The sequence below is a fragment of the Coregonus lavaretus genome (genome assembly GCF_964263955.1).
Source record: "Coregonus lavaretus genome assembly, chromosome: 38".
In the NCBI taxonomy this organism is placed as follows: domain Eukaryota; kingdom Metazoa; phylum Chordata; class Actinopteri; order Salmoniformes; family Salmonidae; genus Coregonus; species Coregonus lavaretus.
This window is the reverse complement of record NC_140025.1, coordinates 26,136,367-26,207,396: the sequence shown is the minus strand read 5'-3', so window position 1 is coordinate 26,207,396 and position 71,030 is coordinate 26,136,367. Positions and strand designations below refer to the sequence as shown.

At 43.2% G+C, this 71,030-nt stretch overlaps 2 protein-coding genes across 2 annotated transcripts; one reads left to right on the top strand and one right to left on the bottom strand.

The window, feature by feature from the left end:
- Positions 1-14,053: 14,053 nt before the first annotated feature.
- On the bottom strand, positions 14,054-15,958 carry LOC311112093 (uncharacterized protein). The gene is made up of 3 exons (XM_084155072.1): positions 15,911-15,958; positions 15,064-15,657; positions 14,054-14,656 (listed from the first exon to the last, which is right to left on the bottom strand). The coding sequence occupies exons 2-3, from the start codon at positions 15,649-15,651 to the stop codon at positions 14,423-14,425; spliced, it is 822 nt and encodes a 273-aa protein (XP_084011198.1). The 5' UTR covers positions 15,652-15,657; positions 15,911-15,958; the 3' UTR covers positions 14,054-14,422.
- Positions 15,959-18,211: 2,253 nt separating this feature from the next.
- patl1 (PAT1 homolog 1, processing body mRNA decay factor) lies at positions 18,212-47,170 on the top strand. Its single transcript, XM_084155336.1, has 18 exons — positions 18,212-18,302; positions 19,525-19,627; positions 27,395-27,912; positions 28,310-28,390; positions 28,627-28,833; positions 29,317-29,424; positions 29,761-29,847; positions 32,749-32,972; positions 33,185-33,329; positions 34,258-34,375; positions 34,676-34,773; positions 41,660-41,719; positions 43,799-43,944; positions 45,139-45,298; positions 45,476-45,601; positions 45,805-45,896; positions 46,229-46,378; positions 46,843-47,170. The coding sequence occupies exons 1-18, from the start codon at positions 18,288-18,290 to the stop codon at positions 46,862-46,864; spliced, it is 2,460 nt and encodes an 819-aa protein (XP_084011462.1). The 5' UTR covers positions 18,212-18,287; the 3' UTR covers positions 46,865-47,170.
- The last annotated feature ends 23,860 nt before the right edge of the window (positions 47,171-71,030 follow it).

The window sequence follows — 71,030 nt, the reverse complement described above, 5'->3', positions numbered from 1 at the left end:
AACACACAGCAGTCCTAGAGAAACTAAGGCCAGTCTGTAAGGCTGACAGTTCTGATTCCCAAGTTTCAGTCCTGCACGTGTAGAGAAGCAAATGTAACATACACCTGACTTGGTCCTACTGTATCTATCTTAGTCTTTCCAGCTGACCAGTTTCTCCCTTATAAACCAATGCTGTTCTGATACCAAGATGAACTGATGCTGTGGTCTTCAGCCACACACAGACAGAAAGTAACACCAATTCTGTCCTCCTCTACTACTATTTCCATGAAATAATTTGGTTCCAATTTAAAAGGAATTAGTTTTGTGTGAAATGTGTCATTACGACATAGAAAGACAATGTATGATGATATTGAACATGATTATGATTGATTTGTTGATTTAAGAAACATTGCAGCGTTTGCAGCGTTTCATACATACTTATAACAGGTGATAATATTATACATGGCTTTAGTATTAGCGGTATGTGTCACGACTCCCTCCGAAGCTGCCTCCTCTCCTTGTTCGGGCAGGCTTCGGCGATCGTCGTCACCGGCCTTCTAGCCACTGCTGCTCCTCATCTCATCATTCTATTTGTTTTGTCTTGTTTATTACACACACCTGGTTCATATCCCCTCATCAGTACCTGTAAAATTGTTCCCTCTGCCCCCTTGTCTTTCTGTGTGATTGTTTATTGTGGAGGATAGTCAAGCTCGGTGGAGCTTCGTGTATTTTGTATCGCCAGGATATTTTCCTGTGTGCCTTGTATTTTCCAGTGCGCATGTTTTGCGCATTGGAGCGTTTTTTGACGCCTTGCTGCGTAACCCTTCTGCGCCTGACTCCTTCAACATCACCTCATCACAGTATGTTAGTGTTAGCAATATGTCCCCTCAACGTCCCCTCCATATGTAATACATCTTTAATTTGAGTACACATATACAGTGGGGAAAAAAAGTATTTAGTCAGCCACCAATTGTGCAAGTTCTCCCACTTAAAAAGATGAGAGAGGCCTGTAATTTTCATCATAGGTACACGTCAACTATGACAGACAAAATGAGATTTTTTTTCTCCAGAGAATCACATTGTAGGATTTTTAATGAATTTATTTGCAAATTATGGTGGAAAATAAGTATTTGGTCAATAACAAAAGTTTCTCAATACTTTGTTATATACCCTTTGTTGGCAATGACACAGGTCAAACGTTTTCTGTAAGTCTTCACAAGGTTTTCACACACTGTTGCTGGTATTTTGGCCCATTCCTCCATGCAGATCTCCTCTAGAACAGTGATGTTTTGGGGCTGTCGCTGGGCAACACGGACTTTCAACTCCCTCCAAAGATTTTCTATGGGGTTGAGATCTGGAGACTGGCTAGGCCACTCCGGGACCTTGAAATGCTTCTTACGAAGCCACTCCTTCGTTGCCCGGGCGGTGTGTTTGGGATCATTGTCATGCTAAAAGACCCAGCCACGTTTCATCTTCAATGCCCTTGCTGATGGAAGAAGGTTTTCACTCAAAATCTCACGATACATGGCCCCATTCATTCTTTCCTTTACACGGATCAGTCGTCCTGGTCCCTTTGCAGAAAAACAGCCCCAAAGCATGATGTTTCCACCCCCATGCTTCACAGTAGGTATGGTGTTCTTTGGATGCAACTCAGCATTCTTTGTCCTCCAAACACGACGAGTTGAGTTTTTACCAAAAAGTTATATTTTGGTTTCATCTGACCATATGACATTCTCCCAATCCTCTTCTGGATCATCCAAATGCAATCTAGCAAACTTCAGACGGGCCTGGACATGTACTGGCTTAAGCAGGGGGACACGTCTGGCACTGCAGGATTTGAGTCCTTGGCGGCGTAGTGTGTTACTGATGGTAGGCTTTGTTACTTTGGTCCCAGCTCTCTGCAGGTCATTCACTAGGTCCCCCCGTGTGGTTCTGGGATTTTTGCTCACCGTTCTTGTGATCATTTTGACCCCACGGGGTGAGATCTTGCGTGGAGCCCCAGATAGAGGGAGATTATCAGTGGTCTTGTATGTCTTCCATTTCCTAATAATTGCTCCCACAGTTGATTTCTTCAAACAAAGCTGCTTACCTATTGCAGATTCAGTCTTCCCAGCCTGGTGCAGGTCTACAATTTTGTTTCTGGTGTCCTTTGACAGCTCTTTGGTCTTGGCCACAGTGGAGTTTGGAGTGTGACTGTTTGAGGTTGTGGACAGGTGTCTTTTATACTGATAACAAGTTCAAACAGGTGCCATTAATACAGGTAACAAGTGGAGGACAGAGGAGCCTCTTAAAGAAGAAGTTACAGGTCTGTGAGAGCCAGAAATCTTGCTTGTTTGTAGGTGACCAAATACTTATTTTCCACCATAATTTGCAAATAAATTCATTAAAAATCCTACAATGTGATTTTCTGATTTTTTTTCTCCTAAATTTGTCTGTCATAGTTGACGTGTACCTATGATGAAAATTACAGGCCTCTCTCATCCTTTTAAGTGGGAGAACTTGCACAATTGGTGGCTGACTAAATACTTTTCTTCCCCACTGTATTTCAATTTCTGTGCAACAGCAATGTGTTCCACTTTCTCAGTGCAATGTGTTGACGTCTGTGTTGATAAATGTCCCTATGTCCTGATCACTGTTTTTTATAATGTCTGATGTATTTATCTTGTCTGTTTTGTAAATAATATTTCCATGATTAGATGTTCACCTGCCCAGGGACTACAGATGGAAAGTAGCAATTAACTAAATCTGGTGTGACTCAGACTTATGGTTTTTTTTGTGCATTGTCCTGCAAAGTAAACTTAATAAATACATTAAGATGTGTGTAAGAATCTGTAAACACACTTACTTGTTCCAGCCTGTGGACTCTGGTGTAAAGTCTCATAACCTGCATCCAGATAATCACAGCCTTTCACACTGACCTCCTCTACATTGGCATAAATGTCCTCTTCTATCTCCATATCTCAATGATAACAGCTGGTGTATAATGTATACTGTGTAACTCTATAGTCTCTGCCTCTCTCTCCCTGTTTGTCTCCTGTCTCACTGATGCTCTGAGAATGAATTCAGTCCAGAGCCCAAATTGAAATGAGGTGACAAACGTGTGTATGCACTCTATGTATGAGAGAGAGAGAGAGAGAGAGAGAGAGAGAGAGAGAGAGAGAGAGAGAGAGAGAGAGAGAGAGAGAGAGAGAGAGAGAGAGAGAGAGAGATTTATTTTCCCTAATATTCATGTAAAGAAACATAATTGTATTTTGTTCAATTGAGGTGAATAAAATACTGGACAATTTCTATATTGTATTCAGAATAGACACACACATGGATTGGCTCTAGCCTGGGATCCATAGGGAAAATGGTCAAGAATTGTCACGCCCTGACTCTGGGGACTCTTTAATGTTGAGCCAGGGTGTTAGTTTTTATGTTGTAGTTTCTATGTGTTTATTCTAGATCGTTTAGATCTATGTTGGCCAGGGTGGTTCCCGATCAGAGGCAGCTGTTGCTCGTTGTCTCTGATTGGGAACCATACTTAGGCAGCCTGTTTTGCACAGTTATTTGTGGGATATTGTTCTGTATAGGTTTGTGTTGGTGAACCTGTAGACTTCACGTATCTTTTTGTTGTTCATGTATTAAGTACTCATTAAAAGATGTACGCATATCACGCTGTGCCTTGGTCTGCCTCTTATGACGATCGTGACAGAAGATCCCACCAAAGAAGGACCAAGCAGCGTGTTCAGGAGCAGACACCGGGAAAGGAGCTGGAGAAGTTGGCGATGTCCCAGGTGGGCGAATGGTGGTCTTGGGAGGACATGTTCGCGGGTAAAGGGCCATGGGCAAAAGTTAAAGCCCTGACGAGAGAGGAGGTACAGCGCCAACCGTGCCGTCGTCGGACAGGCGAGAGGCAACCCCAATAAAAAATGTTGGGGGGGCACACGGCATGGACGACGGGGCTGCTGGAGGCAGCTACAGGGCGAGTTTGTGGACTAGGAGAGGAGGCCACTAGGTTACGGGGGCCATTGGTCATGAGGGGGAGGGAGAGTGTAGAGGCACGGCGAGAGGTACTGGGGTGTGTTACCAGTCCGGTCCGGCCCGTTCCTGATCCCCGCACAAGGCCAGTGGTGTGTGTTCCCAGCCCGGTCCGGCCTGTTCCTGCCCCTCGCACCAAGCCTGTGGTGCGCGTCGCCAGCCCGGTCCGGTCTGTTCCTGCTCCTCGCACCAAGCCTGTGGTGCGCGTCGCCAGCCCGGTCCGGCCTGTTCCTGCTCCCCGCACCAAGCCAGTGGTGCGCGTCGCCAGCCCGGCCCGGCCTGTTCCTGTCCCTCGCACCAAGCCTGTGGTGCGTGTCGCCAGCCCGGTGCGGCCTGTTCCTGCTCCCCGCACCAAGCCAGTGGTGCGCGTCGCCAGCCCGGTCCGGCCTGTTCCTGCTCCCCGCACCAAGCCTGTGGTGCGCGTCGCCAGCCCGGCCCGGCCTGTTCCTGCTCCCCGCACGAAGCCAGTGGTGCGCGTCGCCAGCCCGGTTCGGCCTGTTCCTGCTCCCCGCACCAAGCCAGTGGTGCGCGTCGTCAGCCCGGTCCGGCCCGTTCCTGCTCCCTGCACCAAGCCAGTGGGGCGCATCATCAGCCCGGTCCGGCCCATTCCCGCTCCCCACACCAAGCCAGTGGTGCGCGTCGTCAGTCCGGCACGGTCCGTGCCTGTTCCACCTGTGCCTGGTCTGGCACCGGTCAGCTGCTCCACGCCGGAGCCAGAGCAATCCGCTCCACCGGTGTTCAGTCCAGCTTCGGCCAGCAGGGCCAGACCACGAGGGCGAGAGAGAGTGGTGGTCACGCCCGGAGCCGGATCCGCCTCCGAGGCGGAATGCCCACCCGTCCCCTCCCCTGTTGGGTTTAGTTGGCGCGGTCGCAGTCCGCGCCTTTGGGGGGGGGTACTGTCACGCCCTGGCTCTGGGGACTATTTTATGTTGAGCCAGGGTGTTAGTTTTTATGTTGTAGTTTCTATGTGTTTATTCTAGATCGTTTAGATCTATGTTGGCCAGGGTGGTTCCCGATCAGAGGCAGCTGTTGCTCGTTGTCTCTGATTGGGAACCATACTTAGGTAGCCTGTTTGGCACAGTTAATTGTGGGATCTTGATCTGTATAGGTTTGTGTTGGTGAACCTTTAGATGTATCGTTTTGTTGTTGGTGTTAAAGTACTCATTAAAAGATGTACGCCTATCACGCTGCGCCTTGGTCCGGTTCTTACGACGATCGTGACAAGAATGGTCAGTGGCTAGGTCGCTGACCAAGCTCTGGTTCGCTTAATTATAGCTATTCATAGAACATCGCAATTTCATTAAGTGACATTATTACATAGAAAATATTGAGTATGAGTGTATGCTACTATGACAATACAATACAGATTTCTAAAAAAAGCACATGAACAAAGCTAGAATTATCAATACTTTTATTGTCAGTGTGCACGATACTATAAATTCAAAGATGGCTGATCTCTTAGCTTCCAAAATGTTTATTTGTAAAATCATTCCATCTGACAAAGAAATGCTCAGTTTAAAGCAGCTGTCTTGTTCACAGTTGAAGCCACTGTTGGATGGTTAGATTATGACTGAACCTACATGTCACATCAGCTTTCAGCTTACTTGCATTCTCATATTACAATTTAATCAATTCTCTTCAGCAATCTTAAGTAATTCTACCTACTACTTTAATGTTCTGCACTATGACCTTCTATATGCCTTTCTAGGCATTAGAGGGAGCATGTTAGTCATAGTTAACTGGAATGTTTTGCAAAGAGTTTTATTAATTTATTCTGCAATTGTAGCGGGGGATGTTGGACGGCGTCAGACGCAGGAGAGGAAATCACGGAATAAATTGTTTAATCAATAAACAGAGCTACGCAGCAATGCGTAATACACACCAGTGCGGACAAACGGCGCACTGGGGAAATAATGGCAGACGGGTGAATAACCCAGCGATACACAATAGAATCAAGATCCACCGAGCTATAATCTCCTCTACAATAAACAATCACACACAAAGACCAGGGGGCAGATGGAACACTTGTACAGGTACTGATGAGGGGATATGAACCAGGTGTGTGTAATAAACAAGACAAATCAAATGGAATGAAGATATGAGGAGCGGCAGTGGCTAGAAGGCCGGTGACGACGAACGCCGAAGCCTGGCCGAACAAGGAGAGGAGGCAGCTTCGGAGGAAGTCATGACAGCAATATGTGCTACTACTGAAATGCAGGAAGGATTAACCTTAATGTCAGAGCAAATCTAAACGTAATTGCAAATTCAAAAGGGTATTCAGATTATCCAAAACACATGCCAAAACAGCCGACTTGAAGAATTAACGACTGACGTAGATATACATTTACATTTTCGTCATTTAGCAGACGCTCTTATCCAGAGCGACTTAAAAATTGGCGATTCAATTTTAACTTTCATTAATTTTAATCGTTAGCTAATTACTGGGCCTTTTTTACATGTGTTATGGGTCATCCGTTTTCCTGGCAGGCCTTGTCAGCATCAACTTGTAGGAGATGCACTGCTTAATTTTTTTTGCAATGGAATTCAGTATTTCTCATGCGGGCAGATGCCATCATGATGTGTATGCCTATTAGGAGGACACTTTAGGTGTGTAGTTGCATACCCAATGGATAAGCAATGAGCAAGGCTGGTCATTCCATGATTGTATATTTCCCAGGTTATCGCTGAAGCTGTTGAAGACTGCACAGTTCTCATCCCCCTGGGCATTATTTGGCTCTCCTTCTCTCCAGAACCTAAGAACCAACCAGCTCAGTTAACAGTCAACCCAGGAGGAAAAACAAGTGATTATTGGTTACTGTGCCTGCTGCATTGTAATTGATATGTTACTCTGCATTTCACTCACTGTGTTGTGGTTGGTGTTGTTCCATCCACCCATTTCCAGATCCCTTCCTTCTCTGAGTCAGTTAGACCAATCCAGAAATACATTTTTTCCCCCAATTTGTTTAGAAACTTCTGCATACAACAAAGCGGTAAGTTTAGTCTCTCTCTCTCTCTCTCTCTCTCTCTCTCTCTCTCTCTCTCTCTCTCTCTCTCTCTCTCTCTCTCTCTCTCTCTCTCACGCACCCACATACACAACTGTTCCTCTCTGCTGTTTATGATCACCAGGTCTGCTCCTCTCTCTCTGCAGTCTTGTCTGCTCTCACTCCAAGTTTTACTGTTATTAGAGAAGTCATAACAGCTACATCTGATTCTCCTCCAACCATCAGGACAGGGTCCTATAGAAAGAGAATGAGTACAGCTAATTCAGGTATACAGACCAATTATTATATTCTATATTTATATACAGTTTTTCTCAATTGCTAAAACACTAAACCCTATTGTCTGAACCAAATGCTCAGTTACCTGAACCCACTGATTGAATCAATCACTCTTTTGGCAAAACCATAAGCACTTTTCACCTGTTTAGACATAACTTGCCAACACATTTTCATTGTGATGCACCCGTGCTGCATAATGGTGAGCACAGGTGACAAAAGTCAAACACAATTAGAGCACAGGTGTCACCACTTGAACACAACAACTCAAAATGTATCACACTTGTGGCTAATGATGTGAGGGAACATATACAGTAAGCCAGTTCAGAGAGCACTGGTTTGTGAGGCCCTACAATGGATAGAAATCTGAGAGGAAGAGTTCGTGTGAGAGGAGGTCGAGGTGGTCGAGGTGGTCAGCGAAGACAAAGAACAGTAATATCTGATGAAATCAGAGCTACTGTGATTGACCATGTTCTTGTCCATGGTATGAGCATGAGGGAGGCTGGACAAAGGGTACAACCAAACATCAGTAGATTCACTGTGTCCACCATAATCCGAAGATTTAGAGAAGAGAACAGGTAATTACCTTTTTTTGACATTATAGTACAGTATGTAAATGTTGACAGCAATTACTGTATGACATACTATATACTGTACCACAGTATACTGTAAGTAAATATATGTTTCAGTACATCACTGTACCAATGTACTGTAGTATTGTAATGGAGGGTTGGTCTAACTGTTTGTAGGCCTAGTATTCCATGTATATTTTTTGTAACTCCATGTTCTCTTTTTGTAGAATTGAAAGACTGCCACATGGGGGTGGGAGGACAGGTATGTTCTCCCCACACCAAGAGACCCTAATTGTTGATATGGTCCGTGAGAACAATGCCATTAAACTGAGCGAAATTCAGCAGAAGATCATTGAGGACCATTTAAATTTTTAGGGTATCAACAGTGTCAGCCTCTCTACTGTTGATCGTGTCCTCAAGCGCAACAGACTGCGCATGAAACAGCTATACAGAGTGCCCTTTGATCGCAACTCAGACAGAGTCAAAGAGCAAAGATTCCAGTATGTACAGGTTGGCATATATCCAGACACATTCAATGTTGATTACTCTAAGTAGTGATTTACTGTAGTGGCCTAAATCACTTTTTCCGTATCACTTACAAAACTATATCTATTTCTACAGAGGGTTTTTCAACTGGATGCAATGGAAAGACCCCATCAATACATCTACATGGATGAAGCTGGGTTTAATCTCACCAAAAGGAGAAGGAGAGGCCATAATGTGATTGGCCATCGGGCCATTGTTGGTGTTCCTGGGCAGCGTGGTGGAAATGTCACATTATGTGCTGCCATCAGCAATCATGGGGTTGTCCACCATCATGCCAACCTGGGGCCCTACAACACTCACCAGCTCCTCATTTTCCTCAATCACATGCGAGATGCTTTGTTAGGGCAGCAGGATGAGCATCCCATCTATGTTGTTGTTTGGGACAATGTGAGTTTTCACAGAGCCCTCCAGGTTAGAGAGTGGTACAATATGAACCAAGGTTTTATCAATCTTTGCCTTCCACCATACTCCCCTTTCCTAAACCCCATTGAGGAATTCTTCTCCTCATGGCGGTGGAAGGTATATGAACGCCAACCTTACACCAGGGTAAATCTCCTGCAAGCCATGGGACTTGCCTGTGGTGACATAGGTGTGGAGGCATGCCAAGCCTGGATACGGCATGCCAGGGGGTTTTTCCCCCGTTGCCTGGCCAGACAAAATGTGCCTTGTGATGTGGATGAAGTCCTGTGGCCTGACCCAGTACGGAGACATGATGCTGTGGCTGAGTAATGCACTTATTTGTATATTTTTGTACTTTATTTTTACATGGGCTTACTGTACACAAGTGGCAAACGCATAAGATTTATGTTTGTTTTTACAAGTGCTACATGTAAATGAACAAGATTTCTGTTTTGTCTTTTTGTACAAGTGCTAAATGCACAGTTTTTTTTTGTTTTGCAACATGCATTTAGCCTACAGTGAACAATAAACATTTATTTCTCCAGCTTCATGTCCTGAGCATTGTGTTTTCTATTTTTCTACGTAGTGTTTAGTGACTGTTCAGTAGTGTTTTTTATTTTGATTGACTCGGGGCACGATTTGACAACATAGTTCAGTTTTGAGCACAGATTGAACTGTTTTGAGGTGAAAGTTTGGTTTTGCAAGAAGAGTCTGAGGTTTTGTGAATGTAGCTTGAAAATTGAGTTTTGTGTTCACAGTTAAGAGAAAATGAGAGCAGCTTTCAAGAAATGTGTCTTAGCAATCGAGAAAAACTGTAATACAGAACAATTGAAATTGATCATTATATCATACTCAATCCCCTACATTCACTTTCTTATAACAGCATACTTACCAAGCTCTGATATCTTCTTCTCCTGCTCTGAAACTGTTCTCTGCAACTGGAGTTTCTCCTCAGTCAGGTTGTTGTATGAAGTCTGGAGTCTGGACAGTTCATTATAGGGCTCTTCATCTGTGATTGAAAAGAGAAGAGAGCGCACACCAACAATCTTTTTTTGTCTCACTCGTTCTTGCATACACATGCACACACATGCACAAACATTCACAAACACGCACATAAATACACATGCAGGCACACATGTGAGTTGAATACTCACAGTGCACAGAGAGGCTTATGACTGTGATCAGTAAGAGAACACACAGCAGGCCCAGAGAAATTGTAGCCAGCCTCCAAGGAGGAGAGTTCTGATTCCCACGCTTCAGTCCTGCAGATGTAGAGAAACAAGTGGTTACAATCACCTCACAAACCAATGCTCTTATACCAAGAGGAACTGAGTCTTGTGGTCTTCAACCCCACCAGGACAGAAAGTTGGGTAAAATGTATTTCTGTCCTCCTCTACTCTCATTTCTATACAAATTACATATAAACATTTAAAAAGTCCCTCCAAAAATTACGTCCCTTTCCACTAATTGCCTCACCGTTTCTCATTAATGATGATAATACACTTCTTTATATTGATATTGTAGCCAGAGTACTTATTTTAAAGCTACTTTGCCCCTAAGGCCGACTGTTTACATCTGCTATCCCCTCAGCTCTATCACCGATGTGGGACAATAAAGTACTGTCGCACCGTTAATATGTGAATTAGATTTCGGACCACTCTGGAAGTTGATGACCTTGTTGCACAACAAGGGGGACCATTTATCATACTGATTTAAATTGCTATTTGGCCCATGTGGATAATATTCGGAGGTGTCGGGATTTGGGACTTTTATCCTCACTCGGATGTATTTAAATACCTTTACGTTGGAGTGTACTCATATCAAAATGTACTTCTCAGTCATTATTGTCTGTAAACACACTTGCTTGTTCCAGCCTGTGGACTCTGGTGTAAAGTCTCATAACCTGCAGCCAGATCATCACAGTCTTTCTCACAGATTTCCTCTACATTGGCATAATGTCCTATGCTATCTCCATATCTCGATAATGATGATAACTGGTACTGTGTGTATAGTCTCTCTCTCTCTGTCTCTGTCTTTGTATGCTGTCTGTCTCATCGATGCTCTGAATGTGACTACAGTCCAAACTGCAATGAAGGTGAAATAAGTGTGTATGCACTCTGTGTGTGTGTGAGTGTGTGTGTGTGTGTGTGTGAGAGAGAGAGAGAGAGAGAGAGAGAGAGAGAGAGAGAGAGAGAGAGAGAGAGAGAGAGAGAGAGAGAGAGAGAGAGAGAGAGAGAGAGAGGGTGGGGGGGGGGTTATGTTACCCAACATCCATATAAAGAAACACAATAATATTCAATGCGGAATAAAATAACATAACACTTGTATTTTCTCTTTTGTTCAAAACAATTTATAATATGTACCTGCAATTTACAATACAATTCAAAACATTTCTGTTCTGTTAGCTTTCAAAATATGTATTAAATATTATCCACTAGGAGCTAAAATGAATTAGTAAGTAGTCTATAATTATCATCCCATCTGACAAAGAAATACACACAAACTGAAGCATGGCACTTGCCTTGTTCAGGATTTACTGTTAGATGATTCGATTCGATTTGACCCTGCATGTCAATTCACGACATTAGCTTTCAGGTTAGAGTTGTGCTTTCATAATACAATGGTTCTTTATAAGCAATTATATATTACATCAATTAAATCATTACAAATCATAACTACAATAATTACTAATCATAACTAATGTTATAATTGATTTAAATTACACTTCAACAATAATCTGTGATGATAAGAGCGTCTGCTAAATGACTAAAATGTAAATGTATAATACAATTGCTAACTCAAAAGGGAATTCAGATATTATTCTCCCCTTGTGGACGGATTTGTTATGTTATGACACTTTAGGTGTGCTCTCACATACCCATTGATTATTCACTGTGCAAGGCTGGTCATTCCAATTCTGAATAATTGCCCAGTGCCTAGACAGATCACTGAACCTGTTGAAGACCACACAATCCTCCTCCCCATCGGCATTGTTTGGCTCTCCACTGCTCCAGAACCTAAGAACCAGTTCAGCAGAAAATTATATCAACATGATATTAGTACAAGAAACAATACAATACTTACTTCAATACAATACAATACTTCAAAAAATAAACTACAAGAAGAATAGGGGTAAATATTACTCACGTTGTTGTTGTTGTTGTTGTTGCTGCTGTTGTTCCATCCACCCATTTCCAGATCCCTTCCTTCTCTGAGTCAGACAGACCAATCCAGAAATGCATACATTTTCCCAGTTGGTTTAGAAACACCTGAAAAGAACATAGTTGGTATGTGTCTGTCTCTCTCTCTGTTTCTCTCTCTCAGTAGTTATTTCCTCCTTTGTTCCTGCTCCTCCGCTCTCTCACCTGTTCCTCTCTGCTGTTTATGATCACCAGGTCTGCTCCTCCCCTTATACAGTCTGCTCTGCTCTCACTCCAAGTTTTACTCTCTGTTGAAAGGTAATAACAGCTTGATCCGAGTCTCCTCCAACCATCAGGACAGCATCCTGCAGAAAGAAAGTACAGTGATCAATATAGTCATACATACAGAAAACAATTATTATACATTCAAATTCACAGTTATTATCATGGAATTGATACTCACCCAGTTCTTCTGTCATCTTTTTCTCCTGCTCTGAAAATGTCCTTTGTAACTGGTCTTTCTCTTTAGTCATTGTGTTGTAACGCATTTGTAACTGGTCTATGTCTTTACTCAAGCTGTTATAACTGATCTGTAACTGGTTTCTCTCCCTCTCCAACTGGTCTTTCTCTTTAGTCAGGTTTCCATAACTAGTCTGAAGCTCTTTCTTCTCTTTGGTGTGGTTGGTTGTTAGGAGAGAAAGAGTTCGGGACAGTTGATTGTAGCTTCCATCATCTGTGACGGAAGAGAGAGCTGTTATCCATCTCTTGTTAACTTTCTTAAACACACATAAATGCCCACACCCTAAAGTCCCACCTGTAAGAGTTGAATACTCACAGAGCACAGAGAGACTTATGACTGAGGTCAGCAAGAGCACACACAGCATTCCCAGAGAAACGGTAGCCAGCTTGTAAGGCTGACAGTTCTGATTCCCATGCTTCAGTCCTGCAGGTGTAGAAAAACAAGTGCTTACATACATCTGACCTCATCCTATCTATTCTATTCTACCTCACAAACTAAGGCTGCTCTGATACCAAGAGGAATTGATGCTGTGGTCAACAATAATTATGTTCTCTACTCGGTCCCACTTCCATATGACTGAAAATAATTTCAAACCAGAGGTGTCATGCCCATAGGGGGCACACATGATTATGGCTCTAGATTGCAGGAAAAAGCTGTTTCAGATGTTTGAAAAATGCTTCTGATTCAAAATATCAAATCGTTTTGATTTTCACATTGTTGTTTGTTTTGCTTGAAATGTGTAAATCAATTAAATGTGTCCCTCTAAAGGTTATTCATATTTTCACTGTTGTCTCTTCACAAAATAGTTTCACCATTTCTACAGCACATTCCACAGCATCCAGATTACATCCACCATTCCCTCAGATCTTTCCCCTATTTGTGAATCTGCCATGTCTTTGGACTCTTTAGAGTAGCTCTTATAGTAGGTCTGGTTTACACATTCTTATTTACGATCACCAATATTTACGTGTGTGTGTGTGTCTGTGTGTCAGTCAAGTCATGATAACTCTCAGTAAGAATCCGTAAAACACACATACTTGTTCCAGCTTGTTGACTCTGGTGTAAAGTCTCATAACCTGCAGCCAGATCATCACAGCCTTTCACACAGACCTCCTCTACATTGGCATAGATGTCCTCTTCTATCTCCATATCTCAATGATGACGATAAGTGATACTGTGTGTATAGTCTCTGTCTCTCTGTCTTAGTTTGCTGTCTGTCTCACTGATGCTCTAACTTCAGACCAAATGCCAATGAGGTGACAAATGTCAGGTGTTTATGTAGTGTGTGTGTGTGTGTGTGTGTGTGTGTGTGTGTGTGTGTGTGTGTGTGTGTGTGTGTGTGTGTGTGTGTGTGTGTGTGTGTGTGTGTGTGTGTGTGTGTGTGTTTGTGTGTGTGTGTGTGTGTGTGTGTGTGTGTGTGTGTGTGTGTGTGTGTGTGTGTGTGTGTGTGTGTGTGTGTGTGTGTGTGTGTGTGTGTGTGTGTGTGTGTGTGTGTGTGTGTGTGTGTTAGAGAGGTTTCTGTTCCCTATGGTATAAAGAACAGAAATATATCACAGTTGAAATAAAGACAAATTATTCAACTTGTCTTCTTTTCATTTTATTCTAAATCGTCAAATAAAATATCTGATGATATCTTATCGATTACAAAAATATTTAAAAACATGAAGTTACATTTCACATTTTAGAAATTTACTCTTATCCAAAGCAAGTTACAGTCAGTGCATTCGACTAAGGAAGGTAAAGACAACCACATATCACAGTCTTTGGAAGGAAAATCTGTGCAAAATCAGTGCTAGTGAGAAAAGACAAGTGGTTGGGATCAATTCCATTTCAATTCAATCAATTCTCAAAACTTTACCGTTAGGAAAAATTTGAATTTCAGTTTACTTCCTGAATTGACTGAATTGAAATAGAATTGACCCCAAACCTGATGGACCAACAGCAGCACAACAACTACAATAACTGCTATCTCTACAACTTCCCTAAGATGACCAAAACGATCAAAGTGATGACCAGGAGGACCACTAGCATGACTACAAAGACTCTGGTGAACCTTTGTCTCAGCGATAGTCCCAACTGGGACGTGGTCTGGTGCTGCTCCGGATCCCAAGTGGTCCGAACCAAATCGTCCCAGGTGTTCTGGTCCGGACCTGATCGTTCTGGGGGTTCGGAGTCATACTCCCCTGAGATGACATCCGATTTTTGCTATAATGAAACAACAAGAGAGATTACATGTTCTGTTATAATGAAACAACAGCAAGAGACATTGGCTAATTAGTCTTCTTTTCTTCTTTGATTTTTATTCAAAATAATCACAGAAAGAAAGTTGCCATTCATGTAAATTCATGTTTTTAAACAGATATATCCTATATTACAAATAGGCCTAATAACATACTATTTATAACATAACTATTTTACTATTTATAAAATAATATAACCATTGTATTTACTGGGCTATATGACCTAACCAACCAAAACACTATGGCAAATTACCTATGTACTTAACCTATAAACGCACAATGGCTAACATCAGACTCCTCTCTCTACAACTTCCCTAAGATGCTCAAAATGATAGAAGCGATCACCAGGAAGACCACAAACAAGATGAAGACCTTGAAAGCTCTGAGGAGGCGCTCTCTCAGCGACAGCCCCATGTAGCCCGTCTGGTCTAGGAATGTCGCAAGCTCCAGCTCAGGGTCCCGGATGATGCGGATCAAATCCGGATTTACAAGGTGGGTGCGTTCGGAGTCAAACTCCCCCCGGCCGCCGTCCTCCTTGTGCTCGGTGACATAGGTGGCTGTCACGTCCCCCTGCCTCAGCCTGATGATTATGCGGTCCTTGTTGCATTGGCGGTATCCCAGGGATAGCCCATAGTCCTTTCTCACGTAGTCCGGTAGGTCCTCAGCTTTGGAATAGGTCTCTGTGTTCAGGTTGCCCACCTCGAAGTAGCTTTCCCTGTGGTCTCGCAATAGAACTGGGAGAATCTTCTCGAAGTTGCCAAAGTAGTGGAAGCCGAAGTCGCCTCTCTCAGGGTGGCACTGTACCAGCATGTTGCCGTTGTGATTGAACGCCACGCACTCGTTGGCGAACCAGAAGAGGAGTTTGAGGCCGTGTCGGGGGGGAGGACGGCCGAAGCCAGAGTCTTTCAGGTCTTCTATGGTGCTCAGCCGACTACCATCTTCTCTGACAGACCGCACCATCTTGAACTGTAGGAATAGAGATAAAAGGGGGGATGGAGAGAGAGAGAGAGAGAGAGAGAGAGAGAGAGAGAGAGAGAGAGAGAGAGAGAGAGAGAGAGAGAGAGAGAGAGAGAGAGAGAGAGAGAGGTGATATTCAGGCATCAAAGTAGAGTAATAAAACCAATATCAAAAACCGTTTTCAAACAAGTATGTTGCTAATAACATCCACCACCAGATAATAATTTTCATAACACAGACACACACACGTTGAAGTTAGTACCTTATTTACGGTGTGTCCTCCCTCTCCACTACTTTCTGAAAATGTTGTGACTAGTCTGCCACTTGTACAGACTGGTTATTCAAGCAATTCACTGATTGTTGCCTAGGTAACAGAGGGAGGGACTACCATGGAAGGGTTCATCAGGCTGAGGAAACAAAACTGAAACGTTGTCATAAGAACCTTGATCTGGACTACATGTGTTATCGTGTCTGCACTAGCACTACTGTATTATTGTACTACTGTGTTTTATGTAACTTTTATCCCAGCATGAATTTGAAAGCAATATTAAAATGTACATCAATGCACCTTGAATCTATTCATAAATAATAATACATTGCATGCACTTAACCTCTTCATCACTAGGCACCTGGCTAAAGTGCCTGCCTCGAATAGAGTATATCTCCAAAACGACAAGGGCTATAAACATACTCTTGGTAGCAAAAGAAAGATAACACTGACGGATTACCAGGACGTGTACTCCGAGCATTTGCTGACCAACTGGCAAGTGTCTTCACTGACATTTTCAACATGTCCCTGACTGAGTCTGTAATACGAACATGTTTCAAGAAGACCACCATTGTCCCCGTGCCCAAGGACACTAAGATAACCTGCCTAAATGACTACCGACCCGTTGCACTGACGTCTGTAGCCATGAAGTGCTTTGAAAGGCTGGTCATGGCTCACATCAACACCATTATCCCAGAAACCCTAGACCCACTCCAATTTGCATACCGCCCCAACAGATCCACAGATGATGCAATCTCTATTGCACTCCACACTGCCCTTTCCCACCTGGACAAGAGGAACACCTACGTGAGAATGCTATTCATTGACTACAGCTCAGCGTTCAACATCATCATGCCCTCAAAGCTCATCACTAAGCTAAGGATCCTGGGACTAAACACCTCCCTCTGCAACTGGATCCTGGACTTCCTGACGGGCCGCCCCTAGGTGGTAAGGGTAGGTAACAACACATCTGCCACGCTGATCCTCAACACGGGGGCCCCTCAGGGGTGCGTGCTCAGTCCCCTCCTTTACTCCCTGTTCACCCATGATTGCATGGCCAGGCACGACTCCAACACCTTCATTAAGTTTGCTGACGACACAACAGTGGTAGGCCTGATCACTGACAACGACGAGACAGCCTATAGGGAGGAGGTCAGAGACATGGCCGTGTGGTGCCAGGATAACAACCTCTCCCTCAACGTGACCAAGACAAAGGAGATGATTGTGGACTACAGGGAAAAAAAGAGGACTGAGCATGCCCCCATTCTCATCGACGGGGCTGTAGTGGAACAGATTGAGAGCTTCAAGTTCCTTGGTGTCCACATCACCAACAAACTATCATGGTCCAAACACACCAAAACAGTCGTGAAGAGGGCACGACAAAGCCTATTCCCCCTCAGGAGACTGAAAAGATTTGGCATGGGTCCTCAGATCCTCAAAAAGTTCTACAGCTGCACCATCGAGAGCATCCTGACTGGTTGCATCACCGCCTTGCAACTGCTCGGCCTCCGACCGCAAGGCACTACAGAGGGTAGTGTGTACGGCCCAGTACATCACTGGGGCCAAGCTTCCTGCCATCCAGGACCTCTATACCAGGCGGTGTCAGAGGAAGGCCCTCAAAATTGTCAAAGACTCCAGACACCCTAGCTATAGACTGTTCTCTCAGCTACCGCATGGCAAGCGGTACCGGAGCGCCAAGTCTAGGTCCAAAAGACTTCTCAACAGCTTCTACCCCCAAGCCATAAGACTCCTGAACAGCTAATCATGGCTACCCGGACTATTTGCACTGCCCCCCCTCCCCATATTTGTACGCTGCTGCTACTCTGTTAATTATTTATGCATAGTCACTTTAACTCTACCCACATGTACATATTACCTCAACTACCTCAATTAGCCGGTGCCCCCGCACATTGACTCTGCACCGGTACCCCCCTGTATATAGCCTCCCTACTGTTATTATATTTTACTTCTGCATTTTTTTTCTGAACACTTTTTTGTTGTTGTTGTTTTATTTTACTTTTTTATAAAAAAATTAATGCACTGTTGTTAAGGGCTTGTAATTAAGCATTTCACGGTAATGTCTACACCTGTTGTATTCGGCGAATGTGGCAAATCAAATTTGATTTGATCTGACATGTTTAAAAACCGTACTATGTCATTGTTTGAGATTGCGGGAGGAGTATCCCGGATATGGGAACCGAGAGATGTAGAGGTTACAGGTCGTGGCAAGCCATGCGTCGCAGCCTCTCCCTGCGTACGTACTCGTGCACATAGACTTGGTCGCGCTCACGCGAACCCCGGTCCTGCGTAATTTGCGCGCCGCCTTCCTCCAGCACTTGGGAGAATTGTACCTTTCACGGACTAAAGATACATGTTCCGTTTTCAGGTGAGCAGTGTTTTAATTACGTCTGGCAATATCTCTAGACATTTTAACTAGCGTTCCCTCAATACGAGTTGAAATTTGGCCAGTATGGGCAATTTCTGGGGGATTTTGCCTTTTGATTATCAATATCGACTCCGTTGACAAAATTCCTCCGTGCGGCCTACCAAGCACCAGGCTTTCCCCGGCATATTGTCCCCCACCCGTCACGGGCCTGGGTGTCCAGTGAACTGAGTATGGACGTGGCTGTCGTGCTCAACATGATGTGGCTTCTTTTTTTTTTTTTCTGTAAAAGTCAAATACTAAAGAATGGTGTAATTTTATGAGGAAATGTGCTATCGACGTGGATCTCGTGTGATGTAACTAGCTAGTTTGCGCAGCCTTTCCCTGCTAACGTTAGCTAGCTTTTCTGGTTCTTGTCTGGGAAACATTGTCTTGATAGGGGATAAGATGGCTAGCTAGCTAAGTCGCTAGATGGCTCATGTTTGACTGCACAGTGACAGGTTCAGAAGTATAGTAGTTATGCCACTTTTCTTTGGAATGGAAATAAAATTTATTGAGTCGATTGTTAAAGGTGACTTGGAGCACTCTGCCTGTGAAATGCTGGACTGTTCTTCTCCGCATCATTTTCATAGACGCTAACGTTAACTTCTGAACAGTAACGTTACATCTTGGGCTAGCTACTTCTAAACTAGTGGCACCAATCAATCTTGTTGTAGATGTAACTATCTGGCAAAATTGACCTCCCCCTTCCACGTGGGTTCTTGAAATAGTCACGAGTATTTCTACAGGGTTCTAATCATTCGCTATCAAATTGAGGGAAATCTGTAATTTCGTTCAAATTGTGTCCTGAGACATATCTGCGGATAAAGTCTCTATTTGCTTAAAGAGCTTGCTAAGAAATCTGAAGATCTGACCAGAATATAATTTTCTGAAATCATTTTTCTGATATTTTTTAACGAATATATTATGCATGAGTAAAAACAGCATTCAATACTTATTTCTTGAATCTGTCAATTTCTTGATGACCTTACCACATCCCCTCCCTTCAACAACAGTCAATATCCCGTCTATCTACATCTCTTGTTGCTTCTCTTTCTCTCTGTCATCCTTCCATATCTGTCATACCTCCTTTTGCTCTCTCCCATACCTCTCTCCCCTCTTCTCTCTCTCATTCCTCCCTCCCTACTTCCTCTCATCTCTCTCTCTGTTCTCTCACTCCCTCCAGTCCCTTGATGAAGATTGTACCCTGGAGAAGGAGGAGGGGCTGGTAGAAGAAGAAGATGAGATTGACCAGTTTAATGACGACACCTTCGGAGACGGAGCCATCGGTGAGTCACTAGTCACTATTGCCCATCTTTTACCAACTGACTGACAAAACACCTGAAACTAAATAATATCAAAACAAAATCTAAATATTTGTATACAGCAAAAACGAGCAAATCAGGTGTGAAAACTAACTGAAACTAAACTACAAATGAAATAAAAACAAATGTAAATAACAAGACTATAATAACCTTGGGCCATTGGACGTCCCCTTTAGCCTTGTGCGGGAAATGCCCTCTGTCTAATCGCAAATACGCCTCGCACACGATACAGTTTTGGAAACATTTGGAGCGTAGCTTTCATATGAACAATAAATAATTGTTCTAATACAGAACATGCACTTTCTGTACGCAGTTTAGTAAAGTTGCATCCGGCTGTGTTATGAGTAACACCTGCTTATGACCGGAAATATGGAATGGTCTAATGGAAATGCGAGTGCAAGGTGAGAAGATGTGTGGTACTTCGGTGGGAGGCTGTTTTACAGCCGGGTGCAACTTTGCTAAACCGCGTACAGTAAGTGTAGCTTTTGTATTTGAAAGATGATTTCTCGCTGGTACGAAAGTTAAGTTCCAAAGGTTTCCAAAATCGTAAGCAAGGATTACGTTAAAACAGAGCGTCAGGATTGTAGTTCACATGGAGCATCTGAGAACCCAAAAGGGGGAATGGCTGTAAGCCCCCATGGGTTCTCGAAAATGATGTTTCGCCTAGGCTAAAGCTGTGTTTGAGAAACGGGCCCATATTAAATAGGAAGTATACGCATTGTAACGTTGTCTGTTTTGTAGGACTGTCTCAACTAAAATAAATATTTGTCGACCTAGAGTTGTCTGTTCTTTCAACCAATCGATAAAATCAACTATATGTAGGCTACTGCGCTTGTCTAATGCTTTGAGCACACTGTAATTAAATAATGAAGACATGCAAGTGACTCGAGGGAGCCAGAAATCAAGATGAAGAAAAACCTGTTCCCGACCCTCATCCTCCCGCTGCGGCTGGCCTTTGCAGATTCTGCTGTTATGCTCCTGCTGTTACGCTTCTAATAGGCTACGCCTTTTCCGTTTGAAGTGGCAATTTATCTTACCATTTCTACCGATCTGCGTGTCAGTTATGATTTTTATATGCACATTTTCGAGGATCAGTTTCATTTAATTTATAATAAATTCTTTGTATCTCAGTCATGATCATGTGGTTAATCAGAATTCTAAAAGTAACTTATATTGCCAACTATGTAAAAATAGCCTACATAAAGCCAACAAATAAAAACATTGCAGCCTGCAGGTAGAAAATATCCGGATAAAAATAAAATATCCTATAAATGACATTGCCTATGCATGGCCTGCTGCAACGAACTTGAAACATTGTATCAACTATTAACTTGGGTTGGCCTGAAGCGGGCACTAGCGAACTTGCAACATTGTATAACATATTCTGGACCCTCAGTTTCCTGCTCTGGACAGACATAGCTGTAGACTATTTGTGCAAGGGATAAAAAGTAATCAGGTAGGCCTATTTTATGACGTTTCCACCGGATCAGAGCATGACATTTTTCCGCTTTCATGCTGAGTGGTTATCGAAAGGGAGAGAGCTGGAAAGAATTTTCAAATAAGCTACGTTGAGAAACTATTGTCATTCACAATGGATGTAAAAACAGACTTTGTTTACTTGCTGTTTGAGGTTAAGAAAAAATGACTGTCTTAACTCACTACCACTGTGGAACTACAATCATAGATGCTATCAGATCCCCAAATGGGCACATTTATAGGCCTACATTTATGCGCAGGCTAGGTAGCCTAGGCTTACTTCTATGTATAATCAGGTGTGTGTCCTTACTCAACATTGACAGGAGCGCTACAAACAAATGACAATGAATAAATTGACAACTCCTAAATAGAATGAAATAAACCACAACTTGTTCCTCACAAGTGTAGCCTAGGTTGTGCGGTCCGCAAAACAAACATGACCACTCCAACAAAGGGAATGGTAAAAGACTGTAATAATAATGTATTGAATACATTAACAGAAATTACTGTAACCAAACAAACATTGTAGATTAGAATTATGGGAATAAACGGTGGCATGCGAAAGTATTCACCCCCTTGGCATTTTTTCTATTTTGTTGCCTTACCACCTGGAATTTAAATGGATTTTTGGGGGGTTTGTATCATTTGATTTACACAACATGCCTACCACTTTGAAGATGCAAAATATATATTTTTGTCAAACTAACAAGAAATAAGACCAAAAAACAGAACTTGTGCGTGCATAACTATTCACCCCCCCACAAAGTCAATACTTTGTAGAGCCACCTTTTGCAGCAATTACAGCTGCATGTCTCTATAAGCTTGGCACATCTAGCCACTGCGAGGTTTGCCCATTCTTCAAGGCAAAACTGCTCCAGCCCCATCAAGTTGGATGGGTTCCACTGGTGTACAGCAATCTTTAAGTCATACCAAAGATTCTCAATTGGATTTAAGTCTGGGCTTTGACTAGGCCATTCCAAGACATTTAAATGTTTCCCCTTAAACCACTGGAGTGTTGCTTTAGCAGTATGCTTAGGGTCATTGTCCTGCTGGAAGGTGAACGTCCGTCCCAGTCTCAAATCTCTGGAAGACTGAAACAGGTATCCCTCAAGAATTTCCATGTATTTAGCGCCATCCATCATTCCTTCATTTCTGACCAGTTCCCAAACATCCCTACAGCATGATGCTGCCACCTCTTTGCTTCGGGGTGATGAGAGGTGTTGGGTTTGCGCCAGACATAGCGTTTTCCTTGATTGCCAAAAAGCTCAATTTTAGTCTCTTTTGCCTTTTGGCGAACACCAAATGTGTTCGCTTATTTTTTTCTTTGAGCAATCGCTTTTTACTGGCCACTCATACGTAACGCTCAGCTCTGTGGAGTGTACAGCTTAAAGTGGTCCTATGTACAGATACTACAATCTCCGCCGTGGAGCTTTGCAGCTCCTTCAGGGTTATCTTTGGTCTCTTTGTTGCCTCTCTGCCTTGTCTGTGAGTTTTGGTGGGCGGCCCTCTCTTGGCAGGTTTGTTGTTGTGCCATATTCTTTCCATTTTTTAATAATGGATTTAATGGTGCTCCGTGGGATGTTCAAAGTTTCTATTTTTTTATAACCCAACCCTGATCTGTACTTCTCCACAACTTTGTCCCTGATCTGATTGGAGAGCTCCTTGGTCTTCATGAAGCCGCTTGCTTGGTGGTGCCCCTTGCTTAGTGGTGTTGCAGACTCTGGGGCCTTTCAGAACAGGTGTGTGTATATATACTGAGATCATGTGACAGATCATGTGACACTTAGATTGCACACAGGTGGACTTTATTTAACTAATTATGTGACTTCTGAAGGTTATTGGTGGCACCAGATCTTATTTAGGGGCTTCATAACAAAGGGGGTGAATACATATGCTCTTTTCCGTTATTTATTTTTTAGAATTTTTTGAAACACTTACTTTTTTTCACTTCACCAATTTGGACTATTTTGTGTATGTCCATTACATGAAATCCAAATAAAAATCCATTTAAATTGCAGGTTGTAATGCAACAACATAGGAAAAAAACGCCAAGGGGGATGAATACTTTTGCAAGGCACTGTACTACTGCTGATACCGGTGTGCCATCCCCGCGGCCTCAGCAATAGATTAGTCCACTGGGACGTGTGAATCGGACAGGCATCTCGTGCCATAAAAAATGTAATACAAATTAGACTGCTCGACAAAAACAATCTTGGTCGACCAACAGCCTATCGACCAGTAGGGTCAGCCCTACTGTTTTGAGACTGTCAGAATGCAAGGCATATGGTTAACTTAGCTATAGCATGTTGTTTAGTGGCATACTAAGAGCATTAAAGACTGAGCCAACCACAAACTCTTCTCGTTCTGAATGACAAAGGCACAGAAGGCGTTATCATTTACTGAAGCACTGCCGCCGCAACTTGTTATAATACAATTTACATTTAAGTAATTTAGCAGACGCTCTTATCCAGAGCGACTTACAAATTGGTGCATTCAACTTATGATAGCCAGTGGGACAACCACTCAAAATTATTATTATTTATTTTTCAGCAGAAGCAAACTCCTTTGTCAGCACCTGTGTGTGTGCAATTGGCTGGGGAACGGAGAAACTCGTAAAGGCTCTTTTTAAAAATATATAAAGGCTACCGAAATTGGTTCACTTATTCCCTAATATACAGTACCATTCAAAAGTTTGGACACCTACTCATTCCAGGGTTTTTCTTTATTTTTATTATTTTCTAAATTGTAGAATAGTAAAGACATCAAAACTATGAAACAACACATATGGAATTATGTAATAAATAAAAAAGTGCTAAACAAATCAAAAATGAATTTTATATTCTTCAAATAGCCACCCTTGTCCTTGATGCCGGCTTTGCACACTCTTGGCATTCTCTCAACCATCTTCATGAGGTAGTCAACTGGAATGCATTTCAATTAACAGGCGTACCTTCTTAAAAGTTAATTTATGGAATTTCTTTCCTTCTTTAATGCGTTTGAGCCAATCAGTTATGTTGTGACAAGGTAGGGGGCGGTATACAGAAGATAGCCCTATTTGGTAAAAGACCAAGTCCATATTATGGCAAGAACAGCTCAAATAAGCAAAGACAAATGACAGTCCATCATTACTTTAAGACATGAAGGTCAGTCAATACGGAACATTTCAAGAACTTTGAACGTTTCTTCGAGTGCAGTCGCAAAAACCATCAAGTGCTATGATGAAACTGGCTCTCATGAGGACCGCCAAAGGAATGGAAGACCCAGAGTTACCTCTGCTGCAGAGGATAAGTTAATTAGTTACCAGCCTCAGAAATTGCAGCCTAAATAAATGCTTCACAGAGTTCAAGTCACAGACACATCTCAACATCAACTGTTCAGAGGGGACTGTGTGAATCAGGCCTTCATGGTCGAATTGCTGCAAAGAAACCACTACTAAAAGACACCAATAAGAAGAAGAACTGCTTAGGCCTAGAAACACGAACAATGGACATTAGACCGGTGGAAATTTGTCCTTTAGTCTGGAGTCCAAATTTGAGATTTTTGGTTCCAACCGCCGTGTCTGTGAGACGTGGTGTGAGTGAACGGATGATCGAATTCAAGGCACACTTAACCAGCATGGCTACCAGAAACATAATTCTACAGCGATACGCCATCCCATCTGGTTTGGGCTTAGTGGGACTATCATTTGTCTATCAACAGGACAATGACCCAACACACCTCCGGGCTGTGTAAGGGCTATTTTACCATGAAGGAGAGTGATGGAGTGCTGCATCAGATGACCTGGCCTTCACAATCCCCCGACCTCAACCCAATTAAGATGGTTTGGGATGAGTCGGACCACAGAGTGAAGGAAAAGCAGCCAACAAGTGCTTAGCATATGTGGGAACTCCTTCAAGACTGTTAGAAAAGCATTCCAGGTGAAGCTGGTTGAGAGAATGCCAAGAGTGTGCAAAGCTGTCATCAAGGCAAAGGGTGGCTATTTGAAGAATCTCAAATATATTTTTATTTGTTTAACACTTTTTTGTTTAGTAAATGATTACATATGTTATTTCATAGTTTTGATGTCTTCACTATTATTCAACAATGTAAATAATAGTACAAATAAATAAAAAAACTTCAATGAGTAGGTGTGTCCAAACTTTTGACTGGTAGTGTACATTTGTTCATTTGGGCAGAATATTGTATAAAATATTTAGATGGTTAAAAGCCAACATTTGGTTGTTTTGTTAAAAAACACTATTTGTAACATGACTAGCTACCCTACAGTGCCTTTTGAAAGTTTTCAGACCACTCTACTTTTCCCACATTGTTACGTTGCAGCCTTATTCTAAAATTGATTAAATTGTTTTTTTCACACATCACTACACACAATACCCCATACTGACAAAGCAAAACTGGTTTTTAGAAATGTTTGCTAATTTATAGAAAATTAAACTAAAATATGACATTTACAGAAGTATTCAGACCCTTTACTCAGTACTTTGTTGAAGCACCGTTGGCAGTGATTACAGCCTCGAGTCTTCTTGAGTATGACGCTACAAGCTTGGCACACCTGTATTTGGAGTTTATTCCATTCTTCTCTGCAGATCCTCTCAAGCTCTGTGAGGCGGAGAGGGTTGCTGCACAGCTATTTTCAGGTCCCTCCAGAGATGTTGGATCGAGTTCAAGTTCGGGCTCTGGCAGGGCCACTAAAGGACATTGAGACTTGTCCTGAAGCCACTCCTGTGTTGTCTTGGCTGTGTGTTTAGGGTCGTTGTCCTGTTGGAAGGTGAACCTTCGCCCCAGTCGGAGATCCTGAGCGCTCTGGAGCAGGTTTTCATCAAGGATCTCTCTGTACTTTGCTCCGTTCATCTTTACCTCGGTCCTGACTAGTCTCCCAGTCCCTGCTGCTGAAAAAAAAACCCACAGCATGATGCTGCCACTACCATTCTTCACCGTAGGGATGGTGCCAGGTTTCCTCCAGGCGTGACGCTTGACGTTCAGGCCAATGTGTTCGATCTTGGTTTATCAGACCAGAGAATCTTGTTTCTCATGGTCTGAGAGTCTTTACGTGCCTTTTGGCAAACTCCAAGCGGGCTGTCATGTTGCTTCCGTCTGGCCACTCTACCATAAAGGCCTGGTTGGTGGAGTGCTGCAGAGATAGTTGTCCTTCTGGAAGGTTCTCCCATCTCCACAGAGGAACTCTGGAGCTCTGTCAGAGTGACCATCAGGTTCTTGGTCACCTCCCTGACCAAAGCCATTCTCTTCAGTTTGGCCGGGCGGCCAGCTCTAGGAAGAGTCTTGGTGGTTTCAAACTTCTTCCATTTAAGAATGATGGCCACTGTGTTCTTGGGGACCATTATTGCTGTAGACATTTTTTGGTATCCTTCCCCAGATTTATGCCTAGACACACTATTGTCTTGGAGCTCTACGGACAATACCTTCAAACCCATGGCTTGGTTTTTGCTCTGACGTGCACAGCCGACTGTGGGACCTTGTAGAGACAAATGTGTGCCTTTCCAAATCGTGTCCAATCAATTGAATTTACCACAGGTGGACTCCAATCAAGTTGTAGAAACATCTCAAGTTTGATCAATGGATCAGTGTTTTAGCTTTGTCATTATGGGGTATTGTGTGTGTGGATTGCTGAGGGAATTATTTTCTTTAAAAATTCAATTTAGAATAAGGCTATAATTTAACAAAATGTGGACAGAGTCAAGGGGTCTGAATACTTTCCGAAGGCACTGTATGGAAATGGAAACATTGATTTTGTGTGCGTAGAACAGCTGGCTGGGGAAGTCCTTTAAACCTGCTTATAGGCCTACTATATCTAGGCCTATATCTAGTTTCTACAATGTTTACAGAATAAATCAAACTGGGTTGGGCGGATTACTTGAACAATCTAATCTGTAAACATACTAATAACAAATAACCCTAGGCTACATGACAAAGTTCAATAAAAAAACAAAGAAATCGAAAGAAGTTCTTTCAACTTTTTGTTAACACTTTTTATTTCAAATTGCTCTACAATCTAATTATCAATATAATAAAACTAGGCCTGTACGCAGCATATGGTCATGGTAAAATCTGTTGTGTCAAATTAGGCAATTCCTTTGTCATTGTCATAAGCACAAACACCTTCACCCAAGGTTAGATTTAAATATCGTCCTTTACCTTATCGCTAACGTTACCATTCACAGTTAAAATACCCCATTGTCAGTCAGTCTCTACCTGGATGACACCTGTAATAATGGAATTACTTATTACCTCCTACAGATGATGACTGGCAGGAGGAGCACAAGCGGCTCGCCGAGCTCGAAGAACGAAAGAACGACGGACTCGGAGGTTTAGGACTAGGGGGACTAGGGATGGGGGGAATGGGAGGAGGAGGAGGAGGAGACGCTTCCACCGTTCACCTCCCTCCTCCCGCCAGTCGCATCCCCCACCCGTCGTCCCTCCCCCCACCCCATAACGCCCTCTCTTCGATTCCCCCTCCGGGCCTGGAGGAGAGGGGGGGAGGCGACCTAGCCGAGTCCCTAGCCATGTTGATCTTAGGGGCGGACCCGGCCATCGCCAGCGTGGGTGGTCCAGCCGGGCCTGGTGACCGGTCCAGTGGTCTCCCTCCTCCCCCCTCCATGCAGCAGCAGCACCACCAACACCACCACCCCTCCCAGCTCCCTCCCCACCACCAGCTGAACCCGTCTGGGCTGCCCCCTGGCCCACCGCACCCCTCCCTGCTTAGCTACCAGCAGCATCAGCACCTCATACGCCGAGGGGCGGCCCCCATGCAACAGGTGAGACAGTCTAGTATATTATACTGTAGTAATCATTGTATCTTGTGCAGTGGTTCTCAAACCTCTCCTGTGGACCCCCAGCCGTTCCATGTGATTGATCTATGCCAGAGTTGGGTACACCTGATTCAACTTGTCAACTAAATATCAAGCTCTTGACTAGGTGAATAAGGTGAGCTGGTTCAGGGCTACACCAACATTTTGAAACGTCTGGGGGTCCCCAAGGAGAGGTTTGACAACCACTGATCTAGTATACTGTAGATCTGTATGCTACAGAACTACGTAATAGGGTTTGGAGAAGGAACTATCAGCTCGTTCAATGAGGGACAAATTATTATTAATTATGCATCACTAGTGGAGCGGCGCCTTCTGACACGCTTTCTCTGCCTCTGTCTTTCAGATGAACTCACACAATATCTGGGAGAACAACATGGGATTTGGGCCTGTGAGCGTCACCCCTGGACTAATCACTCAAATGGAGGTAAGACACCTGCCGGTTTTGAAACAGGCTGTAACAGGGATGTACTTCCTGAATTTGTCAAATAAGAACACTGCTTTTCGGTTGCAAACGGTTTAGCTACGTTGTGCCTTGCTGAGCATGGCCCTGTACTTTACATGGAACAACATAGCTGCCACATTTGCCCTCTGAATGACTTACCAGATCTTGTTTAAAGCAATTGTATGAATTATTATTCTCTTTCTTCCCCGTCTTTCCAGGACAGTCCACTTATGTCCATCATCAAAGAGGTGGGGCTGCCCAATCGGCCTCCGCCAATGATGAGCGAGGATGGGCGGGACTTGTCGGAAAGGGCCCCCCCGCCTCGCTCGTCCTCTCCCGTGATTGGTAGCCCACCAGTGAGGGCGGTGCCTATCGGGACTCCGCCCAAGCAGCCGATGAGTCATGCTATGAATCATCAGCAGCAGGTCAGTGGGAGAATTCTGCCATTTCTCTCCTTTCTCCCTCTTTTTAGTCATTCCGTTAGGGATCATTATGGACTGTTCATCTTCTCTCTGTATGCAAAATACTCCTACTTGTATTAAAAATAGTTATTTGTGTAGTTTTGGCTATTTCTTGTAATCTGTGTATGCCCTTCTCTGTGTGGTTTTGTATAACATGGCTTTATTCTGCAGAAGTAACAACTGTTTATAGTTATTACACCAGTGGTCTCAAACTTCCAGTTCATGGGCCACATCTGGCCCCCGAGTCACACTATGGTGGCCCGCGGGCCTGGAGTTTGAGACCACTGTATTAGACAATTAATAAGTGCTTGCTGTTATCCTCCTGTTTCTGCCTCTACTCTCTTCCTAGCTGTTGCAAAGCCGGAGTTAACCCTCTCTCTGTGTACAGTTTAGGCTAATTAGTTGTATTGAAACCTTCTCCTTCTCTCTCCTGTGTGTGTGTTGCAGATCCACCACCCCACCGCCGTTCATGTGCGAGCCCCGGTCCACCACCAACACCGCTACCCCCCTTCCTTCCCCGAGCGCATCTCCCCCAACACCCTCCTAAACATCGCCGTGAGTCTCCCTGCCTCCCTCTCTACTTTGACTACCTCTCCGTCCTTCCCTTACTTTATTAGGTAGGGCATGTGAAGTTGAGGAATCTAAAGTTTTATTTTGGCGGTCTGAACAGATGTGGTGTTTTTCACCAATTGTCAACTGAGTGTTGACTTTTCATGGTCACTTACTTCCGTGAGGGTAAAAAAATTATAAAAAAAAATACAAAATAAATATTATTCCATAGCAGCTAGCTTGGCTCATGGATGGACTCTCTCTTGCTCACTGCAGATGCACGTTCCAGGTCAGTGTTGGTTCTGTAGGGTTCTGAGTTGGTTCTCTCTCTGTCTGTGTTAGAACTCTCCTCTGTGTCGTCCTCCGTTCCCGGCTGGAGTGGGTCCCGTTCTGTCCCAGATCCAACGCGCCCAGATGCTCAACTCTCAGGTGAGACTCAACCAGTGGTGACCCGTCATTAAGGGCAGGTGGGGCAGAGCCTGTTTAGCATGTTATTTTGGCATTCAATTAGTACATGTCACATATCAGTTTGCAAACAATGTAAAAAAAGATATATATAATTGAGTTAATAAAGCCGCATACAAACATGGTCTCTTTTTTGCTTTCTTGAGTAAGGCAGCTCCAAAATGCAGTGCTTTCTGTGGTGGTGGTGGTGGGGCAGCCAGCGGAAAATAAGGCGCGTAGGGTTTGGTAATGTTCTCTAGTTGCACTATGATTGGCTCAGTGTTCTGTCTCTGATGGGGACACTACGTCACCGCAAAATCTACGGGGAGAGCTCGAAAATTCAAGCCCCTTGGGTGCTGCTATAGAGCTACGTTAGAAGTGCCCATCCAAGAAGGCTCAAAGTCATTGGCCACAGATAAAATGACGTCAAATCACGTTATATCTACAGTAGCTTTGGTTGGACTGATCATGTCAACATCATACTTTCACAATCTTAGCTAGCAGGCTAGCAGTCATCATCATGAATTAAGTCAAATCTACTGGCAAATCCTTTTCAATCCTTGTCATATGAAGACAAATTATAAATAAAACGTATCGGTGCTCATCGGCCATTGGACATAAACATTCCACAACAAGTTGGAAATCGCAAATTCAACAATGAGTGGTTTGGAAGGAATCAGTGGCTAACTGCAAGCATTGCAAAGCAATCACTAGCCTGCTATTCAGTGGAGTGGATGTGTGGTCCAAGTCTGTGTTAAAGGGTCTCTTTTCCAAGCTTAAAAGGATATACATTCAACATTGGCCATGCTGTCAATCCAGCATGACTTCTGCCGCTTTCAAAACAACTGGAAATTCGTACCTGGGAAATCTCAGACTTCAGTGAGTTCAAGACAACTGGGAACTTGGGGGGGAAAAACGAGCTCCAACTGGGAAAATATGTTTTGAACAGTGATCCAACTCGGAATTTCAAGTCAGGAACTCTGGCCTCTTTCTAGAGCTCCGACCTGAAGATCAACCCTGTTTTTTTCCAAGTTCCCAGTTGTCTTGAAAGCACCATAAATCCAGAGAATGCCGGACTTTGATGACCAAGTTTGATGACAAAATTTGTCCACGAAGGACCGCCGCGCACCTTCCTGTTCAAGTGAGCACAGCACAACAAGGTGAGTCCAAAAATGTATTGTATGCTACTGCATAAATTATCTAAAATGCCAGGAAGAAATGTATACTGTAGCTAACATTTACATTTACGTCATTTAGCAGACGCTCTTATCCAGAGCGACTAACATGAGCAATTGGGGTTATGCCTTGCTTAAGGGCACATCAACAGATTTTTCACCTAGTCGGCTCGGGGATTAGAACCAGTGACCTTTCGGATACTGGCACAACGCTCTTAACCACTAAGCTAAGAAAGTAAAACTAAGTGTATGTTGTGTAGTAAGCTGTTAGTAGCCCATGTGACTCACCCTAATAATTTGGTCCCTTTTCCCATATTATTTAGCCTACTGTTCTGACTTGGTGGTGCACATGTAGCCTATAGCCTGTTTTAGAGAAATGTCATCATTGAATATTGTAAGAGCTTTCATTGTCTGCTTATATGGCCCCTTTATTTATCCTATGGTTCTGACTTGGTGTACAGAGAGAATACTGTAAGAATGGCCCGTGTTCTGAATTCTGTCGCTGTACATTTCAAAAGTGCTGAACAAATAGTTATATTGACTACGTCCATCCTAGCTCGCTCATTAATGTCTTAATCGAAATTATGGATTGCCTCTTATCCGCTCGGCGGCCCCTTATGCCATAGTTTGTACATTTCAATTGTCAGTAGAAACCACATTTGTTTAAGCAAGTCAGCCATATAAGCAATGTTCTATTTTTTTTAAGGCAGTAAATGAGGCTGAATGAACTGTTTCGCTGCCATACAAGGCTCCGCTGATAGCCAGGTGCAACAGTGGTAAGGTGTTGGGACAGCTTTACGTAGGCCCTAACAGTTTGTTGGCACCGTTTGTCACCGTCATAGTCCAATTAATGTAATGTTTAGTGTTGTGTAGTGGCTGTGCTGGCATGCATAACATTTTGGGGGGAGGAGTTTGCCCCACCAAGATTTACATGCTAAAATCGCCACTGGACTCAACATCTGGACTAAACACTCACCTGTGTTCTCATCTGTACACCTGAATGCACTCACCTTGAGCCGTCTCACTCACAAATTAGGCCACCTGGGGTGTATTAATTCATAAGTGCACACCGTAGAAAAAAGTGTTGCAACGGAAATTAGCGTTTCTATAATAAGGTAATTTAGTCCCTCCCTGTCCAGACCTTTTGCTTCCGTTTGGTGCGTAGGGAATACACCCCATGCATACTCCCTATGAACAAAAATTATTCACATGTACAACATATCAATGAACTTCTATACATACCGGTATGTGAAACGGGTGTTTGCATAAACACATGAGGGAAAAATGTATTGTCTGAAGAGAGCCTTGAATTGTACACAGCATCTTGGTTCGTGCAGGTGACTGTGACCGCCTCCTCAGACCAATTGGCAGTACGCCCATAACATTGCTCCGCGAATAAAAAGGAGTATCTCAGTTTCAAGGTCCCAGCTTTGAGAGAAGAAGCCACGTCAGTCACATGCAGGAACCAACGTGAATAATGAATAATGTAAATCATGCTTATATGACTTGTTTGTTTAGAAGTATATAAGGACTGAAAGGGAACATTTTGTTAACCTCTCCGGCCGTGATAATAAAGATTGATTCATTTACATTGAGTTTGAGTCCTTAGTGGTGAATTTCCACGAAACACATTCAATGCCAGCCTCACTTCCTTTCCTCTAAAATATCTATATATTTTTTCTTTCCTTCTTTCTCTTTCCCCCTCTCTCAGGTTGCGGGCTTCCCCAGGGGCTGTCAGGGTCCCCCGTTGCTGCCTGGCGGCGGAGGCTTCAGGCCCTTCTTCGGCCAGCCCCCTCCCCACAGGATGGGTCCCCACCCCGGCGGGCCCCCTCCCAACCACAACCACGTCCCCTGTCCCATCATCCGGCACAACACCACACACCTGCACCCCCAGCACCGCCGCATGCTTACCCAGAGGATGCAGAGTAGAGGAGGGTATGTAGACTGAAGTGTGTGTGTGTGTGTAAATAATTTGAGTTGTCCCAGCATCCGCATGTCTCCTCCATATCCATCCACAGTGCTGTTGCCATAAACTGCCTTACGGATTTCCTTGAATTGCTAATGCATTACGTTCAGCTAACCTGCATCTGAAGCAGCTGTGGAACCTCTTTCTCACTTTGCCTCCCCTATCTTCTCTCTCCCCCCAGTGAGCGTGGCGGGCGTGTGGGGGACTGGCGGAGCAGGGACCCCTACAGTAACTTGATGACCCAGAGGGAGAAGGAGTGGGTGGCCAAGATCCAGATGATGCAGCTGCAGAGCACTGATCCCTACCTGGATGACTACTACTACCAGGTCAGTACAGCCAAGTCAATGGAAAAAGTCACGGCCATGTTCATTAGGTACCAAATGGAACAAAATGGACTGAAACAGGGAGCGAGTACCTGGTCCAATAAGAAACGCCTGTTTCCATTTTCTGGTGCAAAATCTTTAAAATGTTTTTTTCCTTCTGTGTGCCTTAATGAACATGACCCCGGGTTGTATTCACTAGGCACCAACGGAAGAAAATGGATTGAAACGGGGAATGACTACCTGGACTTGGTCCAATAAATGCTTGTTGTCATTTTCCGCTGCAAAAATGTTTTGCTACGGTGTTCCCAAATGAACATGACACAGGTCAGTGCAGGGTTGTGTTCAGGAGGGCGTGACGTTCTGAACAAGGCAGATATAAACCTGACGCAACCTCTTGCAGAGATGCATGTCCACTCTACACAATCTGTTTCTATCTGATCGTTCCATCTTCTGTCCTACTTAACAACCTAGAATGGGGTTAAATAGAAATGTAATTTATAGAGCTGACACAAGTCCTTACATTGACAGAAACGCATGTTGGTTCTACATATTGTATTTCTATCTGATCGTTACCAGCCTAGACGGACCAATCTAGAATGGGAGAAGGAGGGAGCATGTCATAAACGAGATCAGGATGTACTCCAGGGAACAACTGTTCCAATCCTGTCATTCAGATTCTTTATTAGTTCCACTTGGCTGTCTACCTCAGTCTAATCCCTGTTCACCTCCTTCTAGGGACCAATAGGTCTCGCTGGCCTTTGTGGTCAGATTTCCACATTTTAATTGAGTGTTAATAACATTTTAGTATGGATTATCCTTATACATTTTTATCGGCTTTCTATGATTAGGTCACTTTTTTTTAGTAGTTGTCCCTGTTTATGGTGCATTAAATGTTTAAATAAATGGATGCTTATTTTGTGTTGCCCGGCAGAATTACTTTGAGAAGATGGAGAAGAGGCAGGAGAGAGACAGAGACGGCGTGAGGAAGGAGCACACCACCAAACTCATCACCCCCCAGGTGGCCAAGCTGGAACACATCTACAGACCAGGTAACACACTGTCACATTAATGATTATTACAAAACTAGGATGATTATGATACATAATCAGTTATGAAATCCATACCTGAGTTCAAATATGATTTGTTCCCTGGTGTGCCACATGGTCAGGGTTTGCACTTTTGGGACTATTGCATTGGTTCCTTTGCACCAGGCAAGCTCAATCAAGTATTAGAAAGAAAACAATGCTATTTTAACCCAGGTCTGATTTAAATGAATAATCATCACATCACCTTTGTGTGTTTTTGAGGATGTATCTGTAACATACGTGTGTATCGTTTTACCCCCACAGTGCAGTTTGCAGGCTCGCTGGGTAAGCTGACTGTGTCCAGCGTCAACAACCCCAGGAAGATGATCGACACGGTGGTGACCAGTCGCACTGATGACGAGGTACTTGCTACACACACACCACAATCTCTCAAAACTCCTGTGTCTCATGAGTTCTGCCATTCTATCTCCTGTTTTGTCTCTGACGTATGTTCCCTGTTCCTTATCACGCTTTGTATTCTTGTTATATTGTTTTGTCTCGCTACTCCAGATGTTACTGTCAGTTGTTTTGGTCTATCCTTCCTGTATTGATATGGTGACAGGACAACATGAGTTATTTTCAGGAATTTATCTACTGAAATAAAACCGTTATTATGGGTACTATAGTACAGTGGTTCCCAACCTTTTTTGGGTACTGTACCCCTAAAACACTTTGACCTGACTGAAGTACCCCCTCATGCGTGTGCGACCGGCGTGATTCCTAGATTAAGTGTAAATTTGACTAAATTAGGTTTAATATCAATATTATTTGTCTGTCATTTAACTGAATGATAATGTATTACTATAATATTACTAATGTACTCCTAACATCAGTTTAATCTTTTTTATAGGATTTCTTCATACAAATTATACAAACAAAGATCACATTTTATACACTTACTCCCAATACATGTAACCCATATTTATAGACTTGTGTATGGCACGAGGACTCTCCAATCAATGAGAAACTTTACTCTGTCTCTCACTTATTAGCTTTGTCAGTCTTGGGGGCTGTGTGGCAACAGCAGTGATCAGGCTTTTCTCCAAGTCGAGTATGTTCTTGTGCAGGGTCTTGATTAGGGTCATGGATGTAGATTAAAATGGCAGCAGTTCATTTGGTGTATGTTTCCCCAAATCAGGATATTCCTTCTCCACATTACACCAGAACTGTGACACTCTTTTCTCTGAGTACCTCCTCTTCAGGCCACGATCTGAGGACACATACAGAATATTTGTTTGCAGTCTGGTAGGACTGTTGTTGGTACTGTCAGTCATGAAAGGATTACTCACCCAGTCAAGTTTAGCAGACTTTTTTTCAATGTAAGGGAGTTGAACTTAGTTTGGATAAATGTGAGCTTACTATTTGCACCATAGAAGCTCTATCAATATCACCTGTAGAAAGGTAGGTGTCAAGCTGCTGGAAACAACTTATATCCCCATCTTCACCTTTACTCTCCCAGAGTTTGATCTTCTTTATGAATCCACACACTTTGTCATACATGTTTAGCATGTGTGTGTCTTTGCCTTGCAGTGTTAGATTCAGGTTGTTCGGTTTGCTGAACACATCAGCAAAGCGGGCTACCCAGTCTGTGCCCTCGAACACGGGCACAAGGGGGTGCGAGTGCTCAGACAAATCACTTACTTTGGCCCCGCAGCTCAAAAAGCCTCTGTAGCGTTTTCCCTCTGGATAGCCAATGGATGTTGGTGTGAAGCAGTAGCTGTTGGTGCTCAGTCCCACTGTCATCACAGAGCCTTTCAAACAGTCGGTGATTCGGAGGACTGGACTGGATAAAGTTAATCACTTTTACTGCATTTTTAAAAACATAATGTAACTCAAGACTCATTCTCTTGCTGGCCAATGCCTCCCTGTGAATGATAGTGATTCCATTCAATGTCCGGGTTTACTTTCTTTGTGGGCAATTAATACTTCCACTCTCCCAGTCATTGATGCCGCACCATCCATGAACACAGGATTTCCAATCCAGATTGTGTCCTGAGAAAAAGCTGTCAATAACGTGAAACACTTCATCACCTATAGTTCTCCCCGTTAGCTTCTCACAGAACAGAATGTGCTCATTAATTTCCGAAATGTCTCTGTATCGTACAAACGCAATCAACTGGGCTTCCCCACTGACATCCGTCCATTCGTCCAACTGCAGCTCAAATAACTGGAATTTAACTTTCCCACCACTTGATCAACAATATCAATGCCCATGTCATCGATTTTACAGCATACCATGTTATCTGACAATGGTACAGTCTTCAGTGCATCAGCTGCTGTCTTATCAATCATAGTTTCAGTGAGGATAACAGCAGCAGGTAGAATTAACTCCTCAGATATAATGAATGGCTTTTTTGACGTGGCCACAAGTAGCGAAATAGCATATGAAGCCTCTCCAATGCTTTGGTTGACACAAGTTGTTTCTTTAATTTATCTTGACTTCCCTTAAATTCTGACCGCTTTCTATGGAAACAGGAGGTGAAACTGAAGATACTATTCATGAAATTTACGTTATTTTGACTTGAGCTAGTGCTGCTACTGCTGCTTGAAACTGTGCGTTTCAGCCATTGATCCATAGCTAGTTTCTACTCAAAGCTATCTGTTAGCTGAAATGGTGAGCCACTAGTGTGGAGCAGAGGATCACGTGCACTTGGCATGAGCAGAGGATCAACAGGAGGCTAGAGGCCAGGGAGACCCAGCAATGCGCACTGAAATGAAAGTAAAAAAGAGTAGGACTATAGATATAAACTAGAGATTTCATACCAGTGACCTCAGTAAATGTTTTCCTGTCTATTAAGATTGAATTAACTTGAACATAAAAATGTGTATGTATGTATGTGTACATACATACATACATACATACATACATACATACATACATACATACATACATACATACATACATACATACATACATACATACATACATACATACATACATACAGTGAGGGGGAAAAAGTATTTGATCCCCTGCTGATTTTGTACGTTTGTCCACTGACAAAGACATGATCAGTCTATAATTTTAATGGTAGGTTTATTTGAACAGTGAGAAACAGAATAACAACAAATTAAATCCAGAAAAACGCATGTGAAAAATGTTATAAATTGATTTGCATTTTAATGAGGGAAATAAGTATTTGACCCCTCTGCAAAACATGACTTAGTACTTGGTGGCAGAACCCTTTTTGGCAATCACAAAGGTCAGACGTTTCTTGTAGTTGGCCACCAGGTTTGCACACATCTCAGGAGGGATTTTGTTCCACTCCTCTTTGCAGATCTTCTCCAAGTCATTAAGGTTTCGAGGCTGACGTTTGGCAACTCGAACCTTCAGCTCCCTCCACAGATTTTCTATGGGATTAAGGTCTGGAGACTGGCTAGGCCACTCCAGGACCTTAATGTGCTTCTTCTTGAGCCACTCCTTTGTTGCCTTGGCCGTGTGTTTTGGGTCATTGTCATGCTGGAATACCCATCCACGACCCATTTTCAATGCCCTGGCTGAGGGAAGGAGGTTCTCACCCAAGATTTGATGGTACATGGTCCCGTCCATCGTCCCTTTGATGCGGTGAAGTTGTCCTGTCTCCTTAGCAGAAAAACACCCCCAAAGCATAATGTTTCCACCTCCATGTTTGACGGTGGGGAAGGTGTTCTTGGGGTCATAGGCAGCATTCCTCCTCCTCCAAACACGGCGAGTTGAGTTGATGCCAAAGAGCTCGATTTTGTGATTGATTGATTGCTTCTGTGGACAGGTGTCTTTTATACAGGTAACAAGCTGAGATTAGGAGCACTCCCTTTAAGAGTGTGCTCCTAATCTCAGCTCGTTACCTGTATAAAAGACACCTGGGAGCCAGAAATCTTTCTGATTGAGAGGGGGTCAAATACTTATTTCCCTCATTATAATGCAAATCAATTTATAACATTTTTGACATTAATTTTTCTGGATTTTTTTGTTGTTATTCTGTCTCTCACTGTTCAAATAAACCTACCATTAAAATTATAGACTGATAATTTCTTTGTCAGTGGGCAAACGTGCAAAGTCAGCAGGGGATCAAATACTTTTTTCCCTCACTGTATGTGTGTGTGTGTGTATATATATATATATATATATATATATACATACTCAGCAAAAAAAGAAACCTCCTCACTGTCAACTGTTTATTTTCAGCAAACGTAACATGTGTAAATATTTGTATGAACATAAGATTCAACAACTGAGACATAAACTGAACAAGGTCCACAGACATGTGACTAACAGAAATTGAGTAATTGGTCCCTGAACAAAGGGGGGGTCAAAATCTAAAGTAACAGACAGTATCTGGTGTAGCCACCAGCTGCATTAAGTACTGCAGTGCATCTCCTCATGGACTGCACTAGATTTGCCAGTTCTTGCTGTGAGATGTTACCCCACTCTTCCACCAAGGCACCTGCAAGTTCCCGGACATTTCTGGGGGGAATGGCCATAGCCTTCACCCTCCGATCCAACAGGGCCCAGACATGCTCAATGGGATTGAGATCCAGGCTCTTCGCTGGCCATGGTAGAACACTGACATTCCTATCTTGCAGGAAATCACGCACAGAACGAGCAGTATGGCTGGTGGCATTGTCATGCTGGAGGGTCATGTCTGGATGAGCCTGCAGGAAGGGTACCACATGAGGGAGGAGGACGTCTTCCCTGAAATGCACAGCGTTGAGATTGCCTGCAATGACAACAAGCTCAGTCCGATGATGCTGTGACACACCGCCCCAGACCATGATGGACCCTCCACCTCCAAATCGATCCCGCTCCAGAGTACAGGCCTCGGTGTAACGCTCATTCCTTTGACGATAAACGCGAATCCGACCATCACCCCTGGTGAGACAAAACCGCGACTCGTCAGTGAAGAGCACTTTTTGCCAGTCGTGTCTGGTCCAGCGACGGTGGGTTTGTGCCCATAGGCAACGTTGTTGCTGGTGATGTCTGGTGAGGACCTGCCTTACAACAGGCCTACAAGCCCTCAGTCCAGACTCTCTCAGCCTATTGCGGACAGTCTGAGCACTGATGGAGGGATTGTGCGTTCCTGGTTGTTGTTGCCATCCTGTACCTGTCCCGCAGGTGTGATGTTCGGATGTACCGATCCTGTGCAGGTGTTGTTACACGTGGTCTGCCACTGCGAGGGCGATCAGCTGTCTCCCTGTAGCGCTGTCTTAGGCGTCTCACAGTACGGACATTGCAATTTATTGCCCTGGCCACATCTGCAGTCCTCATGCCTCCTTGCAGCATGCCTAAGGCACGTTCACGCAGATGAGCAGGGACCCTGGGCATCTTTCTTTTGGTGTTTTTCAGAGTCAGTAGAAAGGCCTCTTTAGTGTCCTAAGTTTTCATAACTGTGACCTTAATTGCCGACCGTCTGTAAGCTGTTAGTGTCTTAACGACCGTTCCACAGGTGCATGTTCATTAATTGTTTATAGTTCATTGAACAAGCATGGGAAACAGTGTTTAAACCCTTTACAATGAAGATCTGTGAAGTTATTTGGATTTTTACAAATTATCTTTGAAAGACAGGGTCCTGAAAAAGGGACGTTCCTTTTTTTGCTGAGTTTATATACACTGCTCAAAAAAATAAAGGGAACACTTAAACAACACAATATAACTCCAAGTCAATCACACTTCTGTGAAATCAAACTGTCCACTTAGGAAGCAACACTGATTGACAATACATTTCACATGCTGCTGTGCAAATGGAATAGACAACAGGTGGAAATTATAGGCAATTAGCAAGACACCCCCAATAAAGGACTGGTTTTGCAGGTGGTGACCACAGACCACTTCTCAGTTCCTATGCTTCCTGGCTGATGTTTTGGTCACTTTTGAATGCTGGCGGTGCTTTCACTCTAGTGGTATTATGAGACGGAGTCTACAACCCACACAAGTGGCTCAGGTAGTGCAGCTCATCCATGATGGCACATCAATGCGAGCTGTGGCAAGAAGGTTTGCTGTGTCTGTCAGTGTAGTGTCCAGAGCATGGAGGCGCTACCAGGAGACAGGCCAGTACATCAGGAGACGTGGAGGAGGCCGTAGGAGGGCAACAACCCAGCAGCAGGACTGCTACCTCCGCCTTTGTGCAAGGAGGAGCAGGAGGAGCACTGGCAGAGCCCTGCAAAATGACCTCCAGCAGGCCACAAATGTGCATGTGTCTGCTCAAACGGTCAGAAACAGACTCCATGAGGGTGGTATGAGGGCCCGACGTCCACAGGTGGGGGATGTGCTTACAGCCCAACACCGTGCAGGACGTTTGGCATTTGCCAGAGAACACCAAGATTGGCAAATTCGCCACTGGCGCCCTGTGCTCTTCACAGATGAAAGCAGGTTCACACTGAGCACGTGACAGACGTGACAGAGTCTGGAGACGCCGTGGAGAACGTTCTGCTGCCTGCAGCATCCTCCAGCATGACCGGTTTGGCGGTGGGTCAGTCGTGGGGTGGCATTTCTTTGGGGGGCCGCACAGCCCTCCATGTGCTCGCCAGAGGTAGCCTGACTGCCATTAGGTACCGAGATGAGATCCTCAGACCCCTTGTGAGACCATATGCTGGTGTGGTTGGCCCTGGGTTCCTCCTAATGCAAGACAATGCTAGACCTCATGTGGCTGGAGTGTGTCAGCAGTTCCTGCAAGAGGAAGGCATTGATTCTATGGACTGGCCCGCCCGTTCCCCAGACCTGAATCCAATTGAGCACATCTGGGACATCATGTCTCGCTCCATCCACCAATCCCACATTGCACCACAGACTGTCCAGGAGTTGGATGCTTTAGTCCAGGTCTGGGAGGAGATCCCTCAGGAGACCATCCGCCACCTCATCAGGAGCATGCCCAGGCGTTGTAGGGAGGTCATACAGGCACGTGGAGGCCACACACACTACTGAGCCTCATTTTGACTTGTTTTAAGGACATTACATCAAAGTTGGATCAGCCTGTAGTGTGGTTTTCAACTTAAATTTTGAGTGACTCCAAATCCAGACCTCCATGGGTTGATAAATTTGATTTCCATTGATAATTTTTGGGTGATTTTGTTGTCAGCACATTCAACTATGTAAAGAAGATGAGATTATTTCATTAATTCAGATCTAGGATGTGTTATTTTAGTGTTCCCTTTATTTTTTGAGCAGTGTATTTTTTGCACGTAAAAAAAAAAAAAAAGTCCCACGTACCCCCTGTTGGGAAACACTGCGGTAGTACATTATTCTACACCTCTAACCGCTCCCTCTGTCCCACGCAGGAGAAGAGAGAGAAACAGGTGTGGAATAAGAGACGGCAGATCCTCTACACTGTGGAGAAGGTAAAGTGAAGGAAGGGGAGGTTTACTCGTTGTCTCTACAGCTCTGTGGTTGTATTGTTTGTGTTGATTATATGTTACCTTGATTTGAACGTCCTCTGCCTGTTTTGAACTCTGCAGTGCTCTCACTCCAACATTGATTATGTCTGTATACACTCCATTATCTCTTTGTAACCATCTTGTGTTAGATCCTTCTTGTGTAGCTAGCTAGCAGTTACTATGTGCCTAAATGTTGGTGATGCCTATACAATTATTGGGAGCATATATAGTGTGCAACTATCTTTATTAATTTATTATATATATATATATATATACAGTGGGGGGGGGGGGGGTATTTAGTCAGCCACCAATTGTGGAAGTTCTCCCACTTAAAAAGATGAGAGAGGCCTGTAATTTTCATCATAGGTACACGTCAACTATGACAGACAAATTGAGGGAAAAAAATCCAGAAAATCTCATTGTAGGATTTTTAATGAATTTATTTGCAAATTATGGTGGAAAATAAGTATTTGGTCACCTACAAACAAGCAAGATTTCTGGCTCTCACAGACCTGTAACTTCTTCTTTAAGAGGCTCCTCTGTCCTCCACTTGTTACCTGTATTAATGGCACCTGTTTGAACTTGTTATCAGTATAAAAGACACCTGTCCACAACCTCAAACAGTCACACTCCAAACTCCACTATGGCCAAGACCAAAGAGCTGTCAAAGGACACCAGAAACAAAATTGTAGACCTGCACCAGGCTGGGAAGACTGAATCTGCAATAGGTAAGCAGCTTGGTTTGAAGAAATCAACTGTGGGAGCAATTATTAGGAAATGGAAGACATACAAGACCACTGATAATCTCCCTCGATCTGGGGCTCCACGCAAGATCTCACCCCGTGGGGTCAAAATGATCACAAGAACGGTGAGCAAAAATCCCAGAACCACACCTAGTGAATGACCTGCAGAGAGCTGGGACCAAAGTAACAAAGCCTACCATCAGTAACACACTACGCCGCCAGGGACTCAAATCCTGCAGTGCCAGACGTGTCCCCCTGCTTAAGCCAGTACATGTCCAGGCCCGTCTGAAGTTTGCTAGAGTGCATTTGGATGATCCAGAAGAGGATTGGGAGAATGTCAGATGAAACCAAAATAGAACTTTTTGGTAAAAACTCAACTCGTCGTGTTTGGAGGACAAAGAATGCTGAGTTGCATCCAAAGAACACCATACCTACTGTGAAGCATGGGGGTGGAAACATCATGCTTTGGGGCTGTTTTTCTGCAAAGGGACCAGGACGACTGATCCGTGTAAAGGAAAGAATGAATGGGGCCATGTATCGTGAGATTTTGAGTGAAAACCTCCTTCCATCAGCAAGGGCATTGAAGATGAAACGTGGCTGGGTCTTTCAGCATGACAATGATCCCAAACACACCGCCCGGGCAACGAAGGAGTGGCTTCGTAAGAAGCATTTCAAGGTCCTGGAGTGGCCTAGCCAGTCTCCAGATCTCAACCCCATAGAAAATCTTTGGAGGGAGTTGAAAGTCCGTGTTGCCCAGCAAAAGCCCCAAAACATCACTGCTCTAGAGGATATCTGCATGGAGGAATGGGCCAAAATACCAGCAACAGTGTGTGAAAACCTTGTGAAGACTTACAGAAAACGTTTGACCTGTGTCATTGCCAACAAAGGGTATATAACAAAGTATTGAGAAACTTTTGTTATTGACCAAATACTTATTTTCCACCATAATTTGCAAATAAATTCATTAAAAATCCTACAATGTGATTTTCTGGAGGAAAAAAATGCTCATTTTGTCTGTCATAGTTGACGTGTACCTATGATGAAAATTACAGGCCTCATCTTTTTAAGTGGGACAACTTGCACAATTGGTGGCTGACTAAATACTTTTTTTCCCCACTGCATATATATTTTACATATGTAACTAGTTACTGCTACCTACTCATAATATTCTCTATGAAGCTCCGCACTATTATTGATGTTACCACGGATCCCCCTAAAACACTCTTGTAGCACTCTTGAGAGCTTGGCACTCTGGGGACCCTAACACTATCTCCCTCCCCCCTCTCTCTTTCGCCATCAGATGTACAGTCTGCTGCTGGAGGTGCAGGACTTTGAGAAGCGCTTCATGCAGACGCCGGAGGAGCAAAGAGAGGCCCTGCTGGAGCGGCACAAAACCCACACCCTGCAGCTCTACAGCTCCCTCAAGGAGAAGGAGTGGGACGACAGGTGAGCAGGGACCAACATTCACTTTTTTTGTCACTGTCCCGGTCGGGCCATTTGGCCAAAAACCTACTGGCTTGAACAGAATTTCTACTGGCCCGGACATGGGGTAGTTAAAATGCATTAAGGTCATGCAGGGCCTATAGGTTGGCATGCTTTCTCACTATATGCATCTTGTAATATTGTTATTATGGTGTGAAAAAGCTGTGTAATATAATTTAGGCAATGTAAATCATTACATTGTATTAGTTGCAATAATTGTTGTTTCTAAAGTCATTTTGAGATTATTATTTTTTTTACATCTCAAAATAGGACGCTGCCCTTTTAAGACTATTGAGTTCCAGAAAATAGATATTGATCTGGCTCCAGTAGGCTAGTCAAGATGAATGCTAGGCATCTTTTTGTAGCTTTCTTTTAGCAGTCTATCAACAGTAGCCAGCAGTAGGTTCACTATTGAAGGTTTACTTTTGCATATCACTTCCCTTAAAATAAATACACGTATTTTTGCTCTGGTCAGCTTGCGTGTGCTGTGTGAAGGTATCAACTCATATTCTGCTTGAGCGGTTGTGACTTGCGGGAGTGTGGTGGTCCTTGAATGAACGGCCAATTATTTTGCTTGTAGTTTTCAATGGTAGACTGCGACAGAGCAGGTAAATGTTGAACTGGAACGCAAAAATGCGCTGAGAAGTTACTGGCCCAACGTGCCAGTGACTGACGAGATCCACTGGCCCGACACATTTTTACTGGCCCCGGGGCAGCGGGCCATCGTTAACGTCGTAGCCTGGGTGAGGAAGGAGATGGAGGGAGGGAGAGGAGGGGAACGTGGGTCCCTGAATTCTAAATCGACCCCTAGTTCCTCCTCCCTAGACACTTGTGTAGATCTGAAGGGTTATGATAGGTGTAAGAAATGTCTATTGCTTATACCGATCCAATCCTTTCAGATCTACATGAGTGCCTAGGGTGAAGAGGCTAGGGAACGATTTGGAATTAGGGGGAGGGAGGAGAGGAGGGGGTGAGAACATGACCCCCAAACCCTGCAGCTCTACGAACCAGCAGTCACCAATGTTCACTGTTAAAAGTTTCAAGTAGTCAACTATTTGGCAGAAACCCTAGTTGTCCCGAAAAGCTTTGCTTCCCCCATCACTAATATTCACCACACTCACTCTCCTCTTCTCCTCCATCTGTCCCCCCATCCTGCAGAGTGAGTGACGAGCAGTGTCTGTTGATCATGTCGGTGCGGAAGGGAAAGCGCCTCATCTCCAGGCTCATCCCTTTCCTGCCTCCGCTGCAGGCCGCCACCGTTGTCATGGGGATTGCCCGGAACCTGCCCGCCCTGGCAAAGAAAGACAAACAGGACCAGGTATAGATAGAGGCACGGTTAGCGTCGTGTCTTTATTGCAGAGCATAATGTTCTCAATGAGATGCTCAAGGCCACAAAGAGACGCGCACACACACACACATACATACATACAGACTCACCTACATAGATGTATATAATGCTCGTAAGTGGTCTATAATTGCTTCTCCCCTCCCCCAGGTGCTGTGCTGGTTGGTGGAGCCCATTGCCGTGGTGATCTCATCCCTATCTAGCGCCGTCCTCACAGACTTGCTGCAGGAGCTGCAAGGCAGCGAGGGTCAACTGTCCAAAGTGTTGCAAAATAAGGTACATGCACTGACCCACTATACAACCTGTCTGTTGTTAGAATGATGCAAAATAGTGCACCTTACCTTTCTCTGTCCAGCAGTGATAATGGTTAAGGTTCAATTACTATAAATAAGGCCATGATGGCATTGATGTTATGAAGTCAGTGCACTCACTTTTACTGACTCCATCTCTCCTTTTCTCCTCTCTCTCCATCCTCCCAGTTTGGTGTGACGCTGCTTTACCTGATCCTGAGTGAAGGAGAGAGAATGCAGAGCTCCGACCCCAACTGTCAACTCATGGATGACAATCGATGGTGAGCACAGCCCTCCTTTTACTAGTCAGAAACCGGTGTGTGTGTTTGGTGATTGGCTAAATTTAGAATGACTGTTAGATTTTACATTTATCAATATTGGCTAGTATTGTTCTGTCAGAAAAGCTAAAAATAAGGTGCCAGTAATAGCTAACGATGCATGGTCGATGTCTCCACCTAGCGGCAGGTTTTGGAAACACACACAGCAACTAGAAACCTATACATCTCTTTTTGATGTTGAAAACACAAAGGTTTGTTTATTGGGTACTAATTCTCTCTCCACCTTGTCTGTGTCCTTTTGCTTTTGCTTTCCCTCTCTCTCTTCTCTCTCCCAGGACGGAGTTGGTGTTCTCTGTGACCAGGGAGCTGCTCAATGTGCCCCCCTCGTCCCTGTCCCCTCCTCTCTTCACCCCTCCCAACCTGCTCTCTCTCTTCTCGCGCTACGTAGACCGACAGAGGCTGGAGCTGCTGCAGGAGAAGTTACAGTGAGTAGTCTCACGCATCCTTAGCCCAATTTCAATTCTCCCTGAAGTGTGCTCTTCCTCACTCCCCTTTTAATTATTTGAAAAGCATGGGGGGTAAACAAGTTCACATGCACAATGCCTTGGCGCTTCTTCAGTACATTGTGTTAAGGTGCTGAGGGTTGTGAGTTCACGTCCCAGTCAGAGGTGGAATTTCCACTCTGTGGTCACTTCAGGGAGACTGAGGGCGGCAGTTAGCCTAGCGGTTAAGAGCGTTGGGCCAGTAACCTAAAGGTACCTGCTTCGAATTCCTAAGCCGACTGGGTGAAAAATCTGTCTGTGCCATTGAGCAAGTTAAATCGCTCGGAATAAGAGCGTCTGCGAAATTACTAAAATGTGAAATGTAGAATGGGATGAATTGGAATTAGGACACGCACTCCCCTATCTACTTTCTCACAATAACCCCTCCGTCCTTCTCTCTTTCTCAGGATCTCTGCATTGTCCAGGTAGAAGTGACTCCAGACATCAAGAAAACCCCAGTTGAAGCGTATGTGTAAGCGTATGTCTTTGTGTGTGGGTGCACTCTTGTACGTGTGTGCACAGAAGAGAGTAGGATGTCTACTAGGGTTGATAATGATTTTAATCCAGCAGAATCTCTTGTCAGTTTTTTCTTTGTGTCCATTAGGTGTGTATGCGTGTGTGAGTGAGCGAGAGAGCTATGAACGGAGAGAAAATAAAATCAGCTTTTTTTATTATCTTGTTAACGTTGATGCCTGTGATAAAACATCAAATTAAAAGTATTTCTATTGTATACAATTGTTTGTGCTGGATTGTTCACTCTTCATCTCATTTGTTAAACACTTGCAACCAACAAGGTGGCGCTACCAACGCCAGGGTTCCTGCAAAGGGCACATGAAAGTGTATGCACTCACTCTACTATAAATAGCTTTGAATAGAAGGATATGCTGAATTGCATATATTATATTGTTAGAATCATTCATTTATCATTCAATAACCTTGCCTGTCACTTACACATGCTCGATGAGATTGTGTTGCAGGATTCCCATAAATAGTCATACTGTTGCATCAGAGAAGCTGGAAATATGATACCCATAGGCCCCTTTCTGTGTTTGCAAACATTGCTGCACTAGGGCAACGAGTGCAAGTTGGTGGCATTTACATGTTGCCTATGAGTGGATTGTAATTGGATTTAATATGTGTGTCATCATTGCAAATCAACTGCATTATACTTAAACACTTCAACCAGTAAAATGTCTCTTTGGCTAACTTTTGCTACAGCCTATGTAAATGCGCGGTATCATTCTAGCTAACAACTGCTGCATCCAAAATATAACCTTAGAGACTGTTAAAACAATAATCAAAACAACATTGTAAGCCTATGAGAACCCAAGAAAGTAATTTTGTTTAGAAGTAATAACGAAAATCTAGGCTATGTTGAATGGGCGCAGATGGCGATGGCTTTCTTTATGCAGGCAGAAGTCGCGCGCGTCTGTGTGTCGTGTGCTGAAAAGGGGCCTATGTTAGCCCATAAAGACAAACAGTACATGGTCAATGTCTCCTCCTAGCGGCATGTTTGGGAAATGGCCACATTTTATTTATTTTTATTTTATTTAACAAATGAGCCCCACATCTAGAAAAGTTCACCGGACTGCCCCGAAAGTGATATTCCAGTCAAAGTAGACTCATATTCTGTATTTCTTATAGACTCTATTACATAATTACAATTTGGAGGTCTTTCAAACTAATAAATACAAAAACGGACCTTCCGAATACGACGTATTAGTGTAAACACAAAAATGCAATTCAGGCGGGGTCATCAATGTGCATGTGAGTGTAAAATTATCGTTTAGCCACCTAGCTAGCTAATTAAACGTATTTTATGCCTAGCAACATTTAGCAGAATTTTTTTTTAAAAAGCATCGCCCGAACAGGGACTTGAACCCTGGACCCTCAGATTAAAAGTCTGATGCTCTACCGACTGAGCTATCCGGGCTCTTAGTACTATGGGACACGTATGGTATTTTAACAAATATCTAAGACGCTGTTCCAAGCTCGTTTCATGGCCAGCTGAGGCTATCGCTCAATTGTCGAGGTAGTGCCACCAGGAATTAACAAGTGTTGCGTATTCGGGGATCCTTTTCTACCAAAAAATGAACATACTCGCCGACACCGACCCTGTATCGAATCCTGACATGTCTGCTGTATTTAGCTTTGAATTGTTGTTTTTTATGCTTTCTATTCCTTACGGTGAAAACACAGAACAATTACAACGTCTTTGGTGTTGAGAGTAGAAAAGCATCGGGCTTCTTCCGATCATCCTCGGAAAATAATCTGAAACACAACCAAAACAAACAGCAAATGCATCCAACAAATTTGTAGAGTCACAAGCTTGATGTGATCATTGCGTGCTAGGAATATGGGACCAAATACTAAACTTTTGACAACTTTAATACATATAAGAGAATTTGTCCAAATACTTTTGCTCCCCTGAAATGGGGGGGACTATCTACAAAACGTGCTGGAATTTCTAAACGCTTCACCCGATATGGATGAAAATACCCTCAAATTAAAGCTGACAGTCTGTTGGAGTACAGAGCCAAAACAACAACAAAACATTTCACTATCCCAATACTTTTGGAGCTCACAGTATATTTAGTTTGTATTCCAACTCTTTGCTTCTGCTGAGCCGTTGATCATCATGACTCTCAGTTCCACTTCATTACACATAAGAGTCATTGGACGAAGGCGTCTTCTGTACGGGGGAGTTTGGTTAAGAGCCCCGATGCTCGGACTGAACATTAACACGCATCGCTTGCTGTGCGGTTTTGGAAGCATAAACTTATCTTTCATATCAGCGAGAAATAATTTCCACAAAAAAAAGGTTAAAACCCTATAAAAATGATACTCACCTTTATATGGTTTGTGTTCCCACACCACCATATCTCCATGTTACAGAGCGTGTTTATGGAAAACAGACGGAAGACTACCTGTGCTAAAAAGCTATCTGCGTGTCCTAACACCTGTGTGTAAACAGAAGACGGACGCAACAAACATGTTGTCACTAAAAAAATACGGTAAGTGTACAGTAAGTATTCGGCTCTTTTGGCTTCAAAGGCAATTCACCACTAAACAGAACATGTAAAGTCCTTGGACTATACGGAGTAACGTTAGGCTCCTTTAGTCCATTATTGGGCTACCTCTCAAAAGTGCAGTGAAGTTTAAAAACATCACAAATAAAAGTAACACCAAAAACACAAGGCAAGTGGTAAACAAATATTAAAAGGTACAAAAGTAGGAGTAAAACTAGCAGTAACGGTATCTATTAAATGTGCTATGTCAACAAGTAGATAAAGTGAGCAGTACAAATAAATTGTAATAAATAATAGCAGCAGTTATGGGAATGAGTGAGTGAGTGTGCGTGCGTGCAAGGGCTGCGGCTTTTGTGGAGTGATAGGTAAAGATGCTTTGTGGGTTACAACTTGTCAATGTGTTCAGAGGGTCCCTGATTTGAGCCCAGGTTGGGGCTTTTCAACAGTCTTATGGCCTGGTGGTGGATGCTCCGTTACAGTCTGCCCGATAGAAGCAGAGAGAACAGGCCGTGGCTTAAGTCCTTGGAGATCTTCTGGGGGACCGTGCAGCTGCCTTTACAGGCGTTGATGCAGCCAGACAGGATGCTCTCAATGGTGCATCTGTAGAAGCTGGTGTCTTAAAGGACAAGGCTCCCATCTGACAACTTTTTGAAGATGGGCTGCACCATGTCTGCTATGGAAATAAGGGGGGAGTTTGTAATCATGAGTATAAGATGTAAAATTTTAAACAGTGAGCAGATTGGATGTATAGATGGAACATTAAATGAATGGCGTCTAACCTTTACCTAACATCTTAGCTTGCTCAGCACATTAGAACACACACACACAAAAGCAAGTGCATGTTTATTCAATATCAACAGCTTGCTAGCTAGCCACAGAAACGTTTGTTAAGTAATTTCAAAGTATCTAACGTTAGCTAGCTGGGTGTGACCTACATGTACAAATTACCTCGACTAACCTGTACCCCACACATTGACTCGGTACCGGTACCCCTGTATATAGCCTCATTATTGTTATTTTGTGTTACTTTTATTTTTTCATTATTTTATTTTTTACTTCAGTTTATTTAGCAAATATTTTCTTAACTCTTTCTTAAAACTGCATTTTTGGTTAAGGGCTTGTAAGTAAGCATTTCACGGTATGTGACAAATACATTTGATTTGATTTGACAAAACATAGGCCTACTATGAAATCACACTTTATGATATCAGCCAAGTATGGAAATATTGGGGCTGACATTCTACTATTTTGATGATGATGTGGACAAACTATTTTCACAACCTGTCAAAACACAGCTAGCTACTGTTACTGTAAGTACTGTAGCTAGCTACAATAAGTTGTTAGCCAACTGTACAAACGTGATGTAGCCTAATGCACTAATCTTAACAGCAGACAACAAAACTTCTGATTTCAGAAAAAGATAATATAAGCCACGAAAGTCTTAAACTTTACTGTTGAATGAAATGTTCATGATAGAAACGGAGAGGAGAGACGCTCCTCTTCTAGTCCCGGACAATTCTATAGCTCTGTTCTCATTGGTCAATTATTGGTTACTTCTTGGTTGCACTGGCGTCTCGGATTGGTTGGTGAGTGCAAATCTTGGTTACTTCTTGGTTGCAGACGGCGATATGATTGGTTGTCGCAACCAGAAATGTAATCGACTCACTGTTGCAAGGGGCTGCTCATATAGCTACAATGCCAGCTAGCACCATAATTTGCTTGTTTCATGAAACAACATGTGATTCTTGCTCTATTGACAATGCGAAAGAACAGTCCCTTTCTGTTCCATTCACTGCACAACGCGTCCGTGGCAAGCACTAAACTAAAGCTGTTTCAGATCTCGGCCAGCAGCCACCAGCAAATGTAATTTGTTACTCAATGCATACTACAGCAATGTTATCAAGGCTAATGTAGATTATACTTTATTCACTTACAATGTACTCGACATCTACACTCCTTCACATATGACGCGACCATTGTGACGTCGTTAGTAACTAGTGTACACACAAAAGCTAGGCCAAATGAGTTGTTTCAACACGTTTTTCGTTACGCCGCAACTTTATATGGGCTAGTGCGAAGCCTATCAACAGGTGGCTCCGTGGCGCAATGGATAGCGCATTGGACTTCTAGTCAAGCACTTGAGGAGTGATTCAAAGGTTGTGGGTTCGAGTCCCACCGGAGTCGCATCTTTTGCGCAATAGAACTTCAAACACAAAACCACGCTATTTTTTCGTACATCGCAACCCAGTAGTCTTTATACTCCTCATATCTAACATAATTTTAATGTCTATGCATTTCTCACGTCAAGTTTTTTACTTGATAGAACCATTTTTAATAGCATATATCTAAATAACATTGCAATAATAGTTATTGCAGTCCATTATAATCCAGATAACAAATGACTTTGAAGTGTTTAAATTTGTTTGTCACGTCAATGTCCAAGGTAGGCCTATTTCAATTCATGGGGATTAATTACGAACACTTCTGGGGACATGTTTCCTTTGAGAACACTGCTTTAAACCTCCGTGAAAGGAGAGCACCACCCGGTAAGGTGGAACCAGAACTTTAAGGAAAGGGATGAACTAATATAGCTAGAAGGCTAATAAGTTATCAACATGTAAGCTAACATAACATTATAAACATTATACACTCATACATAGGCAAGCATACGTTAGAACGTTAATATTCCTTTTAGCATGCTATGTGGCTAATTACACTAGCATGCTAATATGAACTAGGCAACGGGACCGCGGTCTTGGAATGGTCACATGACAATAATAACAACCAGAAGCGGCAGCCGTATTGGATGCGGTAACGCATGGTGGCCGTGGCCATTTTAGGCCTATAGGTTTCAATGGCAAGAGTGTAACTAATGGGCAACAACAACCAAAGTAGGCCTACTTATTATAACTCGACCAAAAGTGTACAAAACAGGCGATTAAACATGGCATATTACATACAGGTGAAATACTAACCAAGTTATACTGGATAACAGTTAGGTATAGTTGGCTAGTGACAATGTAATAAAGGGATTGTTTTACATAGGGAACAGGCCTACATAACTTCAAGTAATAAAGGCACTCTGGCTCCACAAAGTCCACTTACATGGGCAGTGAAGCACAGACACTAAAGTAGCCCAGAGGTTGTAGGACAAAAGGTGACCACAGGTGGAAGTCCTTGAATGGGAGAAGTCCTGAGGTGAAGGGCGCAGCACAGAGATACAGCATCTAGTCTCTCTGCAGCTGGTGGACACAGGTCAAAGTAGCTTAAACTGGTCCAAACCAGTTAATTGCCTGCTGCTGATTGGCTAAATATATCTGCTGATCAGAATAATATTTGCCCAGCAACATGGCAACCAATCAGAGGTCAGTTGTCCAAGGTCAGGGAAATGAGAGAGTTCAATAGCCAGACATCTTGGCACCAGAAGAAGGAGGGCGTCAGAGTGGGCTGCAGAAACTTCTATGTTTTAGTGGAGCCCCACACCTGTGCTGTGAGAAATTATTATATGTATATGCAGCGCATATGGAGGACGTTGTTTAGCGTGATGTCATTTTATCAATGCTATATAGAATCCATCCTATCTTTTGGGGTGGGGTGGTTTGGTGCAATATGGAACACTAGTGTGATTGAACAGGGTAATACAAATCTGTGGGAAGATCATTGGAGAAAGCCAGGAACCCCTCAGTGACATCTATAAAAAACAAGTGATGAAGAAGGGGGAACAAATAGCCTTGGACATTACACACACACTCCCACATTGTGGCCCTTAGTCCCGCTTACCGCAACCAAGGAATCATGTCCCGCATTAAATCAACAAATTCAAACGCCACTTATTTAGAAAAAAAGTTGATTTGACCCGTATAGACATTCCAACCTGTCTCTTGGAATCACGTTGCGCTTATGACAAGATATATATCATAAGGGTGTGGTAGGCCTACTGGTGACATTAAACACTTCTCCAATCATTGTTGAGATCTGATATTCTGCGCAGCGCAAGAATAGAGGTAGGCCAATGTCATAGGCCTATCGTCAACCAATGACATTTCTCAAACCCTTTTCGGGTTAAATTCCAGCTAAACTTGGAGAGTACAGTTAGGACTAACTAAGCCTACTTACAAAAAGCGTACTTCTGACGAAGTGCTACAAAAGTAGGCCTAAGTAAATAGCCGTATTAGACTTAAAGAAAGAAGGTAATTTCGTTAAAATTGTGAGCCTCTCCATGCTCATTAGTTGTTCAATCAACATATTTGCTGCTACTTCACTCAATCTCGTTTTTAAAATATCCCTTCCTTACTGTTTTATATTCCCTGAGACCAAACAGAAATGTTTCCTTGGCCAAATATTACCCGATTTTCATAAAACAGTCACACATGTGGTCTCTCGTTTCTGCATCAACACATTTTGCGCGAGGCAAAAGAGCTGGCCAGGTGCGATTCGATTAGCACGTTCGGTGCAGCGGGGGCAGGGGTGTAGTGTTGCTGGAGCGCACCCGAGTGTCTCTCCGCCACTTCTCACAATGGTGCTTGTTTAGTAAAGTTAAATCAAAGCTGAATCAACGTCTTGGAAGATCACATAATGATTCATAAGTATTATACATAACAGAAACACATATAATACTATTGTATAAAACGTTACTGATCAAATAACTGGCATGCAGATGCAGTTAGTTTGGATGTTTCATCGGTAAAATGTGAAGAATGATCATTACAATTGACATTGATTACGACCTATTTTGAAATTAGGTGTGCCTAACTTGGTGTTTGAGAGTATTAAAAATAGAAAATGTTCTTGAGAGAATATGTGTGGGCATAGGCAGACGTTGCAATTGGAGGATGCATTTTATGCATATTATACACTGAACAAAAATATATACGCAACATATAAAGTGTTGGTCCCATGTTTCTTGAGCTGAAATAAAATATCCCAGAAATTGTACATACACAAAAAGCTTATTTCTCTCAAATTTTGTGCACAAATGTGTTTACATCCCTGTTAGTGAGCATTTCTGCTTTGCCAAGATAACCCATCCACCTGACAGGTGTGGCATATCAAGAAGCTGATTAAACAGCACGATCATTACACAGGTGCACCTTGTGCTGGGGACAATAAAAGGCCACTCTAAAATGTGCAGTTTTGTCACACAACACCACAGTGCAATTGGCATGCTGACTGCAGGAATGTCCACCAGAGCTGTTGCTAGAGAAATTAAACATTTCTCTACCATAAGCCACTTCCAACGTCGTTTTAGAGAATTTAGCATTAGGTCCAACCGGCCTCACAACCGCAGACCACGTGTAACCACGCCAGCCCAGGACCTCCACATCCAGCATCTTCACCTCCAGGATCTTCTGAGACCAGCCACCCGGACAGCTGATGAAACTGTGGATTTGCACAACCAAATAATTTCTGCACAAACTGTCAGAAACCATCTCAGGGAAGCTCATGAGCATGCTCGTCATCCTCACCAGGGTCTTGACCTGACTGCAGTTCAGCGTCGTAACCGACTTCAGTGGGCAAATGCTCACCTTCGATGGCCACTGGCACGCTGGAGAAGTGTGCTCTTCAGGGATGAATCCTGTTTTCAACTGTACCGGGCAGATGGTATCGTGTGGGCGAGCGGTTTGCTGATGTCAACGTTGTGAACAGAGTACCCCATGGTGGCGGTGGGGTTATGGTATGGGCAGGCATAAGCTACGGACAATGAACACAATTGCATTTTATCGATGGTAATTTGAATGCACAGAAATACTGTGACGGGATCCTGAGGCCCATTGCCGTGCCATTCATCCGCCGCAATCACTTCATGTTTTAGCATGATAATGCACGGCCCCATGTCATAAGGATCTTTACACAATTCCTGGAAGCTGAAAACATCCCAGTTCTTCCATAGCCTGCACACTCACTAGACATGTCACCATGCATTGAGCCTGTTTGGGATGCTCTGGATTGACGTGTACGACAGCGTGTTCCAGTTCCCACCAATATATAGCAATTTCGCACAGCCATTGAAGAGAAGTGGGACAACATTCCACAGGCAACAATCAACAGCCTGATCAACTCTATGCGAAGGAGATGTGTTGCGCTGCATGAGGCAAATGGTGGTCACACCAGATACTGAATGGTTTTCTGATCCACGCCCCTACCTTTGTTTTTAAGGTATATGTCACCAACAGATGCATATCTGTATTTCCAGTCATGTGAAATCCATAGATTAGGGCTTAACTAATTTATTTCAATTGACTGATTTCCTTATATGAACAGTAACTCAGTAACATCTTTGAAATTGTTGCATGTTGCGTTTATATTTTTGTTCAGTGTATAATGAGGTTCAATAGGCTACAACTGTCGGTGCTGCCTCCTCAAAAAATGTCATGTAGGTGAGACTGTTCCGCAAATGTCCCGCAAAATCATCCTGTTGTCCTGCATTTTAGTATTTTAAATGTGGTCACCCTATGCCCTTTACACAGACAAAGAGACAACAATTATGATTGGACAATAGATTGAATAAAAGGGCTAAGCTTGCTTTATACAGGGTTGCATTATGTAGGCCTTTGCATCTGTAATTCATTACATTTACGTCATTTAGCAGACGCTCTTATCCAGAGCGACTTACAAATTGGTGGATTCACCTTATGATAGCCAGTGGGACAACCACTTTCCATTTTATTTTATTTCTAAATGTAAATAAAAATAATGTTTTTTTTCTCTTTTCTTTTTGTTAGTATATTCCTAATTTTCATTAGTTTTATATATATATATTTTTGTTTTTATATTTAAATTCCATTTTTAATTATTTTTGCTCATTTTCGTTTTATGCTCTTTATTTTTTACTTTTTCTATTATTATTTTTTTTAATCTATAATATATTTATTATTATTATTAGTATTATTATTATTATTATTATTATTATTTGTGGGGGTGGGGTAGGGGGGAGGTAGAAGGATTACTTTTATACTATCCAAATTCAACAGTTATTTATACAGTATGTCATCACTATTATGTTGATTGATTAATTCTAGTCAATAATTTGTAGGGTAAACTATAGTCTCCCTTATTCAACCTAACATATCTCTCTTACCCTCTGTTTCATTCTCTGACACTATCTTTGTTTTCTCTCTCTCTCTGTCTCTCTTTCTGTCTGTCTCTCGCTCTCTCATATCATCAAAGTCTAGCTTAGTCATATCCAATCTTGTCAATCATGTATTCCTTTGAAATTAAATGCTTTATTGCAATCCTTCCCTGCCTTTTTTTCAGTGTTTTATGTATTTTTATATGTTTTATATGTTTTTGTATGAAGAAATATATAGGATGAGCCATGACTATAATACAGTTGAAGTTGGAAGTTTACATACACCTTAGCCAAATAAATTTAAACTCAGTTTTTCACAATTCCTGACATTTAATCCTAGTAAACATTCCCTGTCTTAGGTCAGTTAGGATCACCACTTTATTTTAAGAATGTGAAATGTCAGAATAATAGTATAGAGAATGATTTTATTCTGCTTTTATTACTTTCATCACATTCCCAGTGGGTCAGAAGTTTACATACACTCAATTAGTATTTGATAGCATTGCCTTTAAATTGTTTAACTTGGGTCAAACGTTTCGGGTAGCCTTCCACAAGCTTCCCACAATAAGTTGGGTGAATTTTGGCCCATTCCTCCTGACCGAGCTGGTGTAACTGAATCAGATTTGTAGGCCTCCTTGCTCGCTCACGCTTTTTCAGTTCTGCCCACACATTTTCTATAGGATTGAGGTCAGGGCTTTGTGATGGCTACTCCAATACCTTGACTTTGTTGTCCTTAAGCCATTTTGCCACAACTTTGCAAGTATGCTTGGGGTCATTGTCCATTTGGAAGACCCATTTGCGACCAAGCTTTTACTTCCTGACTGATGTCTTGAGATGTTGCTTCAATATATCAAAATCATTTTCCTTCCTCATGATGCCATCTGTTTTGTGAAGTGCACCAGTCCCTCCTGCAGCAAAGCACCCCCACAGCATGATGCTGCCACCCCCGTGCTTCACGGTTGGGATGGTGTTCTTCGGCTTGCAAGCCACCCCCTTTTTCCTCCAAACATAACGATGGTCATTATGGCCAAATAGTTATATTTTTGTTTCATCAGACCAGAGGACATTACTCCAAAAAGTACGATCTTTGTCTCCATGTGCAGTTGCAAACTGTAGTCTGGCTTTTTTATGGCGGTTTTGGAGCAGTGGCTTCATCCTTGCTGAACGGCCTTTCAGGTTATGTCGATATAGGACTCGTTTTAATGTGGATATAGATACTTTTGTACCTGTTTCCTCCAGCATCTTCACATGGTCCTTTGCTGTTGTTCTGGGATTGATTTGCACTTTTCGCACCAAAGTACGTTCATCTCTAGGAGACAGAACGCGTCTCCTTCCTGAGCGGTATGATGGCTGTGTGGTCCCATGGTGTATATACTTGCGTACTACTGTTTGTACAGATGAACATGGTACCTTCAGGCGTTTGGAAATTGCTCCCAAGGATGAACCAGACTTGTGGAGGTCTACAAAAAACATTTCTGAGGTCTTGGCTGATTTCTTTTGATTTTCCCATGATGTCAAGCAAAGAGGCACTGAGTTTGAAGGTAGGCCTTGAAATACATCCACAGGTACACCTCCAATTGACTCAAATTATGTCAATTAGCCTATCAGAAGCTTCTAAAGCCATGACATCATTTTCTGGAAATGTCCAAGCTGTTTAAAGGCACAGTCAACTTAGTGTATGTAAACTTCTGACCCACTGGAATTGTGATACGGTGAATTATAAGTGAAATAATCTGTCTGTAAACAATTGTTAGAAAAATTACTTGTGTCATGCACAAAGTAGATGTCCTAACCGACTTGCCAAAACTATAGTTTGTTAACAAGAAAATTGTGGAGTGGATGAAAAACAAGTTTTAATGACTCCAACCTAAGTGTATGTAAACTTCCGACTTCAACTGTACATATAAAGTGGGAAAAACAGTATGTAAACATTATTAAAGTGACCAGTTTTCAATGACTCTATGTACATAGGGCAGCAGTCTCTAAGGTGAAGGGTAGAGTACAGGGTGGTAGCCGGCTAGTGACAGTGTCTAAGGTTCAGGGCAGGGTACCGGTCAGAGGCTAGCTAGTGATTAATGTTTAACAGTCTGATGGCCTGTAGATAGAAGCTGTTTCTCAGTCTCTTGGTCCCAGCTTTGATGTACTTGTACTGTCTCCGCTTTCTAGATCTGTGGTTCCCAACCAAGGGTACTAGGACCCCTGGGGGTACTGGGCCTATCCACAAGCGGTACTTGAGAAGACTCATGAGACCATAAGCTTACTGGTAAAATGCACATGAGGAGGTACTTCAGCGGTATTCCGGTTAGAGCAAAATTCAGTTGGTGGTACAGTAACCGAAAAAGGTTGGGAACCACTGTTCTAGAGCCGGAGATTCAGGTGGCTGAAGTCCTTGATGATCTGCTTAGCCTTCCTGTGACACCAGGTGCTGTAGATGTCCTGGAGGGAAGGCATTGTGCCCCTGGTGATGCATTGGACCGCACCACCCTCTGGGATACCTGCAGTTGCTGTACCAGGTGGTGATACAGCCCGACAGAATACTCTCAATGTTTTTTATGTAACCTTTATTTAACTAGGCAAATTGTGCATCTGTAGAAGTTTGTAAGGTAGTAGAGATATACCATTATTTACAACTACATTAAAATCACTTCCACCAACGAGGATGGGATTCGAACCCACGCGTGCAGAGCACAATGGATTAGCAGTACATCAACTTAACCACTCGGCCACCTCGTCACATTGGGTGTTTGTGAAATTGTTTTTTGGTGAATTTTTGCTCCAAGGGGTAAATTATGATTAAAAATTTGGTACATTGGGTGTTTGTGAAATTGGTTTTTGGTGAATTTTTGGATTGGATTCGAACCCACGCGAGCAGACCACAATGGATTAGCAGTCCATCACCTTAACCACTCGGCCACCTCGTCCTATTGGGTGTTTGTTAAATAGGTTTTTGGTGGATTTTTGCTCCAAGGGGTAAACGATAATATAAAATTTGGTACATGTTGATGGTTTAATCAGAGATATACCATTATTTACTATTTAGCTACCCTAGATTAAAATCACTTCCACGGACGAGTATGGGATTCAAACCCACACCTGCAGAGCACAATGGATTAGCAGTCCATCACCTTAACCACTCGGCCACCTCGTCACATTTGGTGTTTGGGAAATTGGTTTTTGGTGAATTTTTGCTCCATGGGGTAAATTATGATTGAAAATTTGGTACATGTTGATGGTTTAATCAGAGATATACCATTATTTACTATTTAGTAATTTGGCTACAACTACATTAAAATCACTTCCACCGACGAGGATGGGATTTGAACCCACTCATGCAGAGCACAATGGATTAGCAGTCCATTGCCTTAACCACTCGGCCACTTCGACCTATTGGGTGTTTATTAAATAGGTTTTTGGTGGATTTTTGCTCCAAGGGGTAAACGATAATATAAAACTTGTTACATGTTGATGGTTTAATCAGAGATATACCATTATTTACTATTTAGTAATTTAGCTACAACTACATTAAAATCAGTTCCACCGACGAGGATGGGATTCGAACCCACGCGTGCAGAGCACAACGGATTAGCAGTCCATCGCCTAAATCACTCGGCCACCTCATCCTAATGGGTGTTTGTTAAATAGGTTTTTGGTGGATTTTTGCTCCAAGGGGTAAACGATAATATAAAAATTGGTACATGTTGATGGTTTAATCAGAGATATACCATTATTTACTATTTAGCTACCCTAGATTAAAATCACTTCCACGGACGAGTATGGGATTCAAACCCACACCTGCAGAGCACAATGGATTAGCAGTCCATCACCTTAACCACTCGGCCACCTCGTCACATTTGGTGTTTGGGAAATTGGTTTTTGGTGAATTTTTGCTCCATGGGGTAAATTATGATTGAAAATTTGGTACATGTTGATGGTTTAATCAGAGATATACCATTATTTACTATTTAGTAATTTGGCTACAACTACATTAAAATCACTTCCACCGACGAGGATGGGATTTGAACCCACTCATGCAGAGCACAATGGATTAGCAGTCCATTGCCTTAACCACTCGGCCACCTATTGGGTGTTTATTAAATAGGTTTTTGGTGGATTTTTGCTCCAAGGGGTAAACGATAATATAAAACTTGTTACATGTTGATGGTTTAATCAGAGATATACCATTATTTACTATTTAGTAATTTAGCTACAACTACATTAAAATCAGTTCCACCGACGAGGATGGGATTCGAACCCACGCGTGCAGAGCACAACGGATTAGCAGTCCATCGCCTAAATCACTCGGCCACCTCATCCTAATGGGTGTTTGTTAAATAGGTTTTTGGTGGATTTTTGCTCCAAGGGGTAAACGATAATATAAAAATTGGTACATGTTGATGGTTTAATCAGAGATATACCATTATTTACTATTTAGTAATTTAGCTACAACTACATTAAAATCACTTCCACCGACGAGGATGGGTTTCGAACACACGCGTGCAGAGCACAATGGATTCGCAGTCCATCGCCTTAACCACTCGGCCACCTCTTCCTATTGGGTGTTTGTTAAATAGGTTTTTGGTGGATTTTTGCTCCAAGGGGTAAACGATAATGTAAAATTTGGTACATGTTGCTGGTTTAATCAGAGATATACCATTATTTACTATTTAGCTACAACTACATTAAAATCACTTCCACTGACGAGGATGGGATTCGAACACACGCGTGCAGAACACAATGGATTATCAGTCCATCGCCTTAACCACTCAGCCACCTCTTCCTATTGGGTGTTTGTTAAATAGGTTTTTGGTGGATTTTTGCTCCAAGGGGTAAACGACAATATAAAATGTGGTACAGGTTGATGGTTTAATCAGAGATATACCATAATTTACTATTTAGCTACAACTACATTAAAATAACTTCCACCGACGAGGATGTGATTCGAACCCACACGTGCAGAGCACAATGGATTAGCAGTCCATCACCTTAACCACTCGGCCACCTCGTCCTATTGGGTGTTTGTTAAATAGGTTTTTGGTGGATTTTTGCCCCAAGGGGTAAACGATAATATAAAATTTGGTACATGTAGATAGTTTAATCAGAGATATACCATTATTTACTATTTAGTAATTTAGCTACAACTACATTAAAATCACTTCCACCGACGAGGATGGGTTTCGAACACACGCGCAGAGCACAATGGATTCGCAGTCCATCGCCTTAACCACTCGGCCACCTCTTCCTATTGGGTGTTTGTTAAATAGGTTTTTGGTGGATTTTTGCTCCAAGGGGTAAACGATAATGTAAAATTTGGTACATGTTGCTGGTTTAATCAGAGATATACCATTATTTACTATTTAGCTACAACTACATTAAAATCACTTCCACTGACGAGGATGGGATTCGAACACACGCGTGCAGAACACAATGGATTATCAGTCCATCGCCTTAACCACTCAGCCACCTCTTCCTATTGGGTGTTTGTTAAATAGGTTTTTGGTGGATTTTTGCTCCAAGGGGTAAACGACAATATAAAATGTGGTACAGGTTGATGGTTTAATCAGAGATATACCATAATTTACTATTTAGCTACAACTACATTAAAATAACTTCCACCGACGAGGATGTGATTCGAACCCACACGTGCAGAGCACAATGGATTAGCAGTCCATCACCTTAACCACTCGGCCACCTCGTCCTATTGGGTGTTTGTTAAATAGGTTTTTGGTGGATTTTTGCCCCAAGGGGTAAACGATAATATAAAATTTGGTACATGTAGATAGTTTAATCAGAGATATACCATTATTTACTATTTAGTAATTTAGCTACAACTACATTAAAATCACTTCCACCGACGAGGATGGGTTTCGAACACACGCGCAGAGCACAATGGATTCGCAGTCCATCGCCTTAACCACTCGGCCACCTCTTCCTATTGGGTGTTTGTTAAATAGGTTTTTGGTGGATTTTTGCTCCAAGGGGTAAACGATAATGTAAAATTTGGTACATGTTGCTGGTTTAATCAGAGATATACCATTATTTACTATTTAGCTACAACTACATTAAAATCACTTCCACTGACGAGGATGGGATTCGAACACACGCGTGCAGAACACAATGGATTATCAGTCCATCGCCTTAACCACTCAGCCACCTCTTCCTATTGGGTGTTTGTTAAATAGGTTTTTGGTGGATTTTTGCTCCAAGGGGTAAACGACAATATAAAATGTGGTACAGGTTGATGGTTTAATCAGAGATATACCATAATTTACTATTTAGCTACAACTACATTAAAATAACTTCCACCGACGAGGATGTGATTCGAACCCACACGTGCAGAGCACAATGGATTAGCAGTCCATCACCTTAACCACTCGGCCACCTCGTCCTATTGGGTGTTTGTTAAATAGGTTTTTGGTGGATTTTTGCCCCAAGGGGTAAACGATAATATAAAATTTGGTACATGTAGATAGTTTAATCAGAGATATACCATTATTTACTATTTAGTAATTTAGCTACAACTACATTAAAATCACTTCCACCGACGAGGATGGGATTCTAACCCACGCGTGCAGAGCACAATGGTTTAGCAGTCCATCGCATTAACCACTCGATCACCTCGTCCTATTGGGTGTTTATTAAATAGGTTCTTGGTGGATTTTTGCTCCAAGGGGTAAACGATTATATAAAATTTGGTACATGTTGATGGTTTATTCAGAGATATACCATTATTTACTATTTAGCTACAACTACATTAAAATCACTTCCACCGACGAGGATGGGATTCAAACCCACGCATGCAGAGCACAATGGATTAGCAGTCCATTGCCTTAACCACTCGGCCACTTCGACCTATTGGGTGTTTATTAAATAGGTTTTTGGTGGATTTTTGCTCCAAGGGGTAAACGATAATATAAAACTTGTTACATGTTGATGGTTTAATCAGAGATATACCATTATTTACTATTTAGTAATTTAGCTACAACTACATTAAAATCAGTTCCACCGACGTGGATGGGATTCGAACCCACGCGTGCAGAGCACAATGGATTAGCAGTCCATCGCCTTAACCACTCGGCCACCTCATCCTATTTTGTGTTTGTAAAATAGGTTTTTGGTGGATTTTTGCTCCAAGGGGTAAAAGATAATTAAAAATGTGGTACATGTTTATGGTTTAATCAGAGATTTACCATTAAGCTACAACTACATTAAATTCACTTTCCCCGACGAGAATGGGATTCGAACCCACGCGTGCAGAGCACAATACATTAGCCGTCCATCGCCTTAACCACTCAGCCACCTCGTCCTATTGGGTGTTTGTTAAATAGGTTTTTGGTGGATTTTTGCTCCAAGGGGGAAACGATAATATAAAATTTTGTACATGTTGATGGTTTAATCAGAGATATACAATTTTTTACTATTTAGCTACAACTACATTAAAATCACTTCCACCGACGAAGATTATCAAACCCACGCGTGCAGAGCACAATGGATTAACAGTCCATCGCCTTAACCACTCGGCCACCTCGTCCTATTGGGTGTTTGTTAAATAGGTTTTTGGTGGATTTTTGCTCCAAGGGGTAAACGATAATATAAAATTTGGTACATGTTGATGGTTTAATCAGAGATATACCATTATTTACTATTTAGCTACACTAGATTAAAATCACTTCCACCGACGAGTATGGGATTCAAACCCACGCCTGCAGAACACAATGGATTAGCAGTCCATCACCTTAACCACTCGGCCACCTCGTTTTTGGTGAATTCTTGCTCCAAGGGGTAAATTATGATTAAAAATGTGGTACATGTTGATGGTTTAATCAGAGATATACCATTATTTACTATTTAGTAATTTGGCTACAACTACATTAAAATCACTTCCACCGACGAGGATGGGATTCGAACCCACGCGTGCAGAGCACAGTCAATCACCTTAACCACTCGGCCACCTCTTCCTATTGGGTGTTTGTTAAATAGGTTTTTGGTGGATTTTTGCTCCAAGGGGTAAACGATAATATAAAATTTGGTACATGTTGCTGGTTTAATCAGAGATATACCATTATTTACTATTTAGCTACAACTACATTAAAATCACTTCCACTGACGAGGATGGGATTTGAACCCACTCATGCAGAATACAATGGATTAGCAGTCCATCGCCTTAACCACTCGGCCAACTCGTCCTATTGGGTGTTTGTTAAATAGGTTTTTGGTGGATTTTTGCTCCAAGGGGTAAACGATAATATAAAATTTGGTACATGTTGATGGTTTAATCAGAGATATACCATTATTTACTATTTAGCTACAACTACATTAAAATCACTTCCACCGACGAGGATGGGATTCGAACCCACGTGTGCAGAGCACAATGGCTTAGCAGTCGATCGCCTTAACCACTCGGCCACCTCTTCCTATTGGGTGTTTGTTAAATAGGTTTTTGGTGGATTTTTGCTCCAAGGGGTAAACAATAATATAAAATTTGATACATATTGATGGTTTAATCAGAGATATACCATTATTTACTATTTAGCTACAACTACATTAATATCACTTCAACTGACGAGGATGGGATTTGAACCCACTCGTGCAGAGCACAATGGATTAGCAGTCCATCGCCTTAACCACTCGGCCAACTCGTCCTATTGGGTGTTTGTTAAATAGGTTTTTGGTGGATTTTTGCTCCAAGGGGTAAACGATAATTAAAAATTTGGTACATGTTTATGGTTTAATCAGAGATTTACCATTAAGCTACAACTGTTTCTGTATGATATGTTGGATTAAGGAATAAAGACAGACACCAATGTTCAGTTCAATAGCCTTGTTCAGCCTTGTACAAATCCCTACGCGTGGAGTCTGGGGAACAGTCCAACTAGTCGATTACCTATCAACTAGACTCCGTAACATCATCCTTTTCAATAGAAAGTGCAAACATAACATTGCGTTCTTAACAGTCAAGTCATAATAATTGAAAGTGCAAACATAACATTGCGTTCTTAACAGTCAAGTCATAACAATTGAAAAGCATGACATTTTCTTTTTACTTCAGCTGTCATCTTCCTTTTTTTTTTTTTTTTTTTTTTTTTTTTTTAAATTAACAGACAACCAGTTAAGTCTCTTGCTTACAGAGTAAGCCTGTCCGGTGGCTTGCACAGCCGACCCACCCGTGAGTAAGTATTGGCTCTGACAGGGGTAGGATTAGGGCCACGAGCTGGAGAGTTTGGTGGGGTAGAAGCTTCACCTTCAGTTGGCTCATGTCTCAATTCTGCACCCCTTACCCTTAGGCCTGGACTGTGATCCAGCTCATCTAAGTGAGTGTATGGCATGTTCTGGTTTGTCTGCTCTGCTACGCGCAGATCCACCCGATTGCGACGATAGAGGGAGCCACCAACATCCACCAGGTAAGAACGTGGTGCAACTCTCTGTAGGCATGTGCCCAGCCTCCAAAGTCCTGTGTGGTCTCCCGGCAGCGGTTTCATCCTTATAGTTTCACCCACCTCCAGCTCTGGTAGGTCTCGAGCAGTCCGGTCGTAGAAGCACTTAGCGAGCTGCTTTCTGTGACGCAGTTTGTCCGTGACGCCAACCATGACGCAGGGCTCAAGTAGCTTGTTAGCTACGGGGATAGTAGTCTTCAGACGTCTGGACAGAAGGCGTTGTGCTGGGCTGCTGTCCATGTTTTCGGTGGGTGTGTTCCTCCACTGTAAGATCGCTTTCCATGGGTCGTTGCTGTCGCGCAAGGCCCTGCTTAACAGGTTTTTTGCAATCTTGACAGCTGATTCTGCCTTGCCATTTGCTTTTGGGTGTCTTGGAGAGGAGGTCACGTGGTCAAACTCCCATTCTGAGGCGAAACGCTTGAACTGTGCAGTGAATTGTGGGCCATTGTCCGTGATTACCTTGTCAGGCTGACCTTGCCTTGCAAACTGCGCCTTGCAGCGCTTTATGACCGTCTCTGCGGACAAGTCAGGGAGCAGTTCAATTTCCCAAAAGTCAGAGTAATGATCAACGAGGAGAAGATAGTCCTTTTGTCTGTGGCTGAATAAGTCCATGCTGATGATTTGCCAGGCCCTTGTGGGCAGTTCGTGTGACATCATGGTTTCCTTTTGCTGTTCATGAGCGTACTCGTTGCATGTGGTACAGTTGCTGACAAAGTCTTTAATTTCTGCTTGCATGTTTGGCCAGTATAATGTTTCACGAGCCTGACGGTAGCATGCGTCACCTCCGACGTGACTGGAGTGTATGCGGGTAAGCATCTCTGGACGTAGTGATTTGGGAATAATGACCTTCTGACCTCTGAACAAGACGCCATTTTGCACACTGATCTCATCTCGAAAGGTCCAGTATTCTCTCACTGTGAAAGGTGTCTCCTCTTTCAGATATGGCCAACCTGCTAGAGCCATGGACTTCAGTGACTGTAGGTGTTCGTCCTTGTCAGTATGTTGCCTGATCTGGGCTAGGCGGTGATCTGTCACGTTTAAGTAGTCTGCCTGATTGATCTGTTGAACATCTTGTTGTTCCTGCTGTAGCGAACAGATGGCCTGCCGCTGATAGGCAGTGCCTCTACCTGTACATTGTGCTGTTGCCCTGCTCAGTGTGTCGCTGATGTACATCTCAGGTCCTGGCTTGTAAATGACCTTCAGGCTGTAGTTTTGCAGAGTCAGGAGCATACTTTGAAGCCTCTTGGGCGCGTTGAGGAGAGGTTTACTGAATATGGCAATGAGTGGTTTGTGGTCAGTTTCAGCGGTGACCAGCTCTCGACCATATAAGTAGTGATGGAATCGCTGGCAGGCGAAGACTATGCTGAGGCACTCTTTCTCAATTTGTGCATAGTTTTGTTCGGTGGGGGTGAGCGCTCTCGAGGCAAACGCAACGGGCTGGCCTTCCTGCATAAGGCAGCATCCAAGTCCCCTTTGGCTAGAGTCGCTCTGGATTGTGACAGGCTTCGTGACGTCGTAGTAGCGCAACACTGGCATGGATGAAGCCAGAGATTTCATCTCCTGCACTGCGGCCTCGTGCTTGGGTAGCCAGTGCCATGGTGTGTCTTTGTCCAGCAATCGGCGCAGAGGCTCACAGACTGCTGATAGGTGTGGCATGAACTTTGCAAGATAGTTTGCAAAGCCGATGAGACGCTGTACTCCTTTTGCATCAGACGGGTTTGGCATGTCGAGGATCGCTTGGACCTTGTCTGGGTCCGGCTTCAGGCCTTTTGCCGAGAGAATGTGGCCATGGAAGTGGACGTCTTTCACCTTGAACTGCAGCTTCTTCAGGCCAAGACGAAGCTTAACTGATCGGCAGCGCTCCATCAGTGCCAGGAGCTTCACATCGTGGTCGCGTTCTGCTTCTTCGTCTGTTTCACCACAGCCTACGATCAGGATATCATCGGCGATGGGTTCAATGCCCTTGAGCCCAGCCAGTAACTCGTGCTGCTTGCGTTGGTATACCTCAGGCGCCACTGAGACACCAAACGGGAGCTTGAGCCAGCGTTTCCGACCCCAGGGGGTCCAGAAGGTAGTCATGAAGCTGCTTTCTTCGTCCAGCTTGCATTGAAGGAATGCATCTCGGGCATCCACCAAGGTGAAAATCCTGGCCTTGGGAAGCTTATAGAGGACATCCTCTAGTGTCGGCATGATGTAGTGGGATCGTTTCAGTGCTTGGTTCAGATGCTTTGGGTCGATGCAGACCCTCAGCTTCTCTGGTTTTTTTACTATGACCATATTGCTGATCCAGTCAGTTGGTTCAGTCACAGATGTCATGTGGCCATCGGCCTCATACTTGTCCAGCTGGGCCTTCACAGCCACTTTCATTGCAATGGGCACATTGCGAGGAGCACACTGGACTGGAGTAATGCTCTCATCCACTTCAAAGTGTACCTCCCCAGGCACTGATTCAACGGGCATGTTGAATACATCGTCATATCTACTGAGTAGTTGTTCTTTGGACAGGGGTCCATGCTGGACATGATCCACAATGTGCAGGTCATTTGGTACAGTGAACTGCATCAGTCCCAGGCGTTCGCATGTAGAGCCTGAGAGGAGAGGATTTTGACTGGTTTTCACAATCTCGAACTCCAGCTTGTGTTTGCGTCCCCGAATAACACATTCGGTCTCAAAGGTGCCCATAGAGCTCATTAGTTCTCCTGAGTACAGCTTTAGTCTAGTATCGCTGGGAAATAGATGTGTGTCAGGTGCCAGATTGATTTTGTCTTTGTAGCTCATTACGTTGCATGTAGCACCCGAATCCAGTTGACATTGTTGTTGCTTGTTGTGTAATCGTAGTGTCACAAACCATTTCTTCCCTCTTGAGTGTACAGCCCCAATGGATTCATGCATGTAAATGTCACTTTCACTGTTCAGCTCTGAACATTGAGTAACATCATCAACACAGTGAATCTTGCCCTCACTCACCCTTCTTTTGCTTTTGAGACACACTTTTGCAAAGTGATTATTAGTTCCACAAGCTCTGCATGGTTTTCCATAGGCCGGGCAGTGCTCTTTGCCACGTGTGTGTGTATTCCCACAGTATTTACATGCTACGGGGCTCTCTGTGTTCACCGTTCGTGGTGAATTACTCTGCCTCGATTGGTTTTGTCTGAATGTCTGCCTAGCAACAGCGTGAACAGTATCAACGTCGGAGCGTGGGGTTTCAGTTTCCATTGCTCTCATTCTCATGTCAGTGACTTCAGCAGTGCGGCACATTTCGATGGCAGTTACTAATGTTAAGCCTCTCTCTCTCAGTAGACGCCGGCGCGTATTCTCATTTGCAATTCCCAGTACTATTTTGTCACGAATCAGTTCATCTTTCAATCCCCCGTATTCACAAGTGGCGGATTTCTCTCTCAAACGGGTTACAAAGTTGTGTACTGACTCACCCTCTTCCTGTTTGCAGCTTCCGAAAACGAACCGCTCGTAAATTACGTTTCTGGCGGGTTTGAAGTAATTCTCCAATGCATCCAATATAGCCTTTGCATCACACTGTTGTCGTGCCGTGAGGGTGAGATTGTGCCGGTAGATATGCCTGCATTCGCTGCCCATTAAACTCCTCAGAGTTGCCGCTTGTACCTCGTTGGGTTTCTCACGTAGACCGGTCGCCAGCGCATAGTCCTCGAATTCATCCCTGAAGTTGTCCCAATTAGTATTCCAGTCCCCTGTGAGAACCATGTGATTTGGTGGCGGAATGTTCGCTGCCATAGCAATGGAATAGGAGATTTCTTTGTCTTCAGTCATGGAGGTAGGTAGTGATGCTAGCTAGCCAGCTAACACGAGTTGATCAGTGTTGTGAGTAGGAAACGGCTTGTGTTCGCATATGGAACGTAACTGCGCCTATACTGTACTTAGCTACAAAAATAACAAACGTGTGTTTTCCGAGCCACTTCTGATACCATGTTTCTGTATGATATGTTGGATTAAGGAATAAAGACAGACACCAATGTTCAGTTCAATAGCCTTGTTCAGCCTTGTACAAATCCCTACGCGTGGAGTCTGGGGAACAGTCCAACTAGTCGATTACCTATCAACTAGACTCCGTAACAACAACTACATTAAATTCACTTTCCCCGACGGGAATGGGATTCAAACCCACGTGTGCAGAGCACAATACATTAGCAGTCCATCGCCTTAACCACTCGGCCACCTCGTCCTATTTTGTGTTTGTAAAATAGGTTTTTGGTGGATTTTTACTCCAAGGGGTAAAAGATAATTAAAAATTTGGTACATGTTGATGGTTTAATCAGAGATATACCATTATTTACTATTTAGCTACAACTATATTAAAATAACTTTCCCCAACGAGGATGGGATTCAAACACACGCAAGCAGAGCACAATTGATTAGCAGTCCATCGCCTTAACCACTCGGCCACCTCTTCCTATTGGGTGTCTGTGAAATTGGTTTTTGGTGAATTTTTGCTCCAAGGGGTAAATTATGATTAAAAATTTGGTGTTTGTGAAATTGGTTTTTGGTGAATTTTTTGATTGGATTCGAACCCACGCGTGCAGAGCACAATGGATTAGCAGTCCATCGCCTTAACCACTCGGCCACCTCGTCCTATTGGGTGTTTGTTAAATAGGTTTTTGGTGGATTTTTGCTCCAAGGGGGAAACGATAATATAAAATTTGGTACATGTTGATGGTTTAATCAGAGATATACCATTTTGCTACAACTACATTAAAATCACTTCCACCGACGAAGATTATCGAACCCACGCGTGCAGAGCACAATGGATTAACAGTCCATCGCCTTAACCACTCGGCCACCTCGTCCTATTGGGTGTTTGTTAAATAGGTTTTTGGTGGAGTTTTGCTCCAAGGGGTAAACGATAATATAAAATTTGGTACATGTTGATGGTTTAATCAGAGATATACCATTATTTACTATTTAGCTACACTGGATTAAAATCACTTCCACCGACGAGTATGGGATTCAAACCCACGCCTGCAGAACACAATGGATTAGCAGTCCATCACCTTAACCACTCGGCCACCTCGTCACATTGGGTGTTTGGGAAA

Excerpts from the sequence above, each read along its gene's own strand:
- LOC311112093 (XM_084155072.1), bottom strand. The coding sequence starts at position 15,651 with ATGGTGCGGTCTGTCAGAGAAGATGGTAGTCGGCTGAGCACCATAGAA. Across the intron at positions 14,657-15,063 it reads GCCTCCTCAGAGCTTTCAAG|CAAAAATCGGATGTCATCTC; the intron begins GTCTTCATCTTG and ends GTTTCATTATAG.
- patl1 (XM_084155336.1), top strand. Across the intron at positions 32,973-33,184 it reads AGGATGCAGAGTAGAGGAGG|TGAGCGTGGCGGGCGTGTGG; the intron begins GTATGTAGACTG and ends CTCTCCCCCCAG. Across the intron at positions 43,945-45,138 it reads GAGAAGGAGTGGGACGACAG|AGTGAGTGACGAGCAGTGTC; the intron begins GTGAGCAGGGAC and ends CCCATCCTGCAG.